At 47.5% G+C, this 68577-nt stretch overlaps 23 non-coding genes and 1 pseudogene across 23 annotated transcripts; all 24 read left to right on the top strand.

The window, feature by feature from the left end:
• The first annotated feature begins 22975 nt into the window (after positions 1 to 22975).
• On the top strand, positions 22976 to 23188 carry LOC142733206 (U2 spliceosomal RNA; annotated as a pseudogene).
• Positions 23189 to 24418: 1230 nt separating this feature from the next.
• On the top strand, positions 24419 to 24609 carry LOC142733204 (U2 spliceosomal RNA). Its single transcript, XR_012880009.1, has one exon. It is a non-coding gene; the product is annotated as a U2 spliceosomal RNA (small nuclear RNA).
• Positions 24610 to 25839: 1230 nt separating this feature from the next.
• LOC142733199 (U2 spliceosomal RNA) lies at positions 25840 to 26030 on the top strand. The gene has a single exon (XR_012880005.1). It is a non-coding gene; the product is annotated as a U2 spliceosomal RNA (small nuclear RNA).
• An 8082-nt stretch (positions 26031 to 34112) lies between these two features.
• LOC142733198 (U2 spliceosomal RNA) lies at positions 34113 to 34303 on the top strand. The gene has a single exon (XR_012880004.1). It is a non-coding gene; the product is annotated as a U2 spliceosomal RNA (small nuclear RNA).
• Positions 34304 to 35533: 1230 nt separating this feature from the next.
• LOC142733196 (U2 spliceosomal RNA) lies at positions 35534 to 35724 on the top strand. Its single transcript, XR_012880002.1, has one exon. It is a non-coding gene; the product is annotated as a U2 spliceosomal RNA (small nuclear RNA).
• A 1230-nt stretch (positions 35725 to 36954) lies between these two features.
• LOC142733200 (U2 spliceosomal RNA) lies at positions 36955 to 37145 on the top strand. The gene has a single exon (XR_012880006.1). It is a non-coding gene; the product is annotated as a U2 spliceosomal RNA (small nuclear RNA).
• Positions 37146 to 38375: 1230 nt separating this feature from the next.
• LOC142733195 (U2 spliceosomal RNA) lies at positions 38376 to 38566 on the top strand. The gene has a single exon (XR_012880001.1). It is a non-coding gene; the product is annotated as a U2 spliceosomal RNA (small nuclear RNA).
• Positions 38567 to 39796: 1230 nt separating this feature from the next.
• LOC142733194 (U2 spliceosomal RNA) lies at positions 39797 to 39987 on the top strand. Its single transcript, XR_012880000.1, has one exon. It is a non-coding gene; the product is annotated as a U2 spliceosomal RNA (small nuclear RNA).
• Positions 39988 to 41213: 1226 nt separating this feature from the next.
• On the top strand, positions 41214 to 41404 carry LOC142733193 (U2 spliceosomal RNA). The gene has a single exon (XR_012879999.1). It is a non-coding gene; the product is annotated as a U2 spliceosomal RNA (small nuclear RNA).
• Positions 41405 to 47957: 6553 nt separating this feature from the next.
• Positions 47958 to 48155, top strand: LOC142733207 (U2 spliceosomal RNA). The gene has a single exon (XR_012880011.1). It is a non-coding gene; the product is annotated as a U2 spliceosomal RNA (small nuclear RNA).
• Positions 48156 to 49389: 1234 nt separating this feature from the next.
• Positions 49390 to 49580, top strand: LOC142733205 (U2 spliceosomal RNA). The gene has a single exon (XR_012880010.1). It is a non-coding gene; the product is annotated as a U2 spliceosomal RNA (small nuclear RNA).
• Positions 49581 to 50818: 1238 nt separating this feature from the next.
• On the top strand, positions 50819 to 51009 carry LOC142733192 (U2 spliceosomal RNA). Its single transcript, XR_012879998.1, has one exon. It is a non-coding gene; the product is annotated as a U2 spliceosomal RNA (small nuclear RNA).
• Positions 51010 to 52243: 1234 nt separating this feature from the next.
• Positions 52244 to 52434, top strand: LOC142733203 (U2 spliceosomal RNA). Its single transcript, XR_012880008.1, has one exon. It is a non-coding gene; the product is annotated as a U2 spliceosomal RNA (small nuclear RNA).
• A 1238-nt stretch (positions 52435 to 53672) lies between these two features.
• On the top strand, positions 53673 to 53863 carry LOC142733191 (U2 spliceosomal RNA). Its single transcript, XR_012879997.1, has one exon. It is a non-coding gene; the product is annotated as a U2 spliceosomal RNA (small nuclear RNA).
• A 1230-nt stretch (positions 53864 to 55093) lies between these two features.
• LOC142733189 (U2 spliceosomal RNA) lies at positions 55094 to 55284 on the top strand. Its single transcript, XR_012879996.1, has one exon. It is a non-coding gene; the product is annotated as a U2 spliceosomal RNA (small nuclear RNA).
• A 1230-nt stretch (positions 55285 to 56514) lies between these two features.
• On the top strand, positions 56515 to 56705 carry LOC142733188 (U2 spliceosomal RNA). Its single transcript, XR_012879995.1, has one exon. It is a non-coding gene; the product is annotated as a U2 spliceosomal RNA (small nuclear RNA).
• Positions 56706 to 57746: 1041 nt separating this feature from the next.
• LOC142733187 (U2 spliceosomal RNA) lies at positions 57747 to 57937 on the top strand. The gene has a single exon (XR_012879994.1). It is a non-coding gene; the product is annotated as a U2 spliceosomal RNA (small nuclear RNA).
• Positions 57938 to 59175: 1238 nt separating this feature from the next.
• Positions 59176 to 59366, top strand: LOC142733186 (U2 spliceosomal RNA). Its single transcript, XR_012879993.1, has one exon. It is a non-coding gene; the product is annotated as a U2 spliceosomal RNA (small nuclear RNA).
• A 1234-nt stretch (positions 59367 to 60600) lies between these two features.
• LOC142733202 (U2 spliceosomal RNA) lies at positions 60601 to 60791 on the top strand. The gene has a single exon (XR_012880007.1). It is a non-coding gene; the product is annotated as a U2 spliceosomal RNA (small nuclear RNA).
• A 1238-nt stretch (positions 60792 to 62029) lies between these two features.
• Positions 62030 to 62220, top strand: LOC142733210 (U2 spliceosomal RNA). The gene has a single exon (XR_012880014.1). It is a non-coding gene; the product is annotated as a U2 spliceosomal RNA (small nuclear RNA).
• Positions 62221 to 63450: 1230 nt separating this feature from the next.
• On the top strand, positions 63451 to 63641 carry LOC142733209 (U2 spliceosomal RNA). Its single transcript, XR_012880013.1, has one exon. It is a non-coding gene; the product is annotated as a U2 spliceosomal RNA (small nuclear RNA).
• Positions 63642 to 64871: 1230 nt separating this feature from the next.
• On the top strand, positions 64872 to 65062 carry LOC142733208 (U2 spliceosomal RNA). Its single transcript, XR_012880012.1, has one exon. It is a non-coding gene; the product is annotated as a U2 spliceosomal RNA (small nuclear RNA).
• A 1040-nt stretch (positions 65063 to 66102) lies between these two features.
• LOC142733197 (U2 spliceosomal RNA) lies at positions 66103 to 66293 on the top strand. Its single transcript, XR_012880003.1, has one exon. It is a non-coding gene; the product is annotated as a U2 spliceosomal RNA (small nuclear RNA).
• A 1234-nt stretch (positions 66294 to 67527) lies between these two features.
• Positions 67528 to 67718, top strand: LOC142733185 (U2 spliceosomal RNA). The gene has a single exon (XR_012879992.1). It is a non-coding gene; the product is annotated as a U2 spliceosomal RNA (small nuclear RNA).
• Positions 67719 to 68577: the final 859 nt, after the last annotated feature.

Genomic DNA, 68577 nt, shown 5'->3' with positions numbered 1-68577 from the left:
AAAAACACTATCTTGGACTTCTCTGCATGTTTCCCAGGCGAGCAATTGGCAGCATGTTCAGAACCATGTTTCTGTGAATAACTCCTGAACCGTAAGTCCTAGACGCTCGCTCTTGGCTGCATTCGATTCAGCTCGTGGCAGCCAGTCTAAAAAACACTATCTTGGACTTCTCTGCATGTTTCCCAGGCGAGCAATTGGCAGCATGTTCAGAACCATGTTTCTGAGGCTAATTCCTTAACCGTAAGTCCTAGACGCTCGATCTTGGCGGCATTCGTCTCAGCGCCTGGCAATTAGTATAGGAGCACTGTGTTTGACTTCTCTGGATGTTTCCCAGGCGAGTTATTGACAAGTAAATCCTAGACGCTCGATCTTGGTTATTTTCGCTTTCGCGGCTGGCAGTAAAATAACCATGTTTCTGTGAATAACTCTTGAACCGTAAGTCACAGACGCTCGCTCTTGGCTGCATTCGATTCAGCTCGTGGCAGCCAGTCTAAAAAACACTATCTTGGACTTCTCTGCATGTTTCCCAGGCGAGCAATTGGCAGCATGTTCAGAACCATGTTTCTGTGAATAACTCCTGAACCGTAAGTCACAGACGCTCGCTCTTGGCTGCATTCGATTCAGCTCGTGGCAGCCAGTATAAAAAACACTATCTTGGACTTCTCTGCATGTTTCCCAGGCGAGCAATTGGCAGCATGTTCAGAACCATGTTTCTGTGAATAACTCCTGAACCGTAAGTCACAGACGCTCGCTCTTGGCTGCATTCGATTCAGCTCGTGGCAGCCAGTCTAAAAAACACTATCTTGGACTTCTCTGCATGTTTCCCAGGCGAGCAATTGGCAGCATGTTCAGAACCATGTTTCTGAGGCTAATTCCTTAACCGTAAGTCCTAGACGCTCGATCTTGGCGGCATTCGTCTCAGCGCCTGGCAATTAGTATAGGAGCACTGTGTTTGACTTCTCTGGATGTTTCCCAGGCGAGTTATTGACAAGTAAATCCTAGACGCTCGATCTTGGTTATTTTCGCTTTCGCGGCTGGCAGTAAAAGAACCATGTTTCTGTGAATAACTTGAACCGTAAGTCACAGACGCTCGCTCTTGGCTGCATTCGATTCAGCTCGTGGCAGCCAGTCTAAAAAACACTATCTTGGACTTCTCTGCATGTTTCCCAGGCGAGCAATTGGCAGCATGTTCAGAACCATGTTTCTGTGAATAACTCCTGAACCGTAAGTCACAGACGCTCGCTCTTGGCTGCATTCGATTCAGCTCGTGGCAGCCAGTCTAAAAAACACTATCTTGGACTTCTCTGCATGTTTCCCAGGTGAACAATTGGCAGCATGTTCAGAACCATGTTTCTGTGAATAACTCCTGAACCGTAAGTCACAGACGCTCGCTCTTGGCTGCATTCGATTCAGCTCGTGGCAGCCAGTCTAAAAAACACTATCTTGGACTTCTCTGCATGTTTCCCAGGCGAGCAATTGGCAGCATGTTCAGAACCATGTTTCTGTGAATAACTCCTGAACCGTAAGTCACAGACGCTCGCTCTTGGCTGCATTCGATTCAGCTCGTGGCAGCCAGTCTAAAAAACACTATCTTGGACTTCTCTGCATGTTTCCCAGGCGAGCAATTGGCAGCATGTTCAGAACCATGTTTCTGTGAATAACTCCTGAACCGTAAGTCACAGACGCTCGCTCTTGGCTGCATTCGATTCAGCTCGTGGCAGCCAGTCTAAAAAACACTATCTTGGACTTCTCTGCATGTTTCCCAGGCGAGCAATTGGCAGCATGTTCAGAACCATGTTTCTGAGGCTAATTCCTTAACCGTAAGTCCTAGACGCTCGATCTTGGCGGCATTCGTCTCAGCGCCTGGCAATTAGTATAGGAGCACTGTGTTTGACTTCTCTGGATGTTTCCCAGGCGAGTTATTGACAAGTAAATCCTAGACGCTCGATCTTGGTTATTTTCGCTTTCGCGGCTGGCAGTAAAAGAACCATGTTTCTGTGAATAACTCTTGAACCGTAAGTCACGGACGCTCGCTCTTGGCTGCATTCGATTCAGCTCGTGGCAGCCAGTCTAAAAAACACTATCTTGGACTTCTCTGCATGTTTCCCAGGCGAGCAATTGGCAGCATGTTCAGAACCATGTTTCTGTGAATAACTCCTGAACCGTAAGTCACAGACGCTCGCTCTTGGCTGCATTCGATTCAGCTCGTGGCAGCCAGTCTAAAAAACACTATCTTGGACTTCTCTGCATGTTTCCCAGGCGAGCAATTGGCAGCATGTTCAGAACCATGTTTCTGTGAATAACTCCTGAACCGTAAGTCCTAGACGCTCGCTCTTGGCTGCATTCGATTCAGCTCGTGGCAGCCAGTCTAAAAAACACTATCTTGGACTTCTCTGCATGTTTCCCAGGCGAGCAATTGGCAGCATGTTCAGAACCATGTTTCTGAGGCTAATTCCTTAACCGTAAGTCCTAGACGCTCGATCTTGGCGGCATTCGTCTCAGCGCCTGGCAATGAGTATAGGAGCACTGTGTTTGACTTCTCTGGATGTTTCCCAGGCGAGTTATTGACAAGTAAATCCTAGACGCTCGATCTTGGTTATTTTCGCTTTCGCGGCTGGCAGTAAAAGAACCATGTTTCTGTGAATAACTCTTGAACCGTAAGTCACAGACGCTCGCTCTTGGCTGCATTCGATTCAGCTCGTGGCAGCCAGTCTAAAAAACACTATCTTGGACTTCTCTGCATGTTTCCCAGGCGAGCAATTGGCAGCATGTTCAGAACCATGTTTCTGTGAATAACTCCTGAACCGTAAGTCACAGACGCTCGCTCTTGGCTGCATTCGATTCAGCTCGTGGCAGCCAGTATAAAAAACACTATCTTGGACTTCTCTGCATGTTTCCCAGGCGAGCAATTGGCAGCATGTTCAGAACCATGTTTCTGTGAATAACTCCTGAACCGTAAGTCACAGACGCTCGCTCTTGGCTGCATTCGATTCAGCTCGTGGCAGCCAGTCTAAAAAACACTATCTTGGACTTCTCTGCATGTTTCCCAGGCGAGCAATTGGCAGCATGTTCAGAACCATGTTTCTGAGGCTAATTCCTTAACCGTAAGTCCTAGACGCTCGATCTTGGCGGCATTCGTCTCAGCGCCTGGCAATTAGTATAGGAGCACTGTGTTTGACTTCTCTGGATGTTTCCCAGGCGAGTTATTGACAAGTAAATCCTAGACGCTCGATCTTGGTTATTTTCGCTTTCGCGGCTGGCAGTAAAAGAACCATGTTTCTGTGAATAACTCTTGAACCGTAAGTCACAGACGCTCGCTCTTGGCTGCATTCGATTCAGCTCGTGGCAGCCAGTCTAAAAAACACTATCTTGGACTTCTCTGCATGTTTCCCAGGCGAGCAATTGGCAGCATGTTCAGAACCATGTTTCTGTGAATAACTCCTGAACCGTAAGTCACAGACGCTCGCTCTTGGCTGCATTCGATTCAGCTCGTGGCAGCCAGTCTAAAAAACACTATCTTGGACTTCTCTGCATGTTTCCCAGGCGAACAATTGGCAGCATGTTCAGAACCATGTTTCTGTGAATAACTCCTGAACCGTAAGTCACAGACGCTCGCTCTTGGCTGCATTCGATTCAGCTCGTGGCAGCCAGTCTAAAAAACACTATCTTGGACTTCTCTGCATGTTTCCCAGGCGAGCAATTGGCAGCATGTTCAGAACCATGTTTCTGTGAATAACTCCTGAACCGTAAGTCCTAGACGCTCGCTCTTGGCTGCATTAGATTCAGCTCGTGGCAGCCAGTCTAAAAAACACTATCTTGGACTTCTCTGCATGTTTCCCAGGCGAGCAATTGGCAGCATGTTCAGAACCATGTTTCTGAGGCTAATTCCTTAACCGTAAGTCCTAGACGCTCGATCTTGGCGGCATTCGTCTCAGCGCCTGGCAATGAGTATAGGAGCACTGTGTTTGACTTCTCTGGATGTTTCCCAGGCGAGTTATTGACAAGTAAATCCTAGACGCTCGATCTTGGTTATTTTCGCTTTCGCGGCTGGCAGTAAAAGAACCATGTTTCTGTGAATAACTCTTGAACCGTAAGTCACAGACGCTCGCTCTTGGCTGCATTCGATTCAGCTCGTGGCAGCCAGTCTAAAAAACACTATCTTGGACTTCTCTGCATGTTTCCCAGGCGAGCAATTGGCAGCATGTTCAGAACCATGTTTCTGTGAATAACTCCTGAACCGTAAGTCACAGACGCTCGCTCTTGGCTGCATTCGATTCAGCTCGTGGCAGCCAGTCTAAAAAACACTATCTTGGACTTCTCTGCATGTTTCTTAGGCGAACAATTGGCAGCATGTTCAGAACCATGTTTCTGTGAATAACTCCTGAACCGTAAGTCACAGACGCTCGCTCTTGGCTGCATTCGATTCAGCTCGTGGCAGCCAGTCTAAAAAACACTATCTTGGACTTCTCTGCATGTTTCCCAGGCGAGCAATTGGCAGCATGTTCAGAACCATGTTTCTGTGAATAACTCCTGAACCGTAAGTCCTAGACGCTCGCTCTTGGCTGCATTAGATTCAGCTCGTGGCAGCCAGTCTAAAAAACACTATCTTGGACTTCTCTGCATGTTTCCCAGGCGAGCAATTGGCAGCATGTTCAGAACCATGTTTCTGAGGCTAATTCCTTAACCGTAAGTCCTAGACGCTCGATCTTGGCGGCATTCGTCTCAGCGCCTGGCAATGAGTATAGGAGCACTGTGTTTGACTTCTCTGGATGTTTCCCAGGCGAGTTATTGACAAGTAAATCCTAGACGCTCGATCTTGGTTATTTTCGCTTTCGCGGCTGGCAGTAAAAGAACCATGTTTCTGTGAATAACTCTTGAACCGTAAGTCACAGACGCTCGCTCTTGGCTGCATTCGATTCAGCTCGTGGCAGCCAGTCTAAAAAACACTATCTTGGACTTCTCTGCATGTTTCCCAGGCGAGCAATTGGCAGCATGTTCAGAACCATGTTTCTGTGAATAACTCCTGACCCGTAAGTCACAGACGCTCGCTCTTGGCTGCATTCGATTCAGCTCGTGGCAGCCAGTATAAAAAACACTATCTTGGACTTCTCTGCATGTTTCCCAGGCGAGCAATTGGCAGCATGTTCAGAACCATGTTTCTGTGAATAACTCCTGAACCGTAAGTCACAGACGCTCGCTCTTGGCTGCATTCGATTCAGCTCGTGGCAGCCAGTCTAAAAAACACTATCTTGGACTTCTCTGCATGTTTCCCAGGCGAGCAATTGGCAGCATGTTCAGAACCATGTTTCTGAGGCTAATTCCTTAACCGTAAGTCCTAGACGCTCGATCTTGGCGGCATTCGTCTCAGCGCCTGGCAATTAGTATAGGAGCACTGTGTTTGACTTCTCTGGATGTTTCCCAGGCGAGTTATTGACAAGTAAATCCTAGACGCTCGATCTTGGTTATTTTCGCTTTCGCAGCTGGCAGTAAAAGAACCATGTTTCTGTGAATAACTCTTGAACCGTAAGTCACAGACGCTCGCTCTTGGCTGCATTCGATTCAGCTCGTGGCAGCCAGTCTAAAAAACACTATCTTGGACTTCTCTGCATGTTTCCCAGGCGAGCAATTGGCAGCATGTTCAGAACCATGTTTCTGTGAATAACTCCTGAACCGTAAGTCACAGACGCTCGCTCTTGGCTGCATTCGATTCAGCTCGTGGCAGCCAGTCTAAAAAACACTATCTTGGACTTCTCTGCATGTTTCCCAGGCGAACAATTGGCAGCATGTTCAGAACCATGTTTCTGTGAATAACTCCTGAACCGTAAGTCACAGACGCTCGCTCTTGGCTGCATTCGATTCAGCTCGTGGCAGCCAGTCTAAAAAACACTATCTTGGACTTCTCTGCTTGTTTCCCAGGCGAGCAATTGGCAGCATGTTCAGAACCATGTTTCTGAGGCTAATTCCTTAACCGTAAGTCCTAGACGCTCGATCTTGGCGGCATTCGTCTCAGCGCCTGGCAATTAGTATAGGAGCACTGTGTTTGACTTCTCTGGATGTTTCCCAGGCGAGTTATTGACAAGTAAATCCTAGACGCTCGATCTTGGTTATTTTCGCTTTCGCGGCTGGCAGTAAAAGAACCATGTTTCTGTGAATAACTCTTGAACCGTAAGTCACAGACGCTCGCTCTTGGCTGCATTCGATTCAGCTCGTGGCAGCCAGTCTAAAAAACACTATCTTGGACTTCTCTGCATGTTTCCCAGGCGAGCAATTGGCAGCATGTTCAGAACCATGTTTCTGTGAATAACTCCTGAACCGTAAGTCACAGACGCTCGCTCTTGGCTGCATTCGATTCAGCTCGTGGCAGCCAGTCTAAAAAACACTATCTTGGACTTCTCTGCATGTTTCCCAGGCGAGCAATTGGCAGCATGTTCAGAACCATGTTTCTGTGAATAACTCCTGAACCGTAAGTCACAGACGCTCGCTCTTGGCTGCATTCGATTCAGCTCGTGGCAGCCAGTCTAAAAAACACTATCTTGGACTTCTCTGCATGTTTCCCAGGCGAGCAATTGGCAGCATGTTCAGAACCATGTTTCTGAGGCTAATTCCTTAACCGTAAGTCCTAGACGCTCGATCTTGGCGGCATTCGTCTCAGCGCCTGGCAATTAGTATAGGAGCACTGTGTTTGACTTCTCTGGATGTTTCTCAGGCGAGTTATTGACAAGTAAATCCTAGACGCTCGATCTTGGTTATTTTCGCTTTCGCGACTGGCAGTAAAAGAACCATGTTTCTGTGAATAACTCTTGAACCGTAAGTCACAGACGCTCGCTCTTGGCTGCATTCGATTCAGCTCGTGGCAGACAAGCTAAAAAACACTATCTTGGACTTCTCTGCATGTTTCCCAGGCGAGCAATTGGCAGCATGTTCAGAACCATGTTTCTGTGAATAACTCCTGAACCGTAAGTCACAGACGCTCGCTCTTGGCTGCATTCGATTCAGCTCGTGGCAGCCAGTCTAAAAAACACTATCTTGGACTTCTCTGCATGTTTCCCAGGCGAGCAATTGGCAGCATGTTCAGAACCATGTTTCTGTGAATAACTCCTGAACCATAAGTCACAGACGCTCGCTCTTGGCTGCATTCGATTCAGCTCGTGGCAGCCAGTCTAAAAAACACTATCTTGGACTTCTCTGCATGTTTCCCAGGCGAGCAATTGGCAGCATGTTCAGAACCATGTTTCTGTGAATAACTCCTGAACCGTAAGTCACAGACGCTCGCTCTTGGCTGCATTCGATTCAGCTCGTGGCAGCCAGTCTAAAAAACACTATCTTGGACTTCTCTGCATGTTTCCCAGGCGAGCAATTGGCAGCATGTTCAGAACCATGTTTCTGTGAATAACTCCTGAACCGTAAGTCACAGACGCTCGCTCTTGGCTGCATTCGATTCAGCTCGTGGCAGCCAGTCTAAAAAACACTATCTTGGACTTCTCTGCATGTTTCCCAGGCGAGCAATTGGCAGCATGTTCAGAACCATGTTTCTGAGGCTAATTCCTTAACCGTAAGTCCTAGACGCTCGATCTTGGCGGCATTCGTCTCAGCGCCTGGCAATTAGTATAGGAGCACTGTGTTTGACTTCTCTGGATGTTTCCCAGTCGAGTTATTGACAAGTAAATCCTAGACGCTCGATCTTGGTTATTTTCGCTTTCGCGGCTGGCAGTAAAAGAACCATGTTTCTGTGAATAACTCTTGAACCGTAAGTCACAGACGCTCGCTCTTGGCTGCATTCGATTCAGCTCGTGGCAGACAAGCTAAAAAACACTATCTTGGACTTCTCTGCATGTTTCCCAGGCGAGCAATTGGCAGCATGTTCAGAACCATGTTTCTGTGAATAACTCCTGAACCGTAAGTCACAGACGCTCGCTCTTGGCTGCATTCGATTCAGCTCGTGGCAGCCAGTCTAAAAAACACTATCTTGGACTTCTCTGCATGTTTCCCAGGCGAGCAATTGGCAGCATGCTCAGAACCATGTTTCTGTGAATAACTCCTGAACCGTAAGTCACAGACGCTCGCTCTTGGCTGCATTCGATTCAGCTCGTGGCAGCCAGTCTAAAAAACACTATCTTGGACTTCTCTGCATGTTTCCCAGGCGAGCAATTGGCAGCATGTTCAGAACCATGTTTCTGTGAATAACTCCTGAACCGTAAGTCACAGACGCTCGCTCTTGGCTGCATTCGATTCAGCTCGTGGCAGCCAGTCTAAAAAACACTATCTTGGACTTCTCTGCATGTTTCCCAGGCGAGCAATTGGCAGCATGTTCAGAACCATGTTTCTGTGAATAACTCCTGAACCGTAAGTCACAGACGCTCGCTCTTGGCTGCATTCGATTCAGCTCGTGGCAGCCAGTCTAAAAAACACTATCTTGGACTTCTCTGCATGTTTCCCAGGCGAGCAATTGGCAGCATGTTCAGAACCATGTTTCTGTGAATAACTCCTGAACCGTAAGTCACAGACGCTCGCTCTTGGCTGCATTCGATTCAGCTCGTGGCAGCCAGTCTAAAAAACACTATCTTGGACTTCTCTGCATGTTTCCCAGGCGAGCAATTGGCAGCATGTTCAGAACCATGTTTCTGAGGCTAATTCCTTAACCGTAAGTCCTAGACGCTCGATCTTGGCGGCATTCGTCTCAGCGCCTGGCAATTAGTATAGGAGCACTGTGTTTGACTTCTCTGGATGTTTCCCAGGCGAGTTATTGACAAGTAAATCCTAGACGCTCGATCTTGGTTATTTTCGCTTTCGCGGCTGGCAGTAAAAGAACCATGTTTCTGTGAATAACTATTGAACCGTAAGTCACAGACGCTCGCTCTTGGCTGCATTCGATTCAGCTCGTGGCAGCCAGTCTAGAATTAGCCTCAGAAACAGTGGGAAACAGTGCTTCTATACTAATTGCCAGGCGCTGAGACGAATGCCGCCAAGATCGAGCGTCTATGACTTACGGTTCAAGAATTAGCCTCAGAAACAGTGGTTCTGAACATGCTGCCAATAGCTCGACTGGGAAACATCCAGAGAAGTCCAAGATAGTGTTTTTTTAGACTGGCTGCCACGAGCTGAAACAAATGCAGCCAAGATCGAGCGTCTATGACTTACGGTTCAAGAATTAGCCTCAGAAACAGTGGTTCTGAACATGCTGCCAATAGCTCGACTGGGAAACATCCAGAGAAGTCCAATATAGTGTTTTTTAGATTGGCTGCCACGAGCTCAAACGAATGCAACCAAGAGCGAGCGTTGTTTCTGTCTTTCTGAAGGGATCTCCCCTTTTAATCCCATTATTTCAACACCTGTTGGACAATGCATGAGTGATAATGAGCTAATTGATTAATTGCAATTAATGAATACATTGCCACCTCTTGTTTGGTGTCGTCTGTGTGTCTGTGTTTCCGGCATTTCACATTGGAACAGCTCATTCACCTTCCTTGTCTTCTCTCCGCCCTCCCTTTTAGGTAAGTTAAAGAGCTGCACCTGAGCCAGCCACTGATTGATGCAGCACCACAGTCAAATAGTGGAGTGGAGTAGGGGAACAGCAAACAGCCATTAAAGCCGCCCGCCCGCCCGCCACAATGAACCTACCTGTGTACACTAGATGGATGTGATGGAATGTACTGTCGTCCCTACATTTCAAGAAGGAGTAAGAATTGCAGTTGCAACAAAGCCTTGCTTGCCTACAAAGAGAGCAGCAATTTGGATTTGTTACTATGTTACCTAGAAGAATAACAAACTGTGCAAGGATGGAGGTTGTAGGAGCAAGGAGAAGTTGTCTGTAAAGTTGGTGGATGCTTATTTTCCATTTTGCAGTCCCTTGTCTCCCTCTTGTGGCCTCCTGGAGGCAACTAGCTGTGCAAAAAAAGACAGCCTGGCGGCCGGCTGTTGCAGTGTTGCCCTCTCAGGCAACACTGAGTGACTGACTGAGCCGCACCGTCTTATATAAAGTTCAGACGGAACTTTGCACGTGTCATAGTGGAGCCCTGAGGAGCCAGAGCCAGCTTTCTGACATCATAATGGGGCCTCAGAGATAAAAGCCTGGGCCCAGGCAGTGTTGGTCAGTGCTGCTCAGCAGGCAGCACTGGACTGGACTGGATTACAGCTGATACAAGGTGTGAAGGAACAAGGGGTGGCTGTGGGCATGCACTTGCTGCCGCTGCCAGTGTTTATCTGCATGGCAGCAGGGCATTTGGGCGTTGCCAGGAAGGCGTTTTTATGTAGATTCCTCCTCTTTCTGCACTGCATTGTGGTGCAAGCAAAAGAAGCAAATCCTGTCTGGCTTCCTCTCCGACCTTTATTCACCTCCCGTGTAGCTGTGAGTGTGTGAGCCTGCAGGGCCATATGGAATTGCCTAGAAGTAGGCTGAATCGCTGCAAGGGCTGAACAGCAGTATCGGGCAGGCTCGGGCAACGCGCGGCCCGTTCGGGTTATCGCTTCTCGGCCTTTTGGCTCAGATCTGTAGTGGGTTTGAAACCATTAGGCAAGGTTCCTACAGTGGAAACCTACCTGCTCGGCCTTTTCGGTTTTCGGACCGAACTGCTGCTATTGAGGGGTGGCTGAAAGCTGTAGTGCCTTTTCCTTAGGAGGATCCGGATTCTTTTCGTGGAGGGAGAAATTCTTTGGACGTGGGATTCTGGATTATCGATTTGGATCAGGAGGCGATCGAGCTTGGATTTCTGGGCTGTGAGTATATTTTTCATTTGGAACGATGGAAGGAAGATCGGATAATTTCCAGGACTTCTTTGCGGATGATACTCCTTTGAAGGACACGATTCGTTTTGTCATCTCGCCGCAATACCGCCAGGTAAAAGAACTAGGGTTTCTTTATTCCAATGTGTTTGGTCCTATCCTGAAGATCAAGGATGGGGATTATTTTTGTGTTCAATCGTTTAACTCCCGTGGAATTCACGATGTTACTTTGAACTCTTGTGGGATTTGTGAAGCAGCGTATGCTCTCTATGAGCGAAATAGAGGACATGCTATGTTGGAGGGAGTAAAGGTCCTTCCTTTGTTTCAATATCAATATAAACTGCTGACAGTGCAAATGTACAACCCATTTATTTCTGATATGGAAGTCACATCTTTTTTGTACAACTTTTGTGAGAAGGTGACCCTTAAGAAACATGGGATTACTAATTTCGGTGCATGGAATGGGAAAAGGATCTACAGTGTGGTCTTTAAAAAAGATCCGACTGCTGAGGGGGGTGTTCTGAGACCACCCCCTATTATTTTCATCAACAGGAGTAGGGGTTATCTTTTTTTTACGGGGATGCCCCAATACTGTCGTAGATGTCGCAAATATGGACATGCTGACATGGCCTGTAAGCGTTGCATGAAATGCCATGATTCCGTTCATCAGGAAACAGATTGTCCTAAAAAAAGAGTGGAGGAAATTTTGTCAGATGAGGACTTCGTGCCTCCAGAAGAGGCGCAGGCTCCTATAGGTTCTGTGGTACAGAATAAGGGCAAGGAAAAAAAAGAGGAAAAAAAGAAGGATAAAAAGAGCTCCCAGGGGAAAACAAAATCCTCAGGTGTGGAGGCTTCAGTGGTAGAAAAAGAGAAAAAAATATCAAAAGAGAAAAAGGAGAAGAAAAAAGAGGAATTAACTGTGGTGTTGGAGACTCCCCTTTCACCCCCTGGGCAAGCAGGTTCGTCTGGTACTCAGGAGGAGATGGAGGTGGCAACAAAAAGTTTAAAAAGATATACTAGAGAAGAAGAGAAAGTGAGTGATGAAGAGACTGACCAAAGTGGGAAGAAAAGCAAGGTTTATGATCTTCTTGGAGATATTTCTCCCTCTGACTCATCTGGAGCTGAAGATCTGAAGATTGATACTTCTCCACCATTTATCGATGAGGGCGGGGGAGAAAGCCCTGGCATCTTGGTTAAAAGATGATCAGGGCTGCCTCCCTGAATGTTCAGGGGTTTAATAACCAATATAAACGTACAGCCATTTATGATTTTTTTAATAATGAAAATTATGACTTTGTTTTCTTACAGGAATGTAATTTAGAAAAGAGATTATGTTATAAGTATCTACAAGGTATATGGAAAGGTAAATCTTGTTTTTCAGGTGGAAACGAATTCAAAAGTGACGGGATAGGTTTTTTATGTTCTAAAGATTGGGAAATTGTTAGGCATGAAGAAATATACCCAGGGCGCATACTTATGGTGGAGGTTTTAAAAGATAGCAAAAAAATCAAGTGTTTTTGCATATATGCAAATACAGAAAAAAAATTGAGAATTCACCTTTTTGAGTTACTACAGTTGTTTATTGTTGGTTCAGATCCCATCATCATTGGTGGTGATTTTAACTGCCAAATCTGTAAAAAAAAAGAAGGATCAGTATCTGTTTTGAAAAATATTCTTTCTGCCTGTAACCTTAAAGATACCTGGGAACTAGGTGGAAAAAGGAAAGAGTATGAGCTTACTTGGAGTAATCGTGGATGCTCATCTAGACTAGATTATATTTTTGTATCTAGTGATTTGATGTGTTCTTCTTTTAAATCCTTTGACAGTTGTTTTTCAGATCACAAGTTAATTGAATGTACACTAAATTATGAGGTTTCAGAAGGTAAGGTGCCATCACACTGGAAACTTAATGTGTCCCTCTTGGAAGGAAGTAAGGTTAAAGAAGAATTCTGTAAGTTTTATGATAAACTAAAACAAAAAGAGGGCGAGTTTAATAATGTATTGGAGTGGTGGGATTTCATGAAGAGGGGTTTTAAAACCTTCTTTGTTAAATATGGGAAGAAGATAGTGTGATAAACCAGTCCTTGGGGGATGTAATATTCCTTATTTTCAGGTTGTGAATAAATCTCCCATGCCATCTATAAAAGGGAGAGGTGTCATGAGTTATGTTTTAAAACCCATGCATCAGGTAAATGTCCCTGACTGTGGGGGATAATCAGGATGTCCTTTTCCAGAGACATAATCAAATTAGTTTCCATGACAACACAAGGACCAACTTTGTCTCTGTGGGGCTCCCATCACACAATGGGTGCTAATCTAATCAATACTTTGGAAGCCAGACAGAGAGACTCCAGTACCCACATGTCTACAGAAATGGCTGTATGGGACAAAAGAAATATAATCCTTCAAAGCCCCCCCTGTCATAATTCATATTGTATATAACCCAGCTAGGTGTATATGATCCAGGACCTCAGACGCTCCTTGGGTCTCAAGCGCAGGGATTCTCGGCCATGAGAAACCCCAGAACTGAATGTTGGTTACAATTATTAATATTTCATAGTCGTGTTTGGTATGCCAGGGTTGGTTAAAATATGCCCGGGAACTTGTCGGACATGGTATGTCGCTACGAGATTCATATAAAGAGTTATGCCCGATTAGAATTGTGTCCGACAACTTTCCCTGTTTTGCATGTAATTAGCCATCCTCCTTCCACCTGACCAGGAGGAGGGGTGAGGGGTCTTGTTTGGACCCTTTATAGTGGCATACCAAGAAATACACAGTGTCAGACCACAGGAGATGCGACCACATTGCAGTTCTGTCCACCTTCAAGCTGTTCTCCTCAGCGGGATCTCTAACCTATCCAATACGTAAGAGGTCTGTTATTCTTTTGCTTTATTCCCTTTTATTTTGTAACTGTTTTGCTTATACGTATGTCATTTTATTTACATCATTTTTGTAACCTTTTTTGTAAGCACTGTACTTTCGTATATTAAACCTTAAAATTAATAAGTTTGTTCCTTGCTGCTCTAAACCTACCCACAACTTCGAAGAGGAAAAGCATAATCTGTTGAATGCTATTTAGATTCAGTGTGTGCCTGGGTGAACGTGTGCGTTACCAGGAGGAGGCTCTTGTCGGCCTAATACGGCAAGTGGTGGCAGCGTTTTGTGTGGATGTGTGAACTGGTTTTGGGGTGCGCTTTAACTCGTTATTAGCCTGTTGCGATAGGTGTGTGTAATAGTGAGAGTGGACAAGCGGAGTTCCCCTTTACAGTAGCATCCAAGTCACGTGTGCCGGGAGTGGTGTTCGTGACAGAGTGGTGGCAGCGGTGGGATAATTTTATTTTTTTATTAGAGCATTAAGTGCCTGGATTAAGTAATTAACCCTTGCACTTAAGGACTGGCAGAATCCTTGCGAGGAGCTCACCGGTCTATAAGGACAAACTCAGTGCTTATTTTTTTTTATTAATTAAGACATACTTGCATACAGTTCCCCTCCCTTCTTGTTTTTCTTTTCTATTTTTATTTGGCAAGTAACTGCTAAGATGGCAGCTACTTACAAGAAGCAAGACAAAGCCGTTTTGATCAGCCTTTGTGAGCAGAGAGGTCTGGATGGGACTGACAAAACAAAAGAAATGCTGATCCGGGCGTTGGTAGAGGATGATGCCAAGCACCAACGCCATGTGGTACCTGAGCCAGGGACCTATACAGCACATGGGGATCAAGCAATGGATATGGCTCCGGAACTGGCAGACCCAGAGGGTGCCAGCAGCAGCAGTTCTCGGAGTGGAGTGGACTCTTGTTTGCCCCTAATTCTTCAACAGATGAGTGAATGTGACCCCCAAATGCGTATGCAGCTTATTTTACAAGAACGCCAAGCAGAGCGAGAGTTTGCGGAGTGCCAGGCAGAGCGAGAGGCGGCAGAGCGCCAGGCAGAGCGCCAGGCGGAGCGAGAGTACCAGCTGGAGTTAGCACGACTCCAATTGCACACTTCTACACCACAGAACAGAGAGTCCAGGGATACAATAACCACCTTTAAACCCCGTCTGGAGCACTTTCCTGTTATGGAAAAGGATGGGGACCTGGACACTTTCCTAAGAGGATTTGAAAAGGCTTGCAGACAGTACCAGTTACCCAGTGAGCAATGGGCCAGGTACCTAACCCCAGGGTTAAAAGGCAAAGCCTTGGAAGTGTTTGCAGCTCTTCCCCTAGACCAGGATGGGGATTATGATGCCATCAAACAAGCTTTGATCCGGAAATATAACCTCACCCCAGAGGTGTACCGCAAAAGATTCCGGACTTTACAACGTGGACCTAATGACAGCTACTCGGATGTGGTAGATGGCCTGAGAATCAACCTCCAGCAGTGGATCCGAGGGTTTTCCATCACTACCTTTGAGGGCCTGGAGGATCTGATTATTAAAGATCAATTGCTGCACATTTGCCCTGTGGAAGTGCGACAGTTTGTATTGGACCGAGAGCCCAAGGATGCGGCCCAGGCAGCACACATTGCGGATGCCTATCTTGCCAACCGGGAACCAGCAGTGCGGAAACCTTCTATTGCCAACTGGAAAGGGGGTAAGCCAACTACAAACACATTGTCTTTTGCCAACCGACCCTCAGGGGGTCCTGGCCCTGTTCCCCCCACCAGGCCTGCATTTGATTCCCGCAGGTGTTTTGTGTGTAACAAATTGGGCCACCTCAGCACTACCTGCCCTGAGAAAAAGAAGAATGCCCCCCTGCCCAAGCCACCTGGGTCCTCTCCAGCTGTTTTGTGTGTGGGTGGGATTCAGGGGAAACCCAGTGACAATCTACAGTCGGTTACTGTGGGCAATACCGTCACTGTGGGGCTGAGAGACACCGGCGCTGAGATGACTCTGGTCCGTCCCGAACTTGTGTCTATGGAGGACATTATTCCTGGAAAAACCCTGACTGTCACAGGGATTGGGGGAGTCCACCCCGCTTTGCCCATGGCACGGGTGTACCTTGATTGGGGTACAGGGAGGGGGTTAAAAGAAGTGGGGGTGTCTGAAAATATTCCCACGAATGTCTTATTAGGTACTGACCTGGGACGGTTAGTATCTCAGTATGTTGTATCAGATGTTGCTGATGACCCCGCAAGCTCTGTTGAAATGTGTGATGTTGATGATAAGGTAATATGTTCCCCTCTTGATCTTTCTGAACCCTGCCATGTAGAACTGTCTAATGATGTTAATGTGCTATGTGACCATGTGGAACCATGTAATGCCATACTATTGGGGGATGCTACTAAGGTAATCGGTAATAGTCATATAACCAGTGATGCTCTAGAGATATGTCCTGATAACGGTAATATGGAATATACTCAGATTGACCCCCAGACCCTAGTTAGCCAGAAGCGGACTTACATATCAGCCGTGACCCGCAGTCAAAATAGCCATAACTTAGATATCTGTCTGCCAGCTAACAGCCCAGAAAGTGCCACAGAGGAGCCCAGCGAGGCTGTCGCTTTTACTTCCCTCCTAGCCACCCAGAGCCAAGAGTTCCAGGCCGCTTTACATGATGATGCCAGCTTAGACAAGCTAAGGGACCTTGCTGGAAAAACACCTGACGAATCTGACAAGGAGAGGATCTTCTGGGATCAAGGCAGGCTGTATAGGGAGACTATTCCCTGTGATCACCAACAGGCATGGTTAACAGAGCAACAGCTCATAGTACCCCACCAGTTTCGTGAACAATTAATGAGGGTTGCCCATGAGATCCCCTTAGCTGGACATTTAGGGGTACAGAAGACAAAAGCCAGGCTTGCTCATAACTTTTATTGGCCTAAAATGGGAACTGACATAGCAAACTACTGCCGTTCTTGTGTGACATGCCAAAGGGTGGGGAAGTCGGGACATATCCCGAAAGCCCCATTAGCCCCTTTGCCAATCATTGATGAGCCCTTCCAGAGAATCGCTGTGGATATCATTGGGCCTCTGGCCATACCCAGCAGTTCTGGGAAACGCTTTATCTTAACGGTGGTAGATTATGCTACTCGATACCCAGAAGCCATAGCGTTATCCTCCATTCGGGCCGACAGGGTGGCTGATGCCCTGATAAGTGTATTTGCTCGAGTAGGATTTCCCAGGGAGATGCTTACCGATCAGGGGACCCAGTTTATGTCCAACCTGATGCAGTGCCTCTGTAAGAAAATGCAGGTGCAACACCTTGTAGCCAGTCCCTATCACCCACAGACTAATGGTCTGTGTGAACGATTTAATGGGACCCTCAAACAAATGCTCAAGATGTTGGTCGAGTCCCAGGGGCGCGACTGGGAGCGGTATCTCCCCCACCTGTTGTTTGCTTACCGAGAGGTACCGCAGGCCTCAACGGGGTTCTCCCCCTTTGAGCTGCTGTATGGAAGACGAGTACGGGGCCCCCTAGATCTGATAAGAGAATCCTGGGAAGGAGAATTGGTTACTCCAGAGGTATCAGTCATAGAGTATGTCATGAGGTTCCGGGATAAGATGCAAACCCTGACCGGGTTGGTAAGGGAGAACATGGTGCAGGCCCAAGCCAGCCAAAAGCAATGGTATGACCGCAATGCGAGAGAAAGAGTTTATGAAGTGGGCCAGAAAGTATGGGTGTTAGTCCCCATGACTCAAAATAAATTACAAGCCGCGTGGGAAGGCCCCTATACCATTCACCAACGCCTAAATAATGTAAATTATGTGGTGACCATAGATCATGTGAGGAAAAAGCAGAAGGTTTTTCATGTCAACATGATGAAGGCCCATTATGACCGGGAAGCATGCGCCCTGCCAGTGTGCAGTTGGCCAGAGGAAGGGGAAAGTGATGCCCTTCTAGATCTAGTCGCTACCGCGAAAGAGGTTGGGTCCATTGAGGATGCCCAGATTAGCCCGAAGCTATCTGCGAACCAGATGTCCCAGCTGCGTGGGGTATTACATCCCTTTCTAGCCACTTTCACTGGGAAACCAGGAAGAACCCAGCTGGCAGTCCACCATGTGGACACTGGGGAGCATCTTCCTATCAGACAACCCCCCTACCGGGTTTCCTTAGAGGTGCGGGCAGATATTAAACGGGAGATAGATGAAATGTTGGATCTGGGCGTAATCCGAAAATCGCAGAGTTCATGGGCCTCCCCTGTAGTCCTTATCCCCAAAAAAGACCGGACAACTCGGTTCTGTGTAGACTATAGGAGATTAAATGCCATCACGGTTTCTGATGCATATCCGATGCCCCGCATAGATGAGTTACTGGATCAGTTAGCCAGCGCTCAATACCTAACCGTTATGGATTTGAGTCGAGGATATTGGCAGATTCCCATGTCCATAGAAGCGCAGGAACGGTCTGCTTTCATTACACCTTTCGGATTGTATGAATCCAGGGTGATGCCCTTTGGCATGAAAAACGCACCTGCCACTTTCCAGCGCTTGGTGAATCAGCTGCTTGAGGGACTTGAAGGGTTTGCAGTAGCTTACCTGGATGACATTGCCGTGTTCAGCTCCACATGGGAAGAACACCTGTCGCACCTGTCGCAGGTGCTCAGGCGGGTCCAAACCGCAGGCCTGACTATCAAGCCCGGAAAGTGTCAGATAGGCATGACGGAGGTGCAATACCTAGGACACAGAGTGGGTGGGGGGACTCTGAAACCAGAGCCCGGGAAGGTAGATGCAATCACAGCCTGGCCCACCCCAACAACGAAAAAACATGTGATGTCCTTTTTGGGTACCGCTGGGTACTACCGCAAATTTGTACCTAACTATAGTGCCCTAGCGAGGCCCCTGACTGAACTAACCAAGAAGAAGCTGCCTCAGATAGTGAATTGGACAGCCACCTGTGAGAACTCTCTTGCCACGCTGAAAGCTGCCCTTGCCAGTTCTCCAGTGTTGCAAGCCCCAGATTTCACCCGAAGGTTCGTGGTCCAGACTGATGCCAGTGCCTATGGCCTGGGTGCGGTTCTCAGCCAGATAAATTCAAGGGGAGAAGAACATCCAGTTATGTATTTAAGCAGGAAGCTTCTGCCCAGGGAGGTGGCATACGCCACCGTAGAGAAAGAGTGCTTAGCCATAGTGTGGGCCCTGCAGAAGTTGCAACCCTACCTTTATGGGCGTAATTTCACGGTAGTGACCGATCACAACCCTCTTAGCTGGTTACACAGGGTAGCGGGTGATAATGGCAAATTACTGCGGTGGAGCCTAGCTCTACAGCAGTATGACTTTACGATCCAGCATAAGAAGGGAAGTGAACATGGGAACGCAGATGGGTTATCCCGCCAAGGGGATGTGCTTGGGAAATGACCTGTAAGTCAATTTCCCAGGGCACATCATAAAGGGGGAGGTGTGATAAACCAGTCCTTGGGGGATGTAATATTCCTTATTTTCAGGTTGTGAATAAATCTCCCATGCCATCTATAAAAGGGAGAGGTGTCATGAGTTATGTTTTAAAACCCATGCATCAGGTAAATGTCCCTGACTGTGGGGGATAATCAGGATGTCCTTTTCCAGAGACATAATCAAATTAGTTTCCATGACAACACAAGGACCAACTTTGTCTCTGTGGGGCTCCCATCACACAATGGGTGCTAATCTAATCAATACTTTGGAAGCCAGACAGAGAGACTCCAGTACCCACATGTCTACAGAAATGGCTGTATGGGACAAAAGAAATATAATCCTTCAAAGCCCCCCCTGTCATAATTCATATTGTATATAACCCAGCTAGGTGTATATGATCCAGGACCTCAGACGCTCCTTGGGTCTCAAGCGCAGGGATTCTCGGCCATGAGAAACCCCAGAACTGAATGTTGGTTACAATTATTAATATTTCATAGTCGTGTTTGGTATGCCAGGGTTGGTTAAAATATGCCCGGGAACTTGTCGGACATGGTATGTCGCTACGAGATTCATATAAAGAGTTATGCCCGATTAGAATTGTGTCCGACAACTTTCCCTGTTTTGCATGTAATTAGCCATCCTCCTTCCACCTGACCAGGAGGAGGGGTGAGGGGTCTTGTTTGGACCCTTTATAGTGGCATACCAAGAAATACACAGTGTCAGACCACAGGAGATGCGACCACATTGCAGTTCTGTCCACCTTCAAGCTGTTCTCCTCAGCGGGATCTCTAACCTATCCAATACGTAAGAGGTCTGTTATTCTTTTGCTTTATTCCCTTTTATTTTGTAACTGTTTTGCTTATACGTATGTCATTTTATTTACATCATTTTTGTAACCTTTTTTGTAAGCACTGTACTTTCGTATATTAAACCTTAAAATTAATAAGTTTGTTCCTTGCTGCTCTAAACCTACCCACAACTTCGAAGAGGAAAAGCATAATCTGTTGAATGCTATTTAGATTCAGTGTGTGCCTGGGTGAACGTGTGCGTTACCAGGAGGAGGCTCTTGTCGGCCTAATACGGCAAGTGGTGGCAGCGTTTTGTGTGGATGTGTGAACTGGTTTTGGGGTGCGCTTTAACTCGTTATTAGCCTGTTGCGATAGGTGTGTGTAATAGTGAGAGTGGACAAGCGGAGTTCCCCTTTACAGTAGCATCCAAGTCACGTGTGCCGGGAGTGGTGTTCGTGACAGATAGCCTATGCAAAAAAGAAACTATACATTGATCTTAGTTCTAGGCTCCAGTGTTTTTACCTATTTAGAAACAATGGTATAGAAATGGATGATCAAATTGAGGATGTAAAAAGTCAGATAAAAAATTTATTAAAAGAAAAAGGGAAAGAGATTATTTTCAACTCTCGTGTAAGAATCCTTGAAAAGGATGAGAAATGCTCTCATTTCTTTTTTAAAAAAATTAACGGGAAAAAAGATTTTATTGAGTGTCTAGAAGGGGAAACAAACCGTGAAGAAAAATTATTAAAAGCAAAAAATTTTTATGAGGAATTATTTTCCGAAAAGGTGCTTGATGCCTCTTTAAAGGAACATTTTATGGGGTTGTTAGATAAAAAGCTTAGCACTGATGAGATGATGTTTCTAGAGGAGGAATTTACTAAAAATGAAATATTAGATACGATTAATAGTTTTCAGAATTTAAAAACCCCTGGTATGGATGGTCTACCAATAGAATTCTATAAAAAATTTTGGGATGTAATAGGTGAGGATGTGTTCAAAGTTTTTTCTCAAATTGAATCTTCATTAATAATCCCGGAGTCCTGGTTGGAGGGTCTTATTGTTTTAATTTTTAAAAAAGGTGATAAAAAATTAATCAAGAATTGGAGGCCAATTACGCTACTGAACACCGATTATAAAATTTATGCAAAATTGTTAGGGAATCGTTTAAAAAAAGTGATAGCATCAATAATTGGGGTTGACCAGACATGCGCTGTGCCAAAAAGAAAAATTGTCGATTCTTTGGTTTTGCTACGGGATATTATTTGGGACAGCAAGGACCGCAATCAGGATTTAGCTTTGATCTCCTTTGATTTTGAAAAAGCTTATGATCGAGTTTCACACGATTTCTTATTCACAGTTTTAAGCAAATTAGGATGTTCAGAGGGTTTTATTAATCGTATTAAAATCTTATACAATGGAGGTTTTAGTAAAATTTCAGTTAATGGTTCCTTATCTGATAAAGTTCATATTCGATGTGGGGTGAAACAGGGCTGCCCTCTGTCACCTATCTTATTTATATGTGCAATTGAACCCCTCTTAGAGGCCTTTAGGAAAGATAAAGTAATTAACGGTTTTTTTATCCCGGGCTGTAAAAATGAACAAGTTAAAGTTATTGCATATATGGATGACGTGACAGTTTTGGTGCGTGATCTTAGAAGTTTTAATAGGGTTTTAAGAACAGTGGATTGGTTCTGTGGAGCATCAGGTTTCAAAGTGAATTTAGATAAAACCGGTGTTTTAACAATTGGGAAATTTACCCTTGAACCTGATTGTAAGTTGCTTAAAATGCATGACATGAAGATTTTAGGTATCTATTTTTCAGAATCTTGTGGGAATATAAAAAATTGGGAATCCTTGCTGGAAAGGGTAAGGAAAAAGATTTCCTTTTGGAATTTGCGAACTTTGACTCTTGAAGGTAAAATTTTGATCATAAAACAGGTTTTACTCCCCATGATTTTGTACATATCTGCTGTTTTTATCCCCCCAAATAATATCATGAAAAAACTTATTAAAATCTGTTTTTATTTCCTATGGAAATCAAATATGGAAAGAGTCAAAAGGGAGGAGTTGTATAAACCTAAGAATAAAGGAGGGAAAGGCTTCCCCGATATTAGGTCTTTTTTGTATATTAAATATTTGGCCTATTGTACAAGCACTTTATTGGGGCCCAGTTCAAAGATAAAAACTTTTCTTATTTATAATCTTGGGTTTTATATAAGGAAATACAAGTGGTTAGAAATTGACTTAAACAGACCATATAAGTTTTTACCACCAGAACATTATATTATTTTAGAGAAAATTTTAAGGGAGTTTGAGTTGTTAAAATCTGACTTAAGTATTATTACTAATCATAGAAAAGTGTTAAAGATCTTAGATGAGAGGAAAATTATGAGTTCTGTAACAGGTTTCTCTGTAAGAATTGTACAAGGTATTTGGATCAATGTTAACCTGTTTTACTTGTCTAACGAACATAAGGACCTGTTGTGGTGTATGTTGAAGGATTGCTTACCTACAAGAGAATTTCAGCATAGAAGAGGTTTGGTAAGACATGAAAGATGCCCAAGAGTAAGATGTAGCGGAAGTGAAACGCCAACGCATATTTTTTGGAATTGCTCATTTGCACAAAAGATTTGGAGGAAAGTTAGCATCTTAGTTAAATATTTGAGCAAAATTGATCATTTTGATTTTAATATGATCTTTTATGGATTGGGCATTGGTAAAGAGGATTTTAAAGTCGTATGGTTAATATTTACATGTGTTAAGATGGCTTTATGGAAAGCAAGAAATATTGTATTATTTAAAAGAGATCAGCTATCTGTTGAAAACTGTCTTAAACTATGTTTAAGCTATCTGTATGTATATTTTTGGAGAGATAAATTATTACTAGGTACTGTGAGAGCAAATGAGATTTGGAAACCAGAAATGTGGAATGTACTTACCTTGTGATGTGTAATCTTGTATTGTTTTCTTCTTTGTTATACTTGTAAAAAAAAAAAAAAAGTTAAAATATAATTAAAAAAAACAGAAAACAAAACATATTAAAAAAAGAGAAAAAAAGTAATAATAACAATTAAAAAATGGATAAGATCATGAAAATTATATATTCATACTACAATGATGGTTTTGATGAAATCTAAGACTTTCAACCTATGTTTTGCGTTTTAAGATTTCAAATCTGAGTAGAAAAAAAAAAAAAAAAAAAAAAAAAAAAAATCTGTTCTTATCAGTTTAATATCTGATACGTCCCCTATCTGGGGACCATATATTAAATGGATTTTTAGAACAGGGAGATGGAAATAGAGCTTGCTCTGTCCACTCCACGCATTGACCTGGTATTGCAGTATTTCCAGGACCGGTGCACCCTTTCCTTATGTGTTGACTAAAATCAGATTCCAAAAGTGTTTTTTGTGTTTGCCACTGTTTCTGTCTTTCTGAAGGGATCTCCCCTTTTAATCCCATTATTTAAACACCTGTTGGACAATGCATGAGTGATAATGAGCTAATTGATTAAATGCAATTAATGAATACATTGCCACCTCTTGTTTTGTGTCGTCTGTGTGTCTGTGTTTCCGGCATTTCACATTGGAACAGCTCATTCACCTTCCTTGTCTTCTCTCCGCCCTCCCTTTTAGGTAAGTTAAAGAGCTGCACCTGAGCCAGCCACTGATTGATGCAGCACCACAGTCAAATAGTGGAGTGGAGTAGGGGAACAGCAAACAGCCATTAAAGCCGCCCGCCCGCCACAATGGACCTACCTGTGTACACTAGATGGATGTGATGGAATGTACTGTCGTCCCTACATTTCAAGAAGGAGTAAGAATTGCAGTTGCAACAAAGCCTTGCTTGCCTACAAAGAGAGCAGCAATTTGGATTTGTTACTATGTTACCTAGAAGAATAACAAACTGTGCAAGGATGGAGGTTGTAGGAGCAAGGAGAAGTTGTCTGTAAAGTTGGTGGATGCTTATTTTCCATTTTGCAGTCCCTTGTCTCCCTCTTGTGGCCTCCTGGAGGCAACTAGCTGTGCAAAAAAAGACAGCCTGGCGGCCGGCTGTTGCAGTGTTGCCCTCTCAGGCAACACTGAGTGACTGACTGAGCCGCACCGTCTTATATAAAGTTCAGACGGAACTTTGCACGTGTCATAGTGGAGCCCTGAGGAGCCAGAGCCAGCTTTCTGACATCATAATGGGGCCTCAGAGAAAAAAGCCTGGGCCCAGGCAGTGTTGGTCAGTGCTGCTCAGCAGGCAGCACTGGACTGGACTGGATTACAGCTGATACAAGGTGTGAAGGAACAAGGGGTGGCTGTGGGCATGCACTTGCTGCCGCTGCCAGTGTTTATCTGCATGGCAGCAGGGCATTTGGGCGTTGCCAGGAAGGCGTTTTTATGTAGATTCCTCCTCTTTCAGCACTGCATTGTGGTGCAAGCAAAAGAAGCAAATCCTGTCTGGCTTCCTCTCCGGCCTTTATTCACCTCCCGTGTAGCTGTGAGTGTGTGAGCCTGCAGGGCCCCATGGAATTGCCTAGAAGTAGGCTGAATCGCTGCAAGGGCTGAACAGCAGTATCGGGCAGGCTCGGGCAACGCGCGGCCCGTTCGGGTTATCGCTTCTCGGCCTTTTGGCTAAGATCAAGTGTAGTATCTGTTCTTATCAGTTTAATATCTGATACGTCCCCTATCTGGGGACCATATATTAAATGGATTTTTAGAACAGGGAGATGGAAATAGAGCTTGCTCTGTCCACTCCACGCATTGACCTGGTATTGCAGTATTTCCAGCACCGGTGCACCCTTTCCTTATGTGTTGACTAAAATCAGATTCCAAAAGTGTTTTTTGTGTTTGCCATTGTTTCTGTCTTTCTGAAGGGATCTCCCCTTTTAATCCCATTATTTCAACACCTGTTGGACAATGCATGAGTGATAATGAGCTAATTAATTAAATGCAATTAATGAATACATTGCCACCTCTTGTTTTGTGTCGTCTGTGTGTCTGTGTTTCCGGCATTTCACATTGGAACAGCTCATTCACCTTCCTTGTCTTCTCTCCGCCCTCCCTTTTAGGTAAGTTAAAGAGCTGCACCTGAGCCAGCCACTGATTGATGCAGCACCACAGTCAAATAGTGGAGTGGAGTAGGGGAACAGCAAACAGCCATTATAGCCGCCCGCCCGCCACAATGGACCTACCTGTGTACACTAGATGGATGTGATGGAATGTACTGTCGTCCCTACATTTCAAGAAGGAGTAAGAATTGCAGTTGCAACAAAGCCTTGCTTGCCTACAAAGAGAGCAGCAATTTGGATTTGTTACTATGTTACCTAGAAGAATAACAAACTGTGCAAGGATGGAGGTTGTAGGAGCAAGGAGAAGTTGTCTGTAAAGTTGGTGGATGCTTATTTTCCATTTTGCAGTCCCTTGTCTCCCTCTTGTGGCCTCCTGGAGGCAACTAGCTGTGCAAAAAAAGACAGCCTGGCGGCCGGCTGTTGCAGTGTTGCCCTCTCAGGCAACACTGAGTGACTGACTGAGCCGCACCGTCTTATATAAAGTTCAGACGGAACTTTGCACGTGTCATAGTGGAGCCCTGAGGAGCCAGAGCCAGCTTTCTGACATCATAATGGGGCCTCAGAGATAAAAGCCTGGGCCCAGGCAGTGTTGGTCAGTGCTGCTCAGCAGGCAGCACTGGACTGGACTGGATTACAGCTGATACAAGGTGTGAAGGAACAAGGGGTGGCTGTGGGCATGCACTTGCTGCCGCTGCCAGTGTTTATCTGCATGGCAGCAGGGCATTTGGGCGTTGCCAGGAAGGCGTTTTTATGTAGATTCCTCCTCTTTCAGCACTGCATTGTGGTGCAAGCAAAAGAAGCAAATCCTGTCTGGCTTCCTCTCCGACCTTTATTCACCTCCCGTGTAGCTGTGAGTGTGTGAGCCTGCAGGGCCCCATGGAATTGCCTAGAAGTAGGCTGAATCGCTGCAAGGGCTGAACAGCAGTATCGGGCAGGCTCGGGCAACGCGCGGCCCGTTCGGGTTATCGCTTCTCGGCCTTTTGGCTAAGATCAAGTGTAGTATCTGTTCTTATCAGTTTAATATCTGATACGTCCCCTATCTGGGGACCATATATTAAATGGATTTTTAGAACAGGGAGATGGAAATAGAGCTTGCTCTGTCCACTCCACGCATTGACCTGGTATTGCAGTATTTCCAGGACCGGTGCACCCTTTCCTTATGTGTTGACTAAAATCAGATTCCAAAAGTGTTTTTTGTGTTTGCCATTGTTTCTGTCTTTCTGAAGGGATCTCCCCTTTTAATCCCATTATTTCAACACCTGTTGGACAATGCATGAGTGATAATGAGCTAATTGATTAAATGCAATTAATGAATACATTGCCACCTCTTGTTTTGTGTCGTTTGTGTGTCTGTGTTTCCGGCATTTCACATTGGAACAGCTCATTCACCTTCCTTGTCTTCTCTCCGCCCTCCCTTTTAGGTAAGTTAAAGAGCTGCACCTGAGCCAGCCACTGATTGATGCAGCACCACAGTCAAATAGTGGAGTGGAGTAGGGGAACAGCAAACAGCCATTAAAGCCGCCCGCCCGCCACAATGGACCTACCTGTGTACACTAGATGGATGTGATGGAATGTACTGTCGTCCCTACATTTCAAGAAGGAGTAAGAATTGCAGTTGCAACAAAGCCTTGCTTGCCTACAAAGAGAGCAGCAATTTGGATTTGTTACTATGTTACCTAGAAGAATAACAAACTGTGCAAGGATGGAGGTTGTAGGAGCAAGGAGAAGTTGTCTGTAAAGTTGGTGGATGCTTATTTTCCATTTTGCAGTCCCTTGTCTCCCTCTTGTGGCCTCCTGGAGGCAACTAGCTGTGCAAAAAAAGACAGCCTGGCGGCCGGCTGTTGCAGTGTTGCCCTCTCAGGCAACACTGAGTGACTGACTGAGCCGCACCGTCTTATATAAAGTTCAGACGGAACTTTGCACGTGTCATAGTGGAGCCCTGAGGAGCCAGAGCCAGCTTTCTGACATCATAATGGGGCCTCAGAGATAAAAGCCTGGGCCCAGGCAGTGTTGGTCAGTGCTGCTCAGCAGGCAGCACTGGACTTGACCTGCCTAGGTAGAGTCGTGTGTTAACCTTAAACCATACTATCCCCCACCCCCATTTAGTAACGACACATGACACCGAGGTTGGATGTGAAATGGCCACAGCAGCCGTTTATTAATTTCACAGTTTTATAAAAACAATTTAAATCCGAAACATTCGGATAACTAGTTAGGAATCCACCAGAGAATTCCTCCTAATAATTCACATGACCCAACATGGGTCAGAATCATAAATAACAATTAAACGTTAACATTAACCCGAGCAGAGGAAGTCCTTGAAGCCCCTTCAGATGTTCCTTTCAAGAACACACCGAATTAGCCATCTGCAAACCACTAATTACCTCCAGCCGTAAACCAGCTCGGAAGCACCGTTCACCTCTGCAGATGGCTCCAACCACTAGAAGTCCACTTCAAGGGGATAACACCCGATGAAGCCCTCAAGTGATATACCGACCACTAGAAGTCCACTTCAAAGGGATAACACCCGATGAAGCCTTCAAGTGACATACCTTCTACCAGAAGACCACTTCAAAGGGATAACACCCGATGTAGTCTTCAACCATGTACCTTTTTTGGGGGACGCATACCCCCGATGCGAACCCCCCACCATTTTGTACTGACTGGCCTCAAGGACTCCCCCCGCCAGCTGCCATGACAACAGAACCTACTCCGGAAAAAAGAAAAACATGTTAAATAAGCACACAAAATAAAACACAACGCTCATAGACAGACGTACATAAGACCTAAGGAGTAACAAAACAAGGGTGGGAGGGTGGGAGCTTTGCTTACTGTGTGTTACTCCTCCCGCTGCTTCCGGCTCAATGCCGAGAAACAGCGGGAAGCGCAGTAACGGCCCCCCCCGCCCCCCTTAACTCCTCCCCGTCCCTCCTTCAGCTCCTTCAACTTTCCCTCACCTCGTAACATTAACCCTTTCCCTACCAGGACGGTCATGTTGGCTTCCCTTAAGCCTGCAGCTGCGTCCAGCCTCTTCTTGACCTGCCTAGGTAGAGTCGTGTGTTAACCTTAAACCATACTATCCCCCACCCCCATTTAGTAACGACACATGACACCGAGGTTGGATGTGAAATGGCCACAGCAGCCGTTTATTAATTTCACAGTTTTATAAAAACAATTTAAATCCGAAACATTCGGATAACTAGTTAGGAATCCACCAGAGAATTCCTCCTAATAATTCACATGACCCAACATGGGTCAGAATCATAAATAACAATTAAACGTTAACATTAACCCGAGCAGAGGAAGTCCTTGAAGCCCCTTCAGATGTTCCTTTCAAGAACACACCGAATTAGCCATCTGCAAACCACTAATTACCTCCAGCCGTAAACCAGCTCGGAAGCACCGTTCACCTCTGCAGATGGCTCCAACCACTAGAAGTCCACTTCAAGGGGATAACACCCGATGAAGCCCTCAAGTGATATACCGACCACTAGAAGTCCACTTCAAAGGGATAACACCCGATGAAGCCTTCAAGTGACATACCTTCTACCAGAAGACCACTTCAAAGGGATAACACCCGATGAAGTCTTCAACCATGTACCTTTTTTGGGGGACGCATACCCCCGATGCGACCCCCCCACCATTTTGTACTGACTGGCCTCAAGGACTCCCCCCGCCACCGCGAAACAGGCCTTGACCACCTTAAGCCTGTGAGTTCCTCCACACCACCACCGCCCTTTCTTTGCCTTCTGCTATAGCCAAGCTCCAAATATCAATGCCAACCTCGGTCAGATGAACCCCGTCACTCCTCCAGAAATTCCCCAATCCTGACTCCAAATCCCTATGCCTCACGCAAATGCCCCCGTTCTTCGCCACAAAACGGGACACCGCCCGGTTAACTTTTATCCGAGCCTTATTGACTCTCTCCACCGATCTAGCTAACCGCCAATGCTTCCTTGGGACTATGTCCGACCACACTACCACCAACTTGGGATAAGATACCCACAAACACAACAAATCATGTTTGATATCCCGCACCAACTCACGAAAAGGGCGGACTCCTAAGTCATTCCCACCCACGTGCAACACTAAAACCTCCGGAACCCTATCAAGCCGCACATATGTCTGGAATTCCGCCAACACCCTGTTCCACGACATACCTCTAAACCCCAGCCAATGCACAACCGCATCCTGTCGCGGAATGCGCAACTGGCGACCATCCGGGCGGACGTCCGCCCTCAAAGCCCCCTAGTGCACGTACGAATGACCCATCAACCACACCAGACAAGGAGGCGAATCTGAAACGGAAAACACAGTTAGGCACCACCATATAACATTTGCAAGCATAAACAACAAAATTACAACATATGGGGGCGGACATAGGACTTAAACCTTTTAGACTCCCAACGACCAATACGCCTCACCCCCTCATCATCCAACCCCCAGCGCCCTGCTTCCGTTGCTGCGCCAATCCGGAAGGAATGAGATGAATATGAGCCTGCCGCAACCCCAACCGCCGTCAAACATTTTTTAAAAACAGCTCCAAACTGAAACCTGGACAAGAACGACCCGTCCACATGACGTAACAAAGGCAAATCTGGAGACCCCCTGTTTTTTGTAAAACCCCGCATGCACTCTACTGGGCACATGACCGACCCCGGGAGAGCGAACAAAACTATCAGTTTTCCCTTCCCTAATTGGTCAGTTTTTGATCTACGCAACCATACCTCCAACCGATCTGCAAAAAGGCTCACCTCCCCAGATCTCAGCCCCCCTGCCTGTTTAGTACTTGGCGACACCAACTCACCTATTCTAAATGCTCCGAAGAACGCCAACGAGAAAGCCAACCGAAACAAATCCATTTCATCTGAAGAACGACATACCGATGCCAATGAACCGCCCAACAAGCCCAGCAAAGCAAACGACACCGGCCTTCTACTATCCGCCTCCACCCTACCTCTGCGCAACCCCTTCAAAGCCTGCGATACCAGAAATTCCTTCGATACATCCCGCAAGCCCCGCAACTTAAGCCCAAACGCCACCGCGGATATAAACCGGTTCACCTTCGCTACTGAAAACCCCCCCTCCCAGGCATCCCCTAACCAATACAAAAGTGCCACCAACCTGTCTCTATCCGTATTGACATCACCCAACTCTCTTACCCACTCCTCCCACTGCCTCCAACAAGCAGCATAAGCCCTCCACGTCGTGCGCGCCAAAGACCTTTGTAACAGCTGCTCTACGGGACCGATACCAGATCCCATAGATGATCCGGACACGCCAAACCGAGACGTTCCGCTCCCGGGGCCAATTGCCGAAACCGGTCCCACTGCGAGCGAGAAAGAGCATCAGCAACACAATTCCGTACACCCGGGACATGCACCGCCACCACCCACGCGTTCAACGACAAACACACCAACACTAAATGTCGCAACAATTGAACTACCGGAGGAGAGGACGCCGTGATGTTATTAATGGCAAGCACCACCCCCATGTTGTCGCAGTAAAAACGGACCTTCTTATCCCTGAGCCTGTCCCCCCAAATGGTAGCCGCCACCACGATGGGAAACAGCTCGAGCAGGGCCAGATTCCGCGTCAATCCACTGGACACCCAGCTAGCCGGCCATTGACCTGCGCACCACGGACCTCCCCCGTAAGCTCCAAAGCCACCCGCACCAGCCGCATCCGTGAAAATATTCAGATCACTCGTATCCTGCGCTGGGGCCATCCATAGCGAGCGACCATTGTACTGGCCCAAGAAGTCATCCCAAACCTGAAGATCAGCTCGGTGCTCCTCCTTGAGCCTCACAAAATGATGCGGCGCCCGCACTCCCGCCGTTGCCGCCGCCAACCTTCTACCAAACACCCTCCCCATCGGCATAATCCGGCAGGCGAAATTCAACTTCCCCAGCAGCGACTGAAGCTCCCTCAGCGACATTTTCTTCCTTCTACAAGCCCGTCGCACCTCCAGCCTCAAAGCACCCAACTTATCCGCCGGGAGCCGACACTCCATTGCCACCGAGTCAATTTCGATTCCCAAGAAACAAATCGTCGCTACCGGGCCCTCCGTTTTTTCCGGCGCCAAAGGGATCCCAAAATCCCTCGCCACCTTCTGCAGGGCATGAAGCAAGTTACCGCAAACCGACGAACCCCCCGGGCCAACGCACAAAAAATCATCTAAGTAATGGATCAACGAATCGACCCCGGATACTCCCCTCGTTACCCACTCCACGAAGCTACTAAACGCCTCGAAGTATGCACAAGAAAGAGAACACCCCATCGGAAGGCACCGATCCACGTAAAAGGCCCCATTCCAAAAACAACCCAACAGCCGTTGGCTTTCTGGATGGACCGGCAACAACCTGAACGCCGCCTCGATGTCGGTTTTTGCTAGCAGCGCCCCCGGACCCGCAGCCCGCACTAACCCCACCGCCTTATCGAATGAGGTATAAACTACGGAACACAACTCGTGATCAATCCCGTCATTTACCGACGAACCTTTGGGATACGATAAATGTTGAATCAAACGAAACTTTCCGGGCTCGCGTTTAGGGACAATACCCAAAGGGGACACAACTAAATCTTTCACCGGCGACTCCACAAATGGCCCCGACATGCGCCCCAACGAAACTTCTTTTAACAACTTTTCCGACACGACTTCCGCATGCAAGTAAGCCGATTTTAAATTTCTCCGCGTAACCGGAACCTCATAAGGAGGCGGAGGAATAACAAAACCAACACTAAACCCTTCATAAAGCAACTTAGCTGCCGCCCTATCCGGATACTCATTTAGATAAGGGGCCATCCTTTCCACCCTCACCGGCGACACCCCCTTGACCAGCCCCGTGCTGGTTCCCGGACCTCTTTTTCCGCAGACATTTTGCCGCCCCGTGTGATGCACCATTACACTCGGAGCACACGTGCTTGAACTTGCACGTGGCCCCAAACTTGCACTGGCCTTCATTGAATTGCCAGCAAAACCCCGCCTTTCCCCCGCCGCTTGGTCCACTCTGACTAGACTGGCCTCCCTGGCCACCGCTCCCGGGAAAGGGCTGCCTAACCGGAGCCGTAACCCGTAACCAGAGAGCAATATCCTTCTGGTCCCACCGAATCGCCGGCCGAACCGCCTTCCGCTGACGGAATTGCTCATCATATCGCAGCCACGCCTGACCCCCATACGCCCTATGAGCCTCCCCAATAGCATCAAAATAACAAAATAACGCCGAACAATTTTCCGGCGCCTTTTCCCCTATCACACTAGCCAATATGGCGAACGCCTGCGACCAATTAAAGAACGTCTGCGGGATAAGCCTATACCGCCGCCGTTCCTCCTCGTCCTTTTTACTCTCATCCCGCTTGCTCTTATCCAAATTGAATTTAGCCAGCGGCAAGAGAGAAAAAATTTCAACATATTCATCTTTCCAGATCCGATCACGCACCTCCTGCTTTAAATGCGCCCCCAACGGACCCTCAAAACAAACATACACCTCCCCCCGAGCACGATCGTCCATGCGCACTCGATCGCCGTCCTTCTGTGCCTCAGTCTGCACCGACACCGCGACCGCCTCTCTAACCGCCACCACAGGACGCGCCTGCAACGATCCCACGTCCCTGGGGCCTTCCCAAACTACCGCAGGGGACACTTCCGTTACTACCGGCGCCGCGGCCCTATCCAGGCGCCCCACCAGCTCCCGTAAGCAACCCACTAAATCTGCCAAACCCGCTCCGTCGCGTCCGCCCGCGCCACTACCGGCCCCCGATGCTATGCTAGCAGCCCCCCCGCCGACACCCGACATAAAAATCGCTGGATAAGACAATAATGGAGTTATACACTCACCGGGCTGCACAGGCGCTGTGTTCCCGTCAGCCGGACCATCCTGACCTCGACGATAGACGTCCAGTTCACCTTCCTCCAGTTCTTCTCTCGCCGACGACTGTCCCTCCCAACGACATCTTCGGAAAGGGGATGAGGACGCGCTGACCGATGGGCCGGCAACCTGCCGCCCGACCGCCGGGACCCAGACTTCCGACCGGACCTGTTGCCTCAACGTCGCTGCAGATCTAGTCGTCCGTCTAGACGATCCTGACGAAGCCTGCCCCCTGGCCGGAACATCACCATGCGGGGCGGCCGTACCTTGCTCTCGACATCTTCCATCTGATGGGGGAGGGGTGACAGGGAGCCCAGCCTGCGACTCCCTGCTTACCGCCGGACCCCGTCGCGGCCTGGGATTCCTGCCAGGACGCAGGGCCTGGGAAGGGGCGGTCCTCCCAGCTGCCTGGCCTGCAGCGTCCGGGATCGGGCTCCCTCTGCGTCGCCGTGTCCGCGGGACTACCTCCGGACTAAGGCGCTCTGGAGGTCGGGACCGCCGAGAGGGACGGGTCGACACAGCCTGCATCGCCGTCACCCCTGCCACCGCTCTCTGCCTGCCCAGCGCAGGAGCGGTTGTTGCCGACTCCCCCCCCGCCGCCATAGCCATGCTCGTAGGGGGGCCGGGGGAGGGGAGCCTGTCCCTTACAACAGACCCCGAACGCCGTGCCCGACGTGGCGAAACGGCGTCCGGGATCCGCGTTAATGCAGCCACGGTCTCCTCCAGCCATCCGGGACCGTGGTGCACAGCAGCGGCGCGCAGCCGCTCTAAAATCAGGGCCTCTGCCACTACTAAAAAACCGGGCAACGGGGAGCTTTGCTTACTGTGTGTTACTCCTCCCGCTGCTTCCGGCTCAATGCCGAGAAACAGCGGGAAGCGCAGTAACGGCCCCCCCCCGCCCCCCTTAACTCCTCCCCGTCCCTCCTTCAGCTCCTTCAACTTTCCCTCACCTCGTAACATTAACCCTTTCCCTACCAGGACGGTCATGTCGGCTTCCCTTAAGCCTGCAGCTGCGTCCAGCCTCTTCTGGACTGGATTACAGCTGATACAAGGTGTGAAGGAACAAGGGGTGGCTGTGGGCATGCACTTGCTGCCGCTGCCAGTGTTTATCTGCATGGCAGCAGGGCATTTGGGCGTTGCCAGGAAGGCGTTTTTATGTAGATTCCTCCTCTTTCAGCACTGCATTGTGGTGCAAGCAAAAGAAGCAAATCCTGTCTGGCTTCCTCTCCGGCCTTTATTCACCTCCCGTGTAGCTGTGAGTGTGTGAGCCTGCAGGGCCCCATGGAATTGCCTAGAAGTAGGCTGAATCGCTGCAAGGGCTGAACAGCAGTATCGGGCAGGCTCGGGCAACGCGCGGCCCGTTCGGGTTATCGCTTCTCGGCCTTTTGGCTAAGATCAAGTGTAGTATCTGTTCTTATCAGTTTAATATCTGATACGTCCCCTATCTGGGGACCATATATTAAATGGATTTTTAGAACAGGGAGATGGAAATAGAGCTTGCTCTGTCCACTCCACGCATTGACCTGGTATTGCAGTATTTCCAGGACCGGTGCACCCTTTCCTTATGTGTTGACTAAAATCAGATTCCAAAAGTGTTTTTTGTGTTTGCCACTGTTTCTGTCTTTCTGAAGGGATCTCCCCTTTTAATCCCATTATTTAAACACCTGTTGGACAATGCATGAGTGATAATGAGCTAATTGATTAAATGCAATTAATGAATACATTGCCACCTCTTGTTTTGTGTCGTCTGTGTGTCTGTGTTTCCGGCATTTCACATTGGAACAGCTCATTCACCTTCCTTGTCTTCTCTCCGCCCTCCCTTTTAGGTAAGTTAAAGAGCTGCACCTGAGCCAGCCACTGATTGATGCAGCACCACAGTCAAATAGTGGAGTGGAGTAGGGGAACAGCAAACAGCCATTAAAGCCGCCCGCCCGCCACAATGGACCTACCTGTGTACACTAGATGGATGTGATGGAATGTACTGTCGTCCCTACATTTCAAGAAGGAGTAAGAATTGCAGTTGCAACAAAGCCTTGCTTGCCTACAAAGAGAGCAGCAATTTGGATTTGTTACTATGTTACCTAGAAGAATAACAAACTGTGCAAGGATGGAGGTTGTAGGAGCAAGGAGAAGTTGTCTGTAAAGTTGGTGGATGCTTATTTTCCATTTTGCAGTCCCTTGTCTCCCTCTTGTGGCCTCCTGGAGGCAACTAGCTGTGCAAAAAAAGACAGCCTGGCGGCCGGCTGTTGCAGTGTTGCCCTCTCAGGCAACACTGAGTGACTGACTGAGCCGCACCGTCTTATATAAAGTTCAGACGGAACTTTGCACGTGTCATAGTGGAGCCCTGAGGAGCCAGAGCCAGCTTTCTGACATCATAATGGGGCCTCAGAGATAAAAGCCTGGGCCCAGGCAGTGTTGGTCAGTGCTGCTCAGCAGGCAGCACTGGACTGGACTGGATTACAGCTGATACAAGGTGTGAAGGAACAAGGGGTGGCTGTGGGCATGCACTTGCTGCCGCTGCCAGTGTTTATCAGCATGGCAGCAGGGCATTTGGGCGTTGCCAGGAAGGCGTTTTTATGTAGATTCCTCCTCTTTCAGCACTGCATTGTGGTGCAAGCAAAAGAAGCAAATCCTGTCTGGCTTCCTCTCCGGCCTTTATTCACCTCCCGTGTAGCTGTGAGTGTGTGAGCCTGCAGGGCCCCATGGAATTGCCTAGAAGTAGGCTGAATCGCTGCAAGGGCTGAACAGCAGTATCGGGCAGGCTCGGGCAACGCGCGGCCCGTTCGGGTTATCGCTTCTCGGCCTTTTGGCTAAGATCAAGTGTAGTATCTGTTCTTATCAGTTTAATATCTGATACGTCCCCTATCTGGGGACCATATATTAAATGGATTTTTAGAACAGGGAGATGGAAATAGAGCTTGCTCTGTCCACTCCACGCATTGACCTGGTATTGCAGTATTTCCAGGACCGGTGCACCCTTTCCTTATGTGTTGACTAAAATCAGATTCCAAAAGTGTTTTTTGTGTTTGCCATTGTTTCTGTCTTTCTGAAGGGATCTCCCCTTTTAATCCCATTATTTCAACACCTGTTGGACAATGCATGAGTGATAATGAGCTAATTAATTAAATGCAATTAATGAATACATTGCCACCTCTTGTTTTGTGTCGTCTGTGTGTCTGTGTTTCCGGCATTTCACATTGGAACAGCTCATTCACCTTCCTTGTCTTCTCTCCGCCCTCCCTTTTAGGTAAGTTAAAGAGCTGCACCTGAGCCAGCCACTGATTGATGCAGCACCACAGTCAAATAGTGGAGTGGAGTAGGGGAACAGCAAACAGCCATTAAAGCCGCCCGCCCGCCACAATGGACCTACCTGTGTACACTAGATGGATGTGATGGAATGTACTGTCGTCCCTACATTTCAAGAAGGAGTAAGAATTGCAGTTGCAACAAAGCCTTGCTTGCCTACAAAGAGAGCAGCAATTTGGATTTGTTACTATGTTACCTAGAAGAATAACAAACTGTGCAAGGATGGAGGTTGTAGGAGCAAGGAGAAGTTGTCTGTAAAGTTGGTGGATGCTTATTTTCCATTTTGCAGTCCCTTGTCTCCCTCTTGTGGCCTCCTGGAGGCAACTAGCTGTGCAAAAAAAGACAGCCTGGCGGCCGGCTGTTGCAGTGTTGCCCTCTCAGGCAACACTGAGTGACTGACTGAGCCGCACCGTCTTATATAAAGTTCAGACGGAACTTTGCACGTGTCATAGTGGAGCCCTGAGGAGCCAGAGCCAGCTTTCTGACATCATAATGGGGCCTCAGAGATAAAAGCCTGGGCCCAGGCAGTGTTGGTCAGTGCTGCTCAGCAGGCAGCACTGGACTGGACTGGATTACAGCTGATACAAGGTGTGAAGGAACAAGGGGTGGCTGTGGGCATGCACTTGCTGCCGCTGCCAGTGTTTATCTGCATGGCAGCAGGGCATTTGGGCGTTGCCAGGAAGGCGTTTTTATGTAGATTCCTCCTCTTTCAGCACTGCATTGTGGTGCAAGCAAAAGAAGCAAATCCTGTCTGGCTTCCTCTCCGGCCTTTATTCACCTCCCGTGTAGCTGTGAGTGTGTGAGCCTGCAGGGCCCCATGGAATTGCCTAGAAGTAGGCTGAATCGCTGCAAGGGCTGAACAGCAGTATCGGGCAGGCTCGGGCAACGCGCGGCCCGTTCGGGTTATCGCTTCTCGGCCTTTTGGCTAAGATCAAGTATAGTATCTGTTCTTATCAGTTTAATATCTGATACGTCCCCTATCTGGGGACCATATATTAAATGGATTTTTAGAACAGGGAGATGGAAATAGAGCTTGCTCTGTCCACTCCACGCATTGACCTGGTATTGCAGTATTTCCAGGACCGGTGCACCCTTTCCTTATGTGTTGACTAAAATCAGATTCCAAAAGTGTTTTTTGTGTTTGCCAATGTTTCTGTCTTTCTGAAGAGATCTCCCCTTTTAATCCCATTATTTCAACACCTGTTGGACAATGCATGAGTGATAATGAGCTAATTGATTAAATGCAATTAATGAATACATTGCCACCTCTTGTTTTGTGTCGTCTGTGTGTCTGTGTTTCCGGCATTTCACATTGGAACAGCTCATTCACCTTCCTTGTCTTCTCTCCGCCCTCCCTTTTAGGTAAGTTAAAGAGCTGCACCTGAGCCAGCCACTGATTGATGCAGCACCACAGTCAAATAGTGGAGTGGAGTAGGGGAACAGCAAACAGCCATTAAAGCCGCCCGCCCGCCACAATGGACCTACCTGTGTACACTAGATGGATGTGATGGAATGTACTGTCGTCCCTACATTTCAAGAAGGAGTAAGAATTGCAGTTGCAACAAAGCCTTGCTTGCCTACAAAGAGAGCAGCAATTTGGATTTGTTACTATGTTACCTAGAAGAATAACAAACTGTGCAAGGATGGAGGTTGTAGGAGCAAGGAGAAGTTGTCTGTAAAGTTGGTGGATGCTTATTTTCCATTTTGCAGTCCCTTGTCTCCCTCTTGTGGCCTCCTGGAGGCAACTAGCTGTGCAAAAAAAGACAGCCTGGCGGCCGGCTGTTGCAGTGTTGCCCTCTCAGGCAACACTGAGTGACTGACTGAGCCGCACCGTCTTATATAAAGTTCAGACAGAACTTTGCACGTGTCATAGTGGAGCCCTGAGGAGCCAGAGCCAGCTTTCTGACATCATAATGGGGCCTCAGAGATAAAAGCCTGGGCCCAGGCAGTGTTGGTCAGTGCTGCTCAGCAGGCAGCACAGGACTGGACTGGATTACAGCTGATACAAGGTGTGAAGGAACAAGGGGTGGCTGTGGGCATGCACTTGCTGCCGCTGCCAGTGTTTATCTGCATGGCAGCAGGGCATTTGGGCGTTGCCAGGAAGGCGTTTTTATGTAGATTCCTCCTCTTTCAGCACTGCATTTTGGTGCAAGCAAAAGAAGCAAATCCTGTCTGGCTTCCTCTCCGGCCTTTATTCACCTCCCGTGTAGCTGTGAGTGTGTGAGCCTGCAGGGCCCCATGGAATTGCCTAGAAGTAGGCTGAATCGCTGCAAGGGCTGAACAGCAGTATCGGGCAGGCTCGGGCAACGCGCGGCCCGTTCGGGTTATCGCTTCTCGGCCTTTTGGCTAAGATCAAGTGTAGTATCTGTTCTTATCAGTTTAATATCTGATACGTCCCCTATCTGGGGACCATATATTAAATGGATTTTTAGAACAGGGAGATGGAAATAGAGCTTGCTCTGTCCACTCCACGCATTGACCTGGTATTGCAGTATTTCCAGGACCGGTGCACCCTTTCCTTATGTGTTGACTAAAATCAGATTCCAAAAGTGTTTTTTGTGTTTGCCACTGTTTCTGTCTTTCTGAAGGGATCTCCCCTTTTAATCCCATTATTTCAACACCTGTTGGACAATGCATGAGTGATAATGAGCTAATTGATTAAATGCAATTAATGAATACATTGCCACCTCTTGTTTTGTGTCGTCTGTGTGTCTGTGTTTCCGGCATTTCACATTGGAACAGCTCATTCACCTTCCTTGTCTTCTCTCCGCCCTCCCTTTTAGGTAAGTTAAAGAGCTGCACCTGAGCCAGCCACTGATTGATGCAGCACCACAGTCAAATAGTGGAGTGGAGTAGGGGAACAGCAAACAGCCATTAAAGCCGCCCGCCCGCCACAATGGAGCTACCTGTGTACACTAGATGGATGTGATGGAATGTACTGTCGTCCCTACATTTCAAGAAGGAGTAAGAATTGCAGTTGCAACAAAGCCTTGCTTGCCTACAAAGAGAGCAGCAATTTGGATTTGTTACTATGTTACCTAGAAGAATAACAAACTGTGCAAGGATGGAGGTTGTAGGAGCAAGGAGAAGTTGTCTGTAAAGTTGGTGGATGCTTATTTTCCATTTTGCAGTCCCTTGTCTTCCTCTTGTGGCCTCCTGGAGGCAACTAGCTGTGCAAAAAAAGACAGCCTGGCGGCCGGCTGTTGCAGTGTTGCCCTCTCAGGCAACACTGAGTGACTGACTGAGCCGCACCGTCTTATATAAAGTTCAGACGGAACTTTGCACGTGTCATAGTGGAGCCCTGAGGAGCCAGAGCCAGCTTTCTGACATCATAATGGGGCCTCAGAGATAAAAGCCTGGGCCCAGGCAGTGTTGGTCAGTGCTGCTCAGCAGGCAGCACTGGACTGGACTGGATTACAGCTGATACAAGGTGTGAAGGAACAAGGGGTGGCTGTGGGCATACACTTGCTGCCGCTGCCAGTGTTTATCTGCATGGCAGCAGGGCATTTGGGCGTTGCCAGGAAAGCGTTTTTATTTAGATTCCTCCTCTTTCAGCACTGCATTGTGGTGCAAGCAAAAGAAGCAAATCCTGTCTGGCTTCCTCTCCGGCCTTTATTCACCTCCCGTGTAGCTGTGAGTGTGTGAGCCTGCAGGGCCCCATGGAATTGCCTAGAAGTAGGCTGAATCGCTGCAAGGGCTGAACAGCAGTATCGGGCAGGCTCGGGCAACGCGCGGCCCGTTCGGGTTATCGCTTCTCGGCCTTTTGGCTAAGATCAAGTGTAGTATCTGTTCTTATCAGTTTAATATCTGATACGTCCCCTATCTGGGGACCATATATTAAATGGATTTTTAGAACAGGGAGATGGAAATAGAGCTTGCTCTGTCCACTCCACGCATTGACCTGGTATTGCAGTATTTCCAGGACCGGTGCACCCTTTCCTTATGTGTTGACTAAAATCAGATTCCAAAAGTGTTTTTTGTGTTTGCCAATGTTTCTGTCTTTCTGAAGAGATCTCCCCTTTTAATCCCATTATTTCAACACCTGTTGGACAATGCATGAGTGATAATGAGCTAATTGATTAAATGCAATTAATGAATACATTGCCACCTCTTGTTTTGTGTCGTCTGTGTGTCTGTGTTTCCGGCATTTCACATTGGAACAGCTCATTCACCTTCCTTGTCTTCTCTCCGCCCTCCCTTTTAGGTAAGTTAAAGAGCTGCACCTGAGCCAGCCACTGATTGATGCAGCACCACAGTCAAATAGTGGAGTGGAGTAGGGGAACAGCAAACAGCCATTAAAGCCGCCCGCCACAATGGACCTACCTGTGTACACTAGATGGATGTGATGGAATGTACTGTCGTCCCTACATTTCAAGAAGGAGTAAGAATTGCAGTTGCAACAAAGCCTTGCTTGCCTACAAAGAGAGCAGCAATTTGGATTTGTTACTATGTTACCTAGAAGAATAACAAACTGTGCAAGGATGGAGGTTGTAGGAGCAAGGAGAAGTTGTCTGTAAAGTTGGTGGATGCTTATTTTCCATTTTGCAGTCCCTTGTCTCCCTCTTGTGGCCTCCTGGAGGCAACTAGCTGTGCAAAAAAAGACAGCCTGGCGGCCGGCTGTTGCAGTGTTGCCCTCTCAGGCAACACTGAGTGACTGACTGAGCCGCACCGTCTTATATAAAGTTCAGACGGAACTTTGCACGTGTCATAGTGGAGCCCTGAGGAGCCAGAGCCAGCTTTCTGACATCATAATGGGGCCTCAGAGATAAAAGCCTGGGCCCAGGCAGTGTTGGTCAGTGCTGCTCAGCAGGCAGCACTGGACTGGACTGGATTACAGCTGATACAAGGTGTGAAGGAACAAGGGGTGGCTGTGGGCATGCACTTGCTGCCGCTGCCAGTGTTTATCTGCATGGCAGCAGGGCATTTGGGCGTTGCCAGGAAGGCGTTTTTATGTAGATTCCTCCTCTTTCAGCACTGCATTGTGGTGCAAGCAAAAGAAGCAAATCCTGTCTGGCTTCCTCTCCGGCCTTTATTCACCTCCCGTGTAGCTGTGAGTGTGTGAGCCTGCAGGGCCCCATGGAATTGCCTAGAAGTAGGCTGAATCACTGCAAGGGCTGAACAGCAGTATCGGGCAGGCTCGGGCAACGCGCGGCCCGTTCGGGTTATCGCTTCTCGGCCTTTTGGCTAAGATCAAGTGTAGTATCTGTTCTTATCAGTTTAATATCTGATACGTCCCCTATCTGGGGACCATATATTAAATGGATTTTTAGAACAGGGAGATGGAAATAGAGCTTGCTCTGTCCACTCCACGCATTGACCTGGTATTGCAGTATTTCCAGGACCGGTGCACCCTTTCCTTATGTGTTGACTAAAATCAGATTCCAAAAGTGTTTTTTGTGTTTGCCATTGTTTCTGTCTTTCTGAAGGGATCTCCCCTTTTAATCCCATTATTTCAACACCTGTTGGACAATGCATGAGTGATAATGAGCTAATTGATTAAATGCAATTAATGAATACATTGCCACCTCTTGTTTTGTGTCGTCTGTGTGTCTGTGTTTCCGGCATTTCACATTGGAACAGCTCATTCACCTTCCTTGTCTTCTCTCCGCCCTCCCTTTTAGGTAAGTTAAAGAGCTGCACCTGAGCCAGCCACTGATTGATGCAGCACCACAGTCAAATAGTGGAGTGGAGTAGGGGAACAGCAAACAGCCATTAAAGCCGCCCGCCCGCCCGCCACAATGGACCTACCTGTGTACACTAGATGGATGTGATGGAATGTACTGTCGTCCCTACATTTCAAGAAGGAGTAAGAATTGCAGTTGCAACAAAGCCTTGCTTGCCTACAAAGAGAGCAGCAATTTGGATTTGTTACTATGTTACCTAGAAGAATAACAAACTGTGCAAGGATGGAGGTTGTAGGAGCAAGGAGAAGTTGTCTGTAAAGTTGGTGGATGCTTATTTTCCATTTTTCAGTCCCTTGTCTCCCTCTTGTGGCCTCCTGGAGGCAACTAGCTGTGCAAAAAAAGACAGCCTGGCGGCCGGCTGTTGCAGTGTTGCCCTCTCAGGCAACACTGAGTGACTGACTGAGCCGCACCGTCTTATATAAAGTTCAGACGGAACTTTGCACGTGTCATAGTGGAGCCCTGAGGAGCCAGAGCCAGCTTTCTGACATCATAATGGGGCCTCAGAGATAAAAGCCTGGGCCCAGGCAGTGTTGGTCAGTGCTGCTCAGCAGGCAGCACTGGACTGGACTGGATTACAGCTGATACAAGGTGTGAAGGAACAAGGGGTGGCTGTGGGCATGCACTTGCTGCCGCTGCCAGTGTTTATCTGCATGGCAGCAGGGCATTTGGGCGTTGCCAGGAAGGCGTTTTTATGTAGATTCCTCCTCTTTCAGCACTGCATTGTGGTGCAAGCAAAAGAAGCAAATCCTGTCTGGCTTCCTCTCCGGCCTTTATTCACCTCCCGTGTAGCTGTGAGTGTGTGAGCCTGCAGGGCCCCATGGAATTGCCTAGAAGTAGGCTGAATCGCTGCAAGGGCTGAACAGCAGTATCGGGCAGGCTCGGGCAACGCGCGGCCCGTTCGGGTTATCGCTTCTCGGCCTTTTGGCTAAGATCAAGTGTATTTATACAGGAGGTTTTTAGTCAGAAGGTGCTCAGGTACCCTCTCTCTCGGCCTCGGGGGATCGTCCAGGTTCGCCTGGACTTCACCCCCGTGCTGCTATTTGGGAGAGAGGCTTAGTCCTGAGCAACGAGTTGCGATCCCCCCAGCCCCTTGGTCTCTGTACGTCAAGGGGCGCAGCGAAAGCTGCGCGGTTTGACCTGGCCACGCTAATGGCAGGCGAACCCGATGCGGTGCCGGTGTACGCCCGGCTGCGAAACTCTGCTAGAGTCATCTTGGCAGAGGGTGGAGGCGGTCCACGAGGTGTCAAGTTCCTGGTCTACGAAATCCTCGAGAAGTTGCTGGCGGTCCGCAAGCATGAAATTTTGGCGATCCAGGATTACCCAAGGCGTGGAGTTTTTGACGTAACTTTTGTTGGAGAAGGTATCCTCCGTGATGCTATGGACAAAGCTGAGAGGGAAAAAGTTCAACTCACGTCTTTGGGAGTCCAGGTAATAGAGCATGCTTTTGAGGTAACCAAACTCGTGGTGATTAAGATGTATTCCCCATATGTGAAGGACCAGGAAGTGGCAGCATTCCTAGCTGCCTACTTCAAGAACATCAAGCTTATGGGGAGAGTTATGAACGAGTGCGGTGTGTGGACCGTCAAGTGGAAGTACTTAGTGACTTTGATAAAGGACCCCTCCACCCAAAATACGAGACTCCCACCGGCTCGTTTTAAAATTGGAACAGTGAATGGCGACCTCTACTTCTCGGGGATGCCAAACTTCTGCAGGGCCTGCGGTACCTATGGGCATACCAGTTACAACTGCGATGTCACCTGCAGAAACTGCGGAAGCAAAGAGCACACAATAAGAGAATGCATAGGAGAAAAAAAATGTAACTTTTGTCAGAAAACTGGTCATCTGTATTTTTCTTGCCCCTATAGGTACCGAGGCGAAGAAGATGAGCAACCCGGAGCGCCCCCACGTGCTCCACCAGCGGACCAAACCCGTCCCCAGGGAGAGGAACAGACCAGCCACACGAAAGAGGAGAGAGGTACCTGGGCTTCAAAGGTGCGAGGGACTGGAGCCAAAACAGGTACCTCGCAGCCAGCAACCTTGGAGGATAAAGGGGAGCCCAGTGCGAAGGAAAAGCGGCAGACTAAGCGGAAGGCGGAAAAGGAGCAGGCCGGAAAAACTGAGGCATCCCAGAAGGCTGGTTGCTCAGGGGGTGCCGGGCCTGCTCCAAGCCCTGGGTCTCTGGCATCCTCGTCGGATGAAGAGGACGAGGTGCCGGTGGGTCCCCGTAAAAAAGGGAGGCAAGCCAGAGTCAGTAGGGGGGAGACAGGGGAGGAGCAGATGGACACAACGGTGAAAAACGATGCGGCTCCTCCTAGAACCCCCTCCTCGCCGCGACTGGTGAGGAGGGCGGGCACTGTTCCCCCCGTGGAAACTGACACCCCACCTTGTGCGCAACCTCCCCCTCCAGAAGGGCCTGCACGGTCCCAGGGGGGAGGTGCGAGCCCCCTAGGGGACCCACCCGACCTAGACGGTCAACCGTTTGAGACCCAGGGAGATCCGAATGAGTTTGGGCTCCCCGTACGCAGAGGTTTGGTTGCTGGCGTTGCCCTCAGCGAAGGTAGTTCCTCTCCTTCGTTCTCCCTCCTGACAAATGATTCGGACGGGGGCGGGTATCTGAGCCCAAGTGAGATATTTGGTATTGCTGGTGGAGAAAATTTGTGATTTTAAGATACCGCTACTATTTATTATTTTAAAATCAAACACGCATTCAAAACTCCACAATGTCTGAACTAAAGGGAATATCCCTCAACGTGAGGGGTGCCAAGTCCAAAGTAAGAAGGGTTGCTCTCTTCAATTTTTTATCTTGCCTGGCAGCCTCAGTTTTTTTCCTGCAGGAGTGCGGTATTCCCCATACGATGAAGTACACCAAATATAAAGAAGATTGGAAATATGGTCCATCCGTCTGGTCTGGATCAAATGAGTCCAGATCAGCAGGGGTCGCCATTCTTTTTAAGGGAAACGTTTTAATTGATTTTATTCAAGAAATCTTACCAGGACGTATTTTATTGGTTAAGGCTTTTATTGACGGTGTGAAATGGCAGTTTTTAAATTTTTACGGCTCACCTGATAAAAATGAGAGGGCAGAAATGCTAGAAGTTTTACCTCTTTTTATTAACACAACTGAGCCTTTTATCCTCGCAGGTGATTTTAACTGTATCCTGAGAGGGGAACGCCGGCTTACAAGTGCTACAAGCAGAAATTACGATAAGACCTCTGGACTGCTCAAAAATATGGTGAGCGATTTTAATTTAAAAGATGTTTACAAAGAATGTAACAGGAGCAGTCCAGAGGAAGCCGGCGTTACCTGGAGCAACGCCACCTGTAGCTCCAGGATAGATTTTATATTTTGTAATGAGAACTTACTGCCTTTTAAATGTGAAGTTTTAACCAACGTGTTTTCAGATCATAGGCTTTTATCTTTTTATGTGAAGCGTGATCTTAATAATCTTATTTGTAAGAAGTCCTGGAAGATGAATGTTTCCCTTTTAGATGATCCACAGGTTTTAACCGATTTTATTGAATTTTACAAGAAAAGCAGGCGGGTGAGAGATACCAGAGCTCCCATCAGTGCATGGTGGGAGAAGATGAAAAGTAAAATAAAAGATTTTTTTATTAAAAAGAGTGTGGCAAAAGCCAAAATAAAATATGCTGTTTTTAATACACTAAACACCCGTCTGCAGACCCTGTACAAAATGCGAGACAATGAAATAGAAGTGGAAGCCGACATCACCGACCTCAAAAAGGAGATAGCCCAGTGCCTGGAGCAGAAAGGTAAAGAAATAATCTTTCGTTCAAAAATTCAAAACATAGAGGAGAACGAGACCTGCTCCAGGTACTTTTTAAAAAAAATCAACAACAAAAGGGCTGTCATCAAAAACATTGAAGGTGTGTCGGATGTACAGGGTCTTTTAAGTAAAGTTCATGAGTTTTATACTGACCTTTTTAATGTTAAGACTGTGGATCGTGATTTTATGCGTGACTCACTGAAGGAGATTACCACTGTTTTAGACCCTGTCTCCCAGAATTTTTTATTGCAGGACCTGACGGAGCAGGAGATTTTAGAAACAGTTAAAAGTTTTAAAGCAGGTAAAGTTCCTGGTCCGGACGGTATACCCAGTGAGTTTTATGTAAAATTTTATGATCTTTTAAAAGAAGATTTGTTTTTACTATACGCAGAAGTTTTTAAATCCAAGATGCTGCCTAAGTCCTGGCAGAAGGGTGAGGTCTCCCTATTATACAAGACGGGTGACATCGCAGTTTTAAAGAACTGGAGACCAATAACCCTTCTAAACAGCGACTACAAGATCATGGCTAAATTATGTGCGAACCGGATGAAAGCCATAATACCCCACATAATACATTCCAACCAAGTATGTGGGGTGCCAGGCCGCAGCATCTGGGACAATCTTAACCTTATTAAAGATGTGATTGAGGACACGAGGTCTAGGAAGAATAATTTAGCAATTTTATCAATAGACTTTGAAAAAGCTTTTGACCGTGTCTCTCACTTTTATTTGTTTAAGGTTTTAGAGCGTATGGGTATACCTGAAGGATTTTTATTATCCATCAAAGCCTTTTATAAAAATTGTACAAGTAAGATTTTAGTAAATGGTTTTAAGACACAGGACGTATTTTTAAACTCTGGGGTGAAGCAGGGGTGTCCCTTGTCCCCACTGCTTTTTATATGTGCGTTAGAGCCTCTATTATGCGCAATTCGCCGAGACAAGTTGATACGTGGAGTCCCCCTGCCAGGGGGAGGCGGCATAGAGGCTAAAGCAGTGGGGTACATGGATGATGTAGCGGTTTTATGCAGGGACACCCGGTCGCTTCAGAGAGCCCTCAAGCAGATAGAGTTTTATTGCTGTGCTTCCAGTTTTAAGATAAACTTTAGCAAGAGTAGTATTTTAAGCATAGGAAGCATGGTTTTTAGTGACATACCAGTTCCTGTGTCGGATAATATTAAAATTTTAGGAGTCTCCTTCAGTGAGTACGACAATGGTTTTATCAGTTGGGACATGGTGGCGCAGAAAGTAAACAAGAAGATATGTATGTGGAATATGAGGAAGCTTACTATGGAGGGAAAAATTTTAATTATTAAAATGGTCATTTTACCCCTGCTTTTATATCTGAGTATGGTTTTCCCTCCTCCCACGGTTTTACTGAGAAAAATAACCAAAGCTTGTTTTACTTTCTTTTGGAGTTCCAGAATGGAGAAATTAAAGAGAGGAATCGTGATGAAGTCCAAACCAAAGGGTGGCAAAGACTTTCCAGATTTTAATAGGTTTCTTTTACTAAAATTTTTTAGCTTCTGTTTTAATTCCCTTTTTAAAGAGCACTATTGGTCGTTTTATTTACGTTATAATACAGGGTTTTTTATGCGAAGGTGTGGGTGGTTCCAGATTATTTTAACCTCACCTTATGCTTTTAATTTACCCCCACAATACGTAATTTTAGAAAAAATAGTTGCTTTATTTAAATTAAAAGGGAAGAGTATTAATGATCTTAAAAATAGCAAGAAGCTTTTAATCGACCTAAAAAGAGAGGATGCGGTCAGCAGAATAGACAATTTTAACGAAAAACGCAGTGGTTTTATCTGGAAAATGTCTAACATATTTTATCTCTTTAACACACAGAAGGACCTGGCCTGGAGCTGCATTCATCAATGTCTTCCATGCCGGGCATTCCAATACAGAAGAAGATTCGCGAGGTCTGCCGTCTGCCCGAGGGAAGGCTGCCAGGCTGAGGAGACAGTGCGTCATTTACTTTGGACATGTTACTTTGCACAACATTTTTGGAAAAAGATATTCCCTCTTATGGAAAAGATGGCAGACCTGAAGGACTTATGTTACGATGATATTTTATATGGACAATTTGGATGCCCGACCGCGAATCAGAAGACAATAGCATGGAAGACGATGAATTGCGCTAAAGAAGCTCTTTGGAAGGCCAGGAACATCCTTCTTTTTAAACACGACGTTTTAACAACGGATGATGTTTTAGGTCTTTGTTTTAGTGAGATGTATTTATATTATTTAATTGACAGGAAAGCAAATGCCACCCTTCTAAATAAATGGTTTGTGACTGACTGGAACTCCAATAAATAAAGATTTGCCACCATGTCCCCCTATAAATAATAATGTAATTTGATTTTACTATTGTAACAATGTGAAAATGTTTGACGTAATTGTAATGTTATTTATTGTAAAATTGAATTTTTTATTAATAAATCATTGACACCCCCGCGAGGGGGTAGCCAACTGAAAAAAAAATCTGTTCTTATCAGTTTAATATCTGATACGTCCCCTATCTGGGGACCATATATTAAATGGATTTTTAGAACAGGGAGATGGAAATAGAGCTTGCTCTGTCCACTCCACGCATTGACCTGGTATTGCAGTATTTCCAGGACCGGTGCACCCTTTCCTTATGTGTTGACTAAAATCAGATTCCAAAAGTGTTTTTTGTGTTTGCCATTGTTTCTGTCTTTCTGAAGGGATCTCCCCTTTTAATCCCATTATTTCAACACCTGTTGGACAATGCATGAGTGATAATGAGCTAATTGATTAAATGCAATTAATGAATACATTGCCACCTCTTGTTTTGTGTCGTCTGTGTGTCTGTGTTTCCGGCATTTCACATTGGAACAGCTCATTCACCTTCCTTGTCTTCTCTCCGCCCTCCCTTTTAGGTAAGTTAAAGAGCTGCACCTGAGCCAGCCACTGATTGATGCAGCACCACAGTCAAATAGTGGAGTGGAGTAGGGGAACAGCAAACAGCCATTAAAGCCGCCCGCCCGCCCGCCACAATGGACCTACCTGTGTACACTAGATGGATGTGATGGAATGTACTGTCGTCCCTACATTTCAAGAAGGAGTAAGAATTGCAGTTGCAACAAAGCCTTGCTTGCCTACAAAGAGAGCAGCAATTTGGATTTGTTACTATGTTACCTAGAAGAATAACAAACTGTGCAAGGATGGAGGTTGTAGGAGCAAGGAGAAGTTGTCTGTAAAGTTGGTGGATGCTTATTTTCCATTTTGCAGTCCCTTGTCTCCCTCTTGTGGCCTCCTGGAGGCAACTAGCTGTGCAAAAAAAGACAGCCTGGCGGCCGGCTGTTGCAGTGTTGCACTCTCAGGCAACACTGAGTGACTGACTGAGCCGCACCGTCTTATATAAAGTTCAGACGGAACTTTGCACGTGTCATAGTGGAGCCCTGAGGAGCCAGAGCCAGCTTTCTGACATCATAATGGGGCCTCAGAGATAAAAGCCTGGGCCCAGGCAGTGTTGGTCAGTGCTGCTCAGCAGGCAGCACTGGACTGGACTGGATTACAGCTGATACAAGGTGTGAAGGAACAAGGGGTGGCTGTGGGCATGCACTTGCTGCCGCTGCCAGTGTTTATCTGCATGGCAGCAGGGCATTTGGGCGTTGCCAGGAAGGCGTTTTTATGTAGATTCCTCCTCTTTCAGCACTGCATTGTGGTGCAAGCAAAAGAAGCAAATCCTGTCTGGCTTCCTCTCCGGCCTTTATTCACCTCCCGTGTAGCTGTGAGTGTGTGAGCCTGCAGGGCCCCATGGAATTGCCTAGAAGTAGGCTGAATCGCTGCAAGGGCTGAACAGCAGTATCGGGCAGGCTCGGGCAACGCGCGGCCCGTTCGGGTTATCGCTTCTCGGCCTTTTGGCTAAGATCAAGTGTAGTATCTGTTCTTATCAGTTTAATATCTGATACGTCCCCTATCTGGGGACCATATATTAAATGGATTTTTAGAACAGGGAGATGGAAATAGAGCTTGCTCTGTCCACTCCACGCATTGACCTGTTATTGCAGTATTTCCAGGACCGGTGCACCTTTTCCTTATGTGTTGACTAAAATCAGATTCCAAAAGTGTTTTTTGTGTTTGCCATTGTTTCTGTCTTTCTGAAGGGATCTCCCCTTTTAATCCCATTATTTCAACACCTGTTGGACAATGCATGAGTGATAATGAGCTAATTGATTAAATGCAATTAATGAATACATTGCCACCTCTTGTTTTGTGTCGTCTGTGTGTCTGTGTTTCCGGCATTTCACATTGGAACAGCTCATTCACCTTCCTTGTCTTCTCTCCGCCCTCCCTTTTAGGTAAGTTAAAGAGCTGCACCTGAGCCAGCCACTGATTGATGCAGCACCACAGTCAAATAGTGGAGTGGAGTAGGGGAACAGCAAACAGCCATTAAAGCCGCCCGCCCGCCCGCCCGCCACAATGAACCTACCTGTGTACACTAGATGGATGTGATGGAATGTACTGTCGTCCCTACATTTCAAGAAGGAGTAAGAATTGCAGTTGCAACAAAGCCTTGCTTGCCTACAAAGAGAGCAGCAATTTGGATTTGTTACTATGTTACCTAGAAGAATAACAAACTGTGCAAGGATGGAGGTTGTAGGAGCAAGGAGAAGTTGTCTGTAAAGTTGGTGGATGCTTATTTTCCATTTTGCAGTCCCTTGTCTCCCTCTTGTGGCCTCCTGGAGGCAACTAGCTGTGCAAAAAAAGACAGCCTGGCGGCCGGCTGTTGCAGTGTTGCCCTCTCAGGCAACACTGAGTGACTGACTGAGCCGCACCGTCTTATATAAAGTTCAGACGGAACTTTGCACGTGTCATAGTGGAGCCCTGAGGAGCCAGAGCCAGCTTTCTGACATCATAATGGGGCCTCAGAGATAAAAGCCTGGGCCCAGGCAGTGTTGGTCAGTGCTGCTCAGCAGGCAGCACTGGACTGGACTGGATTACAGCTGATACAAGGTGTGAAGGAACAAGGGGTGGCTGTGGGCATGCACTTGCTGCCGCTGCCAGTGTTTATCTGCATGGCAGCAGGGCATTTGGGCGTTGCCAGGAAGGCGTTTTTATGTAGATTCCTCCTCTTTCAGCACTGCATTGTGGTGCAAGCAAAAGAAGCAAATCCTGTCTGGCTTCCTCTCCGGCCTTTATTCACCTCCCGTGTAGCTGTGAGTGTGTGAGCCTGCAGGGCCCCATGGAATTGCCTAGAAGTAGGCTGAATCGCTGCAAGGGCTGAACAGCAGTATCGGGCAGGCTCGGGCAACGCGCGGCCCGTTCGGGTTATCGCTTCTCGGCCTTTTGGCTAAGATCAAGTGTAGTATCTGTTCTTATCAGTTTAATATCTGATACGTCCCCTATCTGGGGACCATATATTAAATGGATTTTTAGAACAGGGAGATGGAAATAGAGCTTGCTCTGTCCACTCCACGCATTGACCTGGTATTGCAGTATTTCCAGGACCGGTGCACCCTTTCCTTATGTGTTGACTAAAATCAGATTCCAAAAGTGTTTTTTGTGTTTGCCATTGTTTCTGTCTTTCTGAAGGGATCTCCCCTTTTAATCCCATTATTTCAACACCTGTTGGACAATGCATGAGTGATAATGAGCTAATTGATTAAATGCAATTAATGAATACATTGCCACCTCTTGTTTTGTGTCGTCTGTGTGTCTGTGTTTCCGGCATTTCACATTGGAACAGCTCATTCACCTTCCTTGTCTTCTCTCCGCCCTCCCTTTTAGGTAAGTTAAAGAGCTGCACCTGAGCCAGCCACTGATTGATGCAGCACCACAGTCAAATAGTGGAGTGGAGTAGGGGAACAGCAAACAGCCATTAAAGCCGCCCGCCCGCCCGCCACAATGGACCTACCTGTGTACACTAGATGGATGTGATGGAATGTACTGTCGTCCCTACATTTCAAGAAGGAGTAAGAATTGCAGTTGCAACAAAGCCTTGCTTGCCTACAAAGAGAGCAGCAATTTGGATTTGTTACTATGTTACCTAGAAGAATAACAAACTGTGCAAGGATGGAGGTTGTAGGAGCAAGGAGAAGTTGTCTGTAAAGTTGGTGGATGCTTATTTTCCATTTTGCAGTCCCTTGTCTCCCTCTTGTGGCCTCCTGGAGGCAACTAGCTGTGCAAAAAAAGACAGCCTGGCGGCCGGCTGTTGCAGTGTTGCACTCTCAGGCAACACTGAGTGACTGACTGAGCCGCACCGTCTTATATAAAGTTCAGACGGAACTTTGCACGTGTCATAGTGGAGCCCTGAGGAGCCAGAGCCAGCTTTCTGACATCATAATGGGGCCTCAGAGATAAAAGCCTGGGCCCAGGCAGTGTTGGTCAGTGCTGCTCAGCAGGCAGCACTGGACTGGACTGGATTACAGCTGATACAAGGTGTGAAGGAACAAGGGGTGGCTGTGGGCATGCACTTGCTGCCGCTGCCAGTGTTTATCTGCATGGCAGCAGGGCATTTGGGCGTTGCCAGGAAGGCGTTTTTATGTAGATTCCTCCTCTTTCAGCACTGCATTGTGGTGCAAGCAAAAGAAGCAAATCCTGTCTGGCTTCCTCTCCGGCCTTTATTCACCTCCCGTGTAGCTGTGAGTGTGTGAGCCTGCAGGGCCCCATGGAATTGCCTAGAAGTAGGCTGAATCGCTGCAAGGGCTGAACAGCAGTATCGGGCAGGCTCGGGCAACGCGCGGCCCGTTCGGGTTATCGCTTCTCGGCCTTTTGGCTAAGATCAAGTGTAGTATCTGTTCTTATCAGTTTAATATCTGATACGTCCCCTATCTGGGGACCATATATTAAATGGATTTTTAGAACAGGGAGATGGAAATAGAGCTTGCTCTGTCCACTCCACGCATTGACCTGTTATTGCAGTATTTCCAGGACCGGTGCACCCTTTCCTTATGTGTTGACTAAAATCAGATTCCAAAAGTGTTTTTTGTGTTTGCCATTGTTTCTGTCTTTCTGAAGGGATCTCCCCTTTTAATCCCATTATTTCAACACCTGTTGGACAATGCATGAGTGATAATGAGCTAATTGATTAAATGCAATTAATGAATACATTGCCACCTCTTGTTTTGTGTCGTCTGTGTGTCTGTGTTTCCGGCATTTCACATTGGAACAGCTCATTCACCTTCCTTGTCTTCTCTCCGCCCTCCCTTTTAGGTAAGTTAAAGAGCTGCACCTGAGCCAGCCACTGATTGATGCAGCACCACAGTCAAATAGTGGAGTGGAGTAGGGGAACAGCAAACAGCCATTAAAGCCGCCCGCCCGCCCGCCCGCCACAATGAACCTACCTGTGTACACTAGATGGATGTGATGGAATGTACTGTCGTCCCTACATTTCAAGAAGGAGTAAGAATTGCAGTTGCAACAAAGCCTTGCTTGCCTACAAAGAGAGCAGCAATTTGGATTTGTTACTATGTTACCTAGAAGAATAACAAACTGTGCAAGGATGGAGGTTGTAGGAGCAAGGAGAAGTTGTCTGTAAAGTTGGTGGATGCTTATTTTCCATTTTGCAGTCCCTTGTCTCCCTCTTGTGGCCTCCTGGAGGCAACTAGCTGTGCAAAAAAAGACAGCCTGGCGGCCGGCTGTTGCAGTGTTGCCCTCTCAGGCAACACTGAGTGACTGACTGAGCCGCACCGTCTTATATAAAGTTCAGACGGAACTTTGCACGTGTCATAGTGGAGCCCTGAGGAGCCAGAGCCAGCTTTCTGACATCATAATGGGGCCTCAGAGATAAAAGCCTGGGCCCAGGCAGTGTTGGTCAGTGCTGCTCAGCAGGCAGCACTGGACTGGACTGGATTACAGCTGATACAAGGTGTGAAGGAACAAGGGGTGGCTGTGGGCATGCACTTGCTGCCGCTGCCAGTGTTTATCTGCATGGCAGCAGGGCATTTGGGCGTTGCCAGGAAGGCGTTTTTATGTAGATTCCTCCTCTTTCAGCACTGCATTGTGGTGCAAGCAAAAGAAGCAAATCCTGTCTGGCTTCCTCTCCGGCCTTTATTCACCTCCCGTGTAGCTGTGAGTGTGTGAGCCTGCAGGGCCCCATGGAATTGCCTAGAAGTAGGCTGAATCGCTGCAAGGGCTGAACAGCAGTATCGGGCAGGCTCGGGCAACGCGCGGCCCGTTCGGGTTATCGCTTCTCGGCCTTTTGGCTAAGATCAAGTGTAGTATCTGTTCTTATCAGTTTAATATCTGATACGTCCCCTATCTGGGGACCATATATTAAATGGATTTTTAGAACAGGGAGATGGAAATAGAGCTTGCTCTGTCCACTCCACGCATTGACCTGGTATTGCAGTATTTCCAGGACCGGTGCACCCTTTCCTTATGTGTTGACTAAAATCAGATTCCAAAAGTGTTTTTTGTGTTTGCCACTGTTTCTGTCTTTCTGAAGGGATCTCCCCTTTTAATCCCATTATTTCAACACCTGTTGGACAATGCATGAGTGATAATGAGCTAATTGATTAAATGCAATTAATGAATACATTGCCACCTCTTGTTTTGTGTCGTCTGTGTGTCTGTGTTTCCGGCATTTCACATTGGAACAGCTCATTCACCTTCCTTGTCTTCTCTCCGCCCTCCCTTTTAGGTAAGTTAAAGAGCTGCACCTGAGCCAGCCACTGATTGATGCAGCACCACAGTCAAATAGTGGAGTGGAGTAGGGGAACAGCAAACAGCCATTAAAGCCGCCCGCCCGCCACAATGGACCTACCTGTGTACACTAGATGGATGTGATGGCATGTACTGTCGTCCCTACATTTCAAGAAGGAGTAAGAATTGCAGTTGCAACAAAGCCTTGCTTGCCTACAAAGAGAGCAGCAATTTGGATTTGTTACTATGTTACCTAGAAGAATAACAAACTGTGCAAGGATGGAGGTTGTAGGAGCAAGGAGAAGTTGTCTGTAAAGTTGGTGGATGCTTATTTTCCATTTTGCAGTCCCTTGTCTCCCTCTTGTGGCCTCCTGGAGGCAACTAGCTGTGCAAAAAAAGACAGCCTGGCGGCCGGCTGTTGCAGTGTTGCCCTCTCAGGCAACACTGAGTGACTGACTGAGCCGCACCGTCTTATATAAAGTTCAGACGGAACTTTGCACGTGTCATAGTGGAGCCCTGAGGAGCCAGAGCCAGCTTTCTGACATCATAATGGGGCCTCAGAGATAAAAGCCTGGGCCCAGGCAGTGTTGGTCAGTGCTGCTCAGCAGGCAGCACTGGACTGGACTGGATTACAGCTGATACAAGGTGTGAAGGAACAAGGGGTGGCTGTGGGCATGCACTTGCTGCCGCTGCCAGTGTTTATCTGCATGGCAGCAGGGCATTTGGGCGTTGCCAGGAAGGCGTTTTTATGTAGATTCCTCCTCTTTCAGCACTGCATTGTGGTGCAAGCAAAAGAAGCAAATCCTGTCTGGCTTCCTCTCCGGCCTTTATTCACCTCCCGTGTAGCTGTGAGTGTGTGAGCCTGCAGGGCCCCATTGAATTGCCTAGAAGTAGGCTGAATCGCTGCAAGGGCTGAACAGCAGTATCGGGCAGGCTCGGGCAACGCGCGGCCCGTTCGGGTTATCGCTTCTCGGCCTTTTGGCTAAGATCAAGTGTAGTATCTGTTCTTATCAGTTTAATATCTGATACGTCCCCTATCTGGGGACCATATATTAAATGGATTTTTAGAACAGGGAGATGGAAATAGAGCTTGCTCTGTCCACTCCACGCATTGACCTGGTATTGCAGTATTTCCAGGACCGGTGCACCCTTTCCTTATGTGTTGACTAAAATCAGATTCCAAAAGTGTTTCTTGTGTTTGCCATTGTTTCTGTCTTTCTGAAGGGATCTCCCCTTTTAATCCCATTATTTCAACACCTGTTGGACAATGCATGAGTGATAATGAGCTAATTGATTAAATGCAATTAATGAATACATTGCCACCTCTTGTTTTGTGTCGTCTGTGTGTCTGTGTTTCCGGCATTTCACATTGGAACAGCTCATTCACCTTCCTTGTCTTCTCTCCGCCCTCCCTTTTAGGTAAGTTAAAGAGCTGCACCTGAGCCAGCCACTGATTGATGCAGCACCACAGTCAAATAGTGGAGTGGAGTAGGGGAACAGCAAACAGCCATTAAAGCCGCCCGCCCGCCACAATGGACCTACCTGTGTACACTAGATGGATGTGATGGAATGTACTGTCGTCCCTACATTTCAAGAAGGAGTAAGAATTGCAGTTGCAACAAAGCCTTGCTTGCCTACAAAGAGAGCAGCAATTTGGATTTGTTACTATGTTACCTAGAAGAATAACAAACTGTGCAAGGATGGAGGTTGTAGGAGCAAGGAGAAGTTGTCTGTAAAGTTGGTGGATGCTTATTTTCCATTTTGCAGTCCCTTGTCTCCCTCTTGTGGCCTCCTGGAGGCAACTAGCTGTGCAAAAAAAGACAGCCTGGCGGCCGGCTGTTGCAGTGTTGCCCTCTCAGGCAACACTGAGTGACTGACTGAGCCGCACCGTCTTATATAAAGTTCAGACGGAACTTTGCACGTGTCATAGTGGAGCCCTGAGGAGCCAGAGCCAGCTTTCTGACATCATAATGGGGCCTCAGAGATAAAAGCCTGGGCCCAGGCAGTGTTGGTCAGTGCTGCTCAGCAGGCAGCACTGGACTGGACTGGATTACAGCTGATACAAGGTGTGAAGGAACAAGGGGTGGCTGTGGGCATGCACTTGCTGCCGCTGCCAGTGTTTATCTGCATGGCAGCAGGGCATTTGGGCGTTGCCAGGAAGGCGTTTTTATGTAGTTTCCTCCTCTTTCAGCACTGCATTGTGGTGCAAGCAAAAGAAGCAAATCCTGTCTGGCTTCCTCTCCGGCCTTTATTCACCTCCCGTGTAGCTGTGAGTGTGTGAGCCTGCAGGGCCCCATGGAATTGCCTAGAAGTAGGCTGAATCGCTGCAAGGGCTGAACAGCAGTATCGGGCAGGCTCGGGCAACGCGCGGCCTGTTCGGGTTATCGCTTCTCGGCCTTTTGGCTAAGATCAAGTGTAGTATCTGTTCTTATCAGTTTAATATCTGATACGTCCCCTATCTGGGGACCATATATTAAATGGATTTTTAGAACAGGGAGATGGAAATAGAGCTTGCTCTGTCCACTCCACGCATTGACCTGGTATTGCAGTATTTCCAGGACCGGTGCACCCTTTCCTTATGTGTTGACTAAAATCAGATTCCAAAAGTGTTTTTTTGTGTTTGCCATTGTTTCTGTCTTTCTGAAGGGATCTCCCCTTTTAATCCCATTATTTCAACACCTGTTGGACAATGCATGAGTGATAATGAGCTAATTGATTAAATGCAATTAATGAATACATTGCCACCTCTTGTTTTGTGTCGTCTGTGTGTCTGTGTTTCCGGCATTTCACATTGGAACAGCTCATTCACCTTCCTTGTCTTCTCTCCGCCCTCCCTTTTAGGTAAGTTAAAGAGCTGCACCTGAGCCAGCCACTGATTGATGCAGCACCACAGTCAAATAGTGGAGTGGAGTAGGGGAACAGCAAACAGCCATTAAAGCCGCCCACCCGCCACAATGGACCTACCTGTGTACACTAGATGGATGTGATGGAATGTACTGTCGTCCCTACATTTCAAGAAGGAGTAAGAATTGCAGTTGCAACAAAGCCTTGCTTGCCTACAAAGAGAGCAGCAATTTGGATTTGTTACTATGTTACCTAGAAGAATAACAAACTGTGCAAGGATGGAGGTTGTAGGAGCAAGGAGAAGTTGTCTGTAAAGTTGGTGGATGCTTATTTTCCATTTTGCAGTCCCTTGTCTCCCTCTTGTGGCCTCCTGGAGGCAACTAGCTGTGCAAAAAAAGACAGCCTGGCGGCCGGCTGTTGCAGTGTTGCCCTCTCAGGCAACACTGAGTGACTGACTGAGCCGCACCGTCTTATATAAAGTTCAGACGGAACTTTGCACGTGTCATAGTGGAGCCCTGAGGAGCCAGAGCCAGCTTTCTGACATCATAATGGGGCCTCAGAGATAAAAGCCTGGGCCCAGGCAGTGTTGGTCAGTGCTGCTCAGCAGGCAGCACTGGACTGGACTGGATTACAGCTGATACAAGGTGTGAAGGAACAAGGGGTGGCTGTGGGCATGCACTTGCTGCCGCTGCCAGTGTTTATCTGCATGGCAGCAGGGCATTTGGGCGTTGCCAGGAAGGCGTTTTTATGTAGATTCCTCCTCTTTCAGTTATCGCTTCTCGGCCTTTTGGCTAAGATCAAGTGTAGTATCTGTTCTTATCAGTTTAATATCTGATACGTCCCCTATCTGGGGACCATATATTAAATGGATTTTTAGAACAGGGAGATGGAAATAGAGCTTGCTCTGTCCACTCCACGCATTGACCTGGTATTGCAGTATTTCCAGGACCGGTGCACCCTTTCCTTATGTGTTGACTAAAATCAGATTCCAAAAGTGTTTTTTGTGTTTGCCATTGTTTCTGTCTTTCTGAAGGGATCTCCCCTTTTAATCCCATTATTTCAACACCTGTTGGACAATGCATGAGTGATAATGAGCTAATTGATTAAATGCAATTAATGAATACATTGCCACCTCTTGTTTTGTGTCGTCTGTGTGTCTGTGTTTCCGGCATTTCACATTGGAACAGCTCATTCACCTTCCTTGTCTTCTCTCCGCCCTCCCTTTTAGGTAAGTTAAAGAGCTGCACCTGAGCCAGCCACTGATTGATGCAGCACCACAGTCAAATAGTGGAGTGGAGTAGGGGAACAGCAAACAGCCATTAAAGCCGCCCGCCCGCCCGCCCGCCACAATGAACCTACCTGTGTACACTAGATGGATGTGATGGAATGTACTGTCGTCCCTACATTTCAAGAAGGAGTAAGAATTGCAGTTGCAACAAAGCCTTGCTTGCCTACAAAGAGAGCAGCAATTTGGATTTGTTACTATGTTACCTAGAAGAATAACAAACTGTGCAAGGATGGAGGTTGTAGGAGCAAGGAGAAGTTGTCTGTAAAGTTGGTGGATGCTTATTTTCCATTTTGCAGTCCCTTGTCTCCCTCTTGTGGCCTCCTGGAGGCAACTAGCTGTGCAAAAAAAGACAGCCTGGCGGCCGGCTGTTGCAGTGTTGCCCTCTCAGGCAACACTGAGTGACTGACTGAGCCGCACCGTCTTATATAAAGTTCAGACGGAACTTTGCACGTGTCATAGTGGAGCCCTGAGGAGCCAGAGCCAGCTTTCTGACATCATAATGGGGCCTCAGAGATAAAAGCCTGGGCCCAGGCAGTGTTGGTCAGTGCTGCTCAGCAGGCAGCACTGGACTGGACTGGATTACAGCTGATACAAGGTGTGAAGGAACAAGGGGTGGCTGTGGGCATGCACTTGCTGCCGCTGCCAGTGTTTATCTGCATGGCAGCAGGGCATTTGGGCGTTGCCAGGAAGGCGTTTTTATGTAGATTCCTCCTCTTTCAGCACTGCATTGTGGTGCAAGCAAAAGAAGCAAATCCTGTCTGGCTTCCTCTCCGGCCTTTATTCACCTCCCGTGTAGCTGTGAGTGTGTGAGCCTGCAGGGCCCCATGGAATTGCCTAGAAGTAGGCTGAATCGCTGCAAGGGCTGAACAGCAGTATCGGGCAGGCTCGGGCAACGCGCGGCCCGTTCGGGTTATCGCTTCTCGGCCTTTTGGCTAAGATCAAGTGTAGTATCTGTTCTTATCAGTTTAATATCTGATACGTCCCCTATCTGGGGACCATATATTAAATGGATTTTTAGAACAGGGAGATGGAAATAGAGCTTGCTCTGTCCACTCCACGCATTGACCTGGTATTGCAGTATTTCCAGGACCGGTGCACCCTTTCCTTATGTGTTGACTAAAATCAGATTCCAAAAGTGTTTTTTGTGTTTGCCATTGTTTCTGTCTTTCTGAAGGGATCTCCCCTTTTAATCCCATTATTTCAACACCTGTTGGACAATGCATGAGTGATAATGAGCTAATTGATTAAATGCAATTAATGAATACATTGCCACCTCTTGTTTTGTGTCGTCTGTGTGTCTGTGTTTCCGGCATTTCACATTGGAACAGCTCATTCACCTTCCTTGTCTTCTCTCCGCCCTCCCTTTTAGGTAAGTTAAAGAGCTGCACCTGAGCCAGCCACTGATTGATGCAGCACCACAGTCAAATAGTGGAGTGGAGTAGGGGAACAGCAAACAGCCATTAAAGCCGCCCGCCCGCCCGCCACAATGGACCTACCTGTGTACACTAGATGGATGTGATGGAATGTACTGTCGTCCCTACATTTCAAGAAGGAGTAAGAATTGCAGTTGCAACAAAGCCTTGCTTGCCTACAAAGAGAGCAGCAATTTGGATTTGTTACTATGTTACCTAGAAGAATAACAAACTGTGCAAGGATGGAGGTTGTAGGAGCAAGGAGAAGTTGTCTGTAAAGTTGGTGGATGCTTATTTTCCATTTTGCAGTCCCTTGTCTCCCTCTTGTGGCCTCCTGGAGGCAACTAGCTGTGCAAAAAAAGACAGCCTGGCGGCCGGCTGTTGCAGTGTTGCACTCTCAGGCAACACTGAGTGACTGACTGAGCCGCACCGTCTTATATAAAGTTCAGACGGAACTTTGCACGTGTCATAGTGGAGCCCTGAGGAGCCAGAGCCAGCTTTCTGACATCATAATGGGGCCTCAGAGATAAAAGCCTGGGCCCAGGCAGTGTTGGTCAGTGCTGCTCAGCAGGCAGCACTGGACTGGACTGGATTACAGCTGATACAAGGTGTGAAGGAACAAGGGGTGGCTGTGGGCATGCACTTGCTGCCGCTGCCAGTGTTTATCTGCATGGCAGCAGGGCATTTGGGCGTTGCCAGGAAGGCGTTTTTATGTAGATTCCTCCTCTTTCAGCACTGCATTGTGGTGCAAGCAAAAGAAGCAAATCCTGTCTGGCTTCCTCTCCGGCCTTTATTCACCTCCCGTGTAGCTGTGAGTGTGTGAGCCTGCAGGGCCCCATGGAATTGCCTAGAAGTAGGCTGAATCGCTGCAAGGGCTGAACAGCAGTATCGGGCAGGCTCGGGCAACGCGCGGCCCGTTCGGGTTATCGCTTCTCGGCCTTTTGGCTAAGATCAAGTGTAGTATCTGTTCTTATCAGTTTAATATCTGATACGTCCCCTATCTGGGGACCATATATTAAATGGATTTTTAGAACAGGGAGATGGAAATAGAGCTTGCTCTGTCCACTCCACGCATTGACCTGTTATTGCAGTATTTCCAGGACCAGTGCACCCTTTCCTTATGTGTTGACTAAAATCAGATTCCAAAAGTGTTTTTTGTGTTTGCCATTGTTTCTGTCTTTCTGAAGGGATCTCCCCTTTTAATCCCATTATTTCAACACCTGTTGGACAATGCATGAGTGATAATGAGCTAATTGATTAAATGCAATTAATGAATACATTGCCACCTCTTGTTTTGTGTCGTCTGTGTGTCTGTGTTTCCGGCATTTCACATTGGAACAGCTCATTCACCTTCCTTGTCTTCTCTCCGCCCTCCCTTTTAGGTAAGTTAAAGAGCTGCACCTGAGCCAGCCACTGATTGATGCAGCACCACAGTCAAATAGTGGAGTGGAGTAGGGGAACAGCAAACAGCCATTAAAGCCGCCCGCCCGCCCGCCCGCCACAATGAACCTACCTGTGTACACTAGATGGATGTGATGGAATGTACTGTCGTCCCTACATTTCAAGAAGGAGTAAGAATTGCAGTTGCAACAAAGCCTTGCTTGCCTACAAAGAGAGCAGCAATTTGGATTTGTTACTATGTTACCTAGAAGAATAACAAACTGTGCAAGGATGGAGGTTGTAGGAGCAAGGAGAAGTTGTCTGTAAAGTTGGTGGATGCTTATTTTCCATTTTGCAGTCCCTTGTCTCCCTCTTGTGGCCTCCTGGAGGCAACTAGCTGTGCAAAAAAAGACAGCCTGGCGGCCGGCTGTTGCAGTGTTGCCCTCTCAGGCAACACTGAGTGACTGACTGAGCCGCACCGTCTTATATAAAGTTCAGACGGAACTTTGCACGTGTCATAGTGGAGCCCTGAGGAGCCAGAGCCAGCTTTCTGACATCATAATGGGGCCTCAGAGATAAAAGCCTGGGCCCAGGCAGTGTTGGTCAGTGCTGCTCAGCAGGCAGCACTGGACTGGACTGGATTACAGCTGATACAAGGTGTGAAGGAACAAGGGGTGGCTGTGGGCATGCACTTGCTGCCGCTGCCAGTGTTTATCTGCATGGCAGCAGGGCATTTGGGCGTTGCCAGGAAGGCGTTTTTATGTAGATTCCTCCTCTTTCAGCACTGCATTGTGGTGCAAGCAAAAGAAGCAAATCCTGTCTGGCTTCCTCTCCGGCCTTTATTCACCTCCCGTGTAGCTGTGAGCGTGTGAGCCTGCAGGGCCCCATGGAATTGCCTAGAAGTAGGCTGAATCGCTGCAAGGGCTGAACAGCAGTATCGGGCAGGCTCGGGCAACGCGCGGCCCGTTCGGGTTATCGCTTCTCGGCCTTTTGGCTAAGATCAAGTGTAGTATCTGTTCTTATCAGTTTAATATCTGATACGTCCCCTATCTGGGGACCATATATTAAATGGATTTTTAGAACAGGGAGATGGAAATAGAGCTTGCTCTGTCCACTCCACGCATTGACCTGGTATTGCAGTATTTCCAGGACCGGTGCACCCTTTCCTTATGTGTTGACTAAAATCAGATTCCAAAAGTGTTTTTTGTGTTTGCCACTGTTTCTGTCTTTCTGAAGGGATCTCCCCTTTTAATCCCATTATTTCAACACCTGTTGGACAATGCATGAGTGATAATGAGCTAATTGATTAAATGCAATTAATGAATACATTGCCACCTCTTGTTTTGTGTCGTCTGTGTGTCTGTGTTTCCGGCATTTCACATTGGAACAGCTCATTCACCTTCCTTGTCTTCTCTCCGCCCTCCCTTTTAGGTAAGTTAAAGAGCTGCACCTGAGCCAGCCACTGATTGATGCAGCACCACAGTCAAATAGTGGAGTGGAGTAGGGGAACAGCAAACAGCCATTAAAGCCGCCCGCCCGCCACAATGGACCTACCTGTGTACACTAGATGGATGTGATGGCATGTACTGTCGTCCCTACATTTCAAGAAGGAGTAAGAATTGCAGTTGCAACAAAGCCTTGCTTGCCTACAAAGAGAGCAGCAATTTGGATTTGTTACTATGTTACCTAGAAGAATAACAAACTGTGCAAGGATGGAGGTTGTAGGAGCAAGGAGAAGTTGTCTGTAAAGTTGGTGGATGCTTATTTTCCATTTTGCAGTCCCTTGTCTCCCTCTTGTGGCCTCCTGGAGGCAACTAGCTGTGCAAAAAAAGACAGCCTGGCGGCCGGCTGTTGCAGTGTTGCCCTCTCAGGCAACACTGAGTGACTGACTGAGCCGCACCGTCTTATATAAAGTTCAGACGGAACTTTGCACGTGTCATAGTGGAGCCCTGAGGAGCCAGAGCCAGCTTTCTGACATCATAATGGGGCCTCAGAGATAAAAGCCTGGGCCCAGGCAGTGTTGGTCAGTGCTGCTCAGCAGGCAGCACTGGACTGGACTGGATTACAGCTGATACAAGGTGTGAAGGAACAAGGGGTGGCTGTGGGCATGCACTTGCTGCCGCTGCCAGTGTTTATCTGCATGGCAGCAGGGCATTTGGGCGTTGCCAGGAAGGCGTTTTTATGTAGATTCCTCCTCTTTCAGCACTGCATTGTGGTGCAAGCAAAAGAAGCAAATCCTGTCTGGCTTCCTCTCCGGCCTTTATTCACCTCCCGTGTAGCTGTGAGTGTGTGAGCCTGCAGGGCCCCATTGAATTGCCTAGAAGTAGGCTGAATCGCTGCAAGGGCTGAACAGCAGTATCGGGCAGGCTCGGGCAACGCGCGGCCCGTTCGGGTTATCGCTTCTCGGCCTTTTGGCTAAGATCAAGTGTAGTATCTGTTCTTATCAGTTTAATATCTGATACGTCCCCTATCTGGGGACCATATATTAAATGGATTTTTAGAACAGGGAGATGGAAATAGAGCTTGCTCTGTCCACTCCACGCATTGACCTGGTATTGCAGTATTTCCAGGACCGGTGCACCCTTTCCTTATGTGTTGACTAAAATCAGATTCCAAAAGTGTTTCTTGTGTTTGCCATTGTTTCTGTCTTTCTGAAGGGATCTCCCCTTTTAATCCCATTATTTCAACACCTGTTGGACAATGCATGAGTGATAATGAGCTAATTGATTAAATGCAATTAATGAATACATTGCCACCTCTTGTTTTGTGTCGTCTGTGTGTCTGTGTTTCCGGCATTTCACATTGGAACAGCTCATTCACCTTCCTTGTCTTCTCTCCGCCCTCCCTTTTAGGTAAGTTAAAGAGCTGCACCTGAGCCAGCCACTGATTGATGCAGCACCACAGTCAAATAGTGGAGTGGAGTAGGGGAACAGCAAACAGCCATTAAAGCCGCCCGCCCGCCACAATGGACCTACCTGTGTACACTAGATGGATGTGATGGAATGTACTGTCGTCCCTACATTTCAAGAAGGAGTAAGAATTGCAGTTGCAACAAAGCCTTGCTTGCCTACAAAGAGAGCAGCAATTTGGATTTGTTACTATGTTACCTAGAAGAATAACAAACTGTGCAAGGATGGAGGTTGTAGGAGCAAGGAGAAGTTGTCTGTAAAGTTGGTGGATGCTTATTTTCCATTTTGCAGTCCCTTGTCTCCCTCTTGTGGCCTCCTGGAGGCAACTAGCTGTGCAAAAAAAGACAGCCTGGCGGCCGGCTGTTGCAGTGTTGCCCTCTCAGGCAACACTGAGTGACTGACTGAGCCGCACCGTCTTATATAAAGTTCAGACGGAACTTTGCACGTGTCATAGTGGAGCCCTGAGGAGCCAGAGCCAGCTTTCTGACATCATAATGGGGCCTCAGAGATAAAAGCCTGGGCCCAGGCAGTGTTGGTCAGTGCTGCTCAGCAGGCAGCACTGGACTGGACTGGATTACAGCTGATACAAGGTGTGAAGGAACAAGGGGTGGCTGTGGGCATGCACTTGCTGCCGCTGCCAGTGTTTATCTGCATGGCAGCAGGGCATTTGGGCGTTGCCAGGAAGGCGTTTTTATGTAGTTTCCTCCTCTTTCAGCACTGCATTGTGGTGCAAGCAAAAGAAGCAAATCCTGTCTGGCTTCCTCTCCGGCCTTTATTCACCTCCCGTGTAGCTGTGAGTGTGTGAGCCTGCAGGGCCCCATGGAATTGCCTAGAAGTAGGCTGAATCGCTGCAAGGGCTGAACAGCAGTATCGGGCAGGCTCGGGCAACGCGCGGCCTGTTCGGGTTATCGCTTCTCGGCCTTTTGGCTAAGATCAAGTGTAGTATCTGTTCTTATCAGTTTAATATCTGATACGTCCCCTATCTGGGGACCATATATTAAATGGATTTTTAGAACAGGGAGATGGAAATAGAGCTTGCTCTGTCCACTCCACGCATTGACCTGGTATTGCAGTATTTCCAGGACCGGTGCACCCTTTCCTTATGTGTTGACTAAAATCAGATTCCAAAAGTGTTTTTTGTGTTTGCCATTGTTTCTGTCTTTCTGAAGGGATCTCCCCTTTTAATCCCATTATTTCAACACCTGTTGGACAATGCATGAGTGATAATGAGCTAATTGATTAAATGCAATTAATGAATACATTGCCACCTCTTGTTTTGTGTCGTCTGTGTGTCTGTGTTTCCGGCATTTCACATTGGAACAGCTCATTCACCTTCCTTGTCTTCTCTCCGCCCTCCCTTTTAGGTAAGTTAAAGAGCTGCACCTGAGCCAGCCACTGATTGATGCAGCACCACAGTCAAATAGTGGAGTGGAGTAGGGGAACAGCAAACAGCCATTAAAGCCGCCCACCCGCCACAATGGACCTACCTGTGTACACTAGATGGATGTGATGGAATGTACTGTCGTCCCTACATTTCAAGAAGGAGTAAGAATTGCAGTTGCAACAAAGCCTTGCTTGCCTACAAAGAGAGCAGCAATTTGGATTTGTTACTATGTTACCTAGAAGAATAACAAACTGTGCAAGGATGGAGGTTGTAGGAGCAAGGAGAAGTTGTCTGTAAAGTTGGTGGATGCTTATTTTCCATTTTGCAGTCCCTTGTCTCCCTCTTGTGGCCTCCTGGAGGCAACTAGCTGTGCAAAAAAAGACAGCCTGGCGGCCGGCTGTTGCAGTGTTGCCCTCTCAGGCAACACTGAGTGACTGACTGAGCCGCACCGTCTTATATAAAGTTCAGACGGAACTTTGCACGTGTCATAGTGGAGCCCTGAGGAGCCAGAGCCAGCTTTCTGACATCATAATGGGGCCTCAGAGATAAAAGCCTGGGCCCAGGCAGTGTTGGTCAGTGCTGCTCAGCAGGCAGCACTGGACTGGACTGGATTACAGCTGATACAAGGTGTGAAGGAACAAGGGGTGGCTGTGGGCATGCACTTGCTGCCGCTGCCAGTGTTTATCTGCATGGCAGCAGGGCATTTGGGCGTTGCCAGGAAGGCGTTTTTATGTAGATTCCTCCTCTTTCAGTTATCGCTTCTCGGCCTTTTGGCTAAGATCAAGTGTAGTATCTGTTCTTATCAGTTTAATATCTGATACGTCCCCTATCTGGGGACCATATATTAAATGGATTTTTAGAACAGGGAGATGGAAATAGAGCTTGCTCTGTCCACTCCACGCATTGACCTGGTATTGCAGTATTTCCAGGACCGGTGCACCCTTTCCTTATGTGTTGACTAAAATCAGATTCCAAAAGTGTTTTTTGTGTTTGCCATTGTTTCTGTCTTTCTGAAGGGATCTCCCCTTTTAATCCCATTATTTCAACACCTGTTGGACAATGCATGAGTGATAATGAGCTAATTGATTAAATGCAATTAATGAATACATTGCCACCTCTTGTTTTGTGTCGTCTGTGTGTCTGTGTTTCCGGCATTTCACATTGGAACAGCTCATTCACCTTCCTTGTCTTCTCTCCGCCCTCCCTTTTAGGTAAGTTAAAGAGCTGCACCTGAGCCAGCCACTGATTGATGCAGCACCACAGTCAAATAGTGGAGTGGAGTAGGGGAACAGCAAACAGCCATTAAAGCCGCCCGCCCGCCCGCCACAATGGACCTACCTGTGTACACTAGATGGATGTGATGGAATGTACTGTCGTCCCTACATTTCAAGAAGGAGTAAGAATTGCAGTTGCAACAAAGCCTTGCTTGCCTACAAAGAGAGCAGCAATTTGGATTTGTTACTATGTTACCTAGAAGAATAACAAACTGTGCAAGGATGGAGGTTGTAGGAGCAAGGAGAAGTTGTCTGTAAAGTTGGTGAATGCTTATTTTCCATTTTGCAGTCCCTTGTCTCCCTCTTGTGGCCTCCTGGAGGCAACTAGCTGTGCAAAAAAAGACAGCCTGGCGGCCGGCTGTTGCAGTGTTGCCCTCTCAGGCAACACTGAGTGACTGACTGAGCCGCGCCGTCTTATATAAAGTTCAGACGGAACTTTGCACGTGTCATAGTGGAGCCCTGAGGAGCCAGAGCCAGCTTTCTGACATCATAATGGGGCCTCAGAGATAAAAGCCTGGGCCCAGGCAGTGTTGGTCAGTGCTGCTCAGCAGGCAGCACTGGACTGGACTGGATTACAGCTGATACAAGGTGTGAAGGAACAAGGGGTGGCTGTGGGCATGCACTGGCTGCCGCTGCCAGTGTTTATCTGCATGGCAGCAGGGCATTTGGGCGTTGCCAGGAAGGCGTTTTTATGTAGATTCCTCCTCTTTCAGCACTGCATTGTGGTGCAAGCAAAAGAAGCAAATCCTGTCTGGCTTCCTCTCCGGCCTTTATTCACCTCCCGTGTAGCTGTGAGTGTGTGAGCCTGCAGGGCCCCATGGAATTGCCTAGAAGTAGGCTGAATCGCTGCAAGGGCTGAACAGCAGTATCGGGCAGGCTCGGGCAACGCGCGGCCCGTTCGGGTTATCGCTTCTCGGCCTTTTGGCTAAGATCAAGTGTAGTATCTGTTCTTATCAGTTTAATATCTGATACGTCCCCTATCTGGGGACCATATATTAAATGGATTTTTAGAACAGGGAGATGGAAATAGAGCTTGCTCTGTCCACTCCACGCATTGACCTGGTATTGCAGTATTTCCAGGACCGGTGCACCCTTTCCTTATGTGTTGACTAAAATCAGATTCCAAAAGTGTTTTTTGTGTTTGCCATTGTTTCTGTCTTTCTGAAGGGATCTCCCCTTTTAATCCCATTATTTCAACACCTGTTGGACAATGCATGAGTGATAATGAGCTAATTGATTAAATGCAATTAATGAATACATTGCCACCTCTTGTTTTGTGTCGTCTGTGTGTCTGTGTTTCCGGCATTTCACATTGGAACAGCTCATTCACCTTCCTTGTCTTCTCTCCGCCCTCCCTTTTAGGTAAGTTAAAGAGCTGCACCTGAGCCAGCCACTGATTGATGCAGCACCACAGTCAAATAGTGGAGTGGAGTAGGGGAACAGCAAACAGCCATTAAAGCCGCCCGCCCGCCCGCCACAATGGACCTACCTGTGTACACTAGATGGATGTGATGGAATGTACTGTCGTCCCTACATTTCAAGAAGGAGTAAGAATTGCAGTTGCAACAAAGCCTTGCTTGCCTACAAAGAGAGCAGCAATTTGGATTTGTTACTATGTTACCTAGAAGAATAACAAACTGTGCAAGGATGGAGGTTGTAGGAGCAAGGAGAAGTTGTCTGTAAAGTTGGTGAATGCTTATTTTCCATTTTGCAGTCCCTTGTCTCCCTCTTGTGGCCTCCTGGAGGCAACTAGCTGTGCAAAAAAAGACAGCCTGGCGGCCGGCTGTTGCAGTGTTGCCCTCTCAGGCAACACTGAGTGACTGACTGAGCCGCGCCGTCTTATATAAAGTTCAGACGGAACTTTGCACGTGTCATAGTGGAGCCCTGAGGAGCCAGAGCCAGCTTTCTGACATCATAATGGGGCCTCAGAGATAAAAGCCTGGGCCCAGGCAGTG

Source organism: Rhinoderma darwinii, unplaced genomic scaffold (genome assembly GCF_050947455.1).
Source record: "Rhinoderma darwinii isolate aRhiDar2 unplaced genomic scaffold, aRhiDar2.hap1 Scaffold_936, whole genome shotgun sequence".
Classification (NCBI taxonomy): domain Eukaryota; kingdom Metazoa; phylum Chordata; class Amphibia; order Anura; family Rhinodermatidae; genus Rhinoderma; species Rhinoderma darwinii.
The sequence above is the reverse complement of the archived record's forward strand: the minus strand, read 5'-3'. Positions and strand labels throughout refer to the sequence as shown.